The sequence below is a fragment of the Oryx dammah genome, unplaced genomic scaffold (genome assembly GCF_014754425.2).
Source record: "Oryx dammah isolate SB20612 unplaced genomic scaffold, SCBI_Odam_1.1 HiC_scaffold_23, whole genome shotgun sequence".
Lineage (NCBI taxonomy): Eukaryota > Metazoa > Chordata > Mammalia > Artiodactyla > Bovidae > Oryx > Oryx dammah.
The window spans coordinates 67,370,054-67,442,142 of NW_024070207.1; the positions used below are offsets into that span (position 1 = coordinate 67,370,054).

Here is a 72,089-nt window from a genome sequence, read left to right on the forward strand (position 1 = left end):
AGGGTGACAATGTACAGCCTTGTCATACTCCTTTTCCAGTTTGGAACCAGTCTGTTGTTCCATATACATGTTCTAACTGTTGCTTCGTCACTTGCATTTCTCAGGAGGCAGGTAAAGTGATGTGGTATTCCCATCTCTTTAAGAATTTTCCACAGTTTGTTGTGATTTAGTCAAAGGCTTTGGTGTAGTCAATAAAACAGAAGTAGATAACTTTCTGGAACTCTTGCTTTTTCGATGATCCAACGGATGTTGGCAATTTGACCTCTGGTTCTCTGCCTTTTCTAAGTCCAGCTGGAACACCTGGAAGTTCTCAGTTACATACCGCTGAAGCCTCGCTTGAAGGATTTGGAGCATTACTTTGCTAGCATGTGAGATGAGTGCAATTGTATCATAGTTTGAACTTGCTTTGGCATTGCCTTTCTTTGGGATTGGAATGAAAACTGACCTTTTCCAGTTCTGTGGCCACTGCTGAAATTTGCTGGCATATTGAGTGCAGCACTTTAAAAGCATTATTTTCTTACTATATGTAAGCTTATTCTCTCTATTTTACATATGAAGGAAGTGAGTACAGTATCAAGATTAGGTGATTTTTAAGCAACAGAACAGATAATGGACCTTTTGACTATACAAGTTTATGCTCTGTAATATATTTGAAGAGTACAGGCCAGTTATTTTGTAAGAATTCCCTCAACTTTTGTGTACTTGATGTTTTCTTATAATTACTGCTACAGCTAAGTCACTTCAGTCGTGTCCGACTCTGTGCGACCCCATAGATGGCAGCCCACCAGGCTCCTCCGTCCCTGGGATTCTCCAGGCAAAAACACTGGAGTGGGTTGCCATTTCCTTCTCCAATGCATGAAAGTGAAAAGTGAAAGGGAAGTCACTCAGTCATGTCCGACTCTTAGCGACCCAATGGACTGCAGCCTACCAGGCTTCTCCACCCACGGGATTTTCCAGGCAAGAGTACTGGAGTAGGGTGCCATTGCCTTCTCCGTTAGATTCAGTTAAAGCACTTCTAACGGAAATACTACATAACAAGTGTGTTTTTTTAGGGTATCTTATCAGTAAGCCTATATATAATATTAGTTTGTCTCATTTTTAAAATTTTAATTTTCTTTTTTTATTTTTGGCTGTGCTGGATCTTTAATGCTGTGCGTAGGCTTTAGTCTCGGCGAGTGAGGTTGAATGGGAGCTACTCTGTAGTTGTGGTGCACATGCTTCTCATTGTGGTGCCTTCTTTTATTGCAGAGGGCTCTAGGGCACTCAGGTTTCAGTAGTACAGCACTGGCTTAGTTTTCCAGGGGCAAGTAAAATCTTCCCCAAGCAGGGACAGAACCCATGTACTCTGCATTGGTAGGTGGATACTTAACCATTGAATGACCTGGGAGGTCTTTGTCTCATTACTGATAATGCCAACTTTAATCATTTGGTCAAAAGTGTGGCCTCCAAGTTTCTATACTAAAAAGTTACTGTTTCCCTCTTTCTAATTAATAAGTAATATGAAAATACATTGAGACTATGTGTATACTCTATTCTTTATCAAACTTCCACCCATTAGTTTTTGTATTCATCGATGATTTTTCATCGTGGATGAAGCACCATCTGGAATCAAGATTGCTGGGAGAAATATCAATAGCCTCAGATACACAGCTGATACCACCCTTATGGCAGAAAGCAAAGAAGAACTAAAGAGCCTCTTGATGAAAGTGAAAGAGGAGAGTGAAAAATTTGGCTTAAAACTCAACATTTAGAAAACTAAGATCATAGCATCCAGTCCCATTACTTCATGGAAAATAGATGGGGAAACAATGGAAACCATGAGAGACTTTATTTTCTTGGGCTCCAAAATCACTGCAGATGGTGACTGCAGCCTTGAAATTAAAAGATGCTTGCTCCTTGGAAGAAAAGCTATGACTAACTTAGACACAGCATACTAAAAAGCAGAGACATTACTTTGCCAACAAAGGTCTGTCTAGTCAAAGCTATGGTTTTTCCAGTGGTCATGTATGGATGTGAGAGTTGGACTATAAGTTCGATACAGGGTGCAGGATGCTTGGGGCTGGTGCACTGGGATGACCCGGAGGGATGGTGTGGGGGTGGGAGGGGGGTTCGGGATTGGGAACACATGTACACCCGTGGCAGATTCATGTTGATGTGTGGCAAAACCAATACAATATTGTAAAGTAAATAATAATAATAATAAATAATTTAAAAAATCAAAAAAAAAAGAAAGAAAGCTGAGTGCTGAAGAATTGATGCTTTTGAACTGTGGTGTTGGAGAATACTCTTGAGAGTCCCTTGGACTGCAAGGAGATCCAACCAGTCAATCCTAAAGGAAATCAGTCCTGAATATTCTTTGGAAGAACTGATGCTGAAGCTGAAACTCCAATGCTTTGGTCACCCAATGCAAAGAACTAGCTCATTGGAAAAGACCCTGATGCTGGGAAAGATTGAAGACGGGAGGAGAAAGGGTCAACAGAGGATGAGGTGGTTGGATGGCATCACTGACTCGATGGAAATGAGTTTGATCAAGCTTTAGGAATTGGGATGGACAGGGAAGCCTGGCATGCTGCAGTCCACAGGGTCTCAAAGAGTCAGACGTGACTGAGTGATGGAACTGAACTGATGCTTTTTGCCTAAAAGAATTATTAGTATGAAAGTTGCAAAATGATGATTTTTCTAACTCTATCATTTCTTCCGTATTTAACACTAGGTATTCTACTACAAGGAGAAATTTTATCTTCTTCCCTATTTATTTGTTTATTATCAGTTTGGATTCATGGATTCCAAAGGTTATAATCTATTGCTACCATGATTTGTTTTAAGGCTCAATAGTCTCAGATGTAGTCAGTAGGATTCCCTTCTGACTTACATGTCTTATATAAGACATATTGCTTCAAATTGCTTAATCTTGATATTGTGCTCACTTCCTTTATATGTAAAATGCAGAGAATAAGCTTACCTATAGTAAGGCTTATATGTCTTTTTTTTTTTTTTTTTTAGGTCTCCATCATTTTATTTTTTTGAGGACTTCTTTATTTTCTGACATAAGGCTCACCTTGTACTTTCTTTACCCCAGCACTGGAATCTATCTTCCTAAGGAGCCTTGATTTCTTTTAGGGATGGCATTTATCAACCTACACTTGGCATTAGGTTTGCTCATTTGTACTGGAGTGTCATTGCTTCTAGTCATTTCAGTGAATAGAGCTAGAAATATATATTATGAATGATAAATTTATGCAAATACTGCCAATTCTAGTCCAACCCCCAAAAGTTCTTTTTCACTTTTCCTTATTTCATATTTGTATCTCCCTTATTACCATGAGAATCCTAGCTCTCAACGTCAATGTTTTTACATATTACATTATACAAAATATAGTTCCAGAATTGTTATCTACGAAAAACAAATCTACTTAGTAGAGTTTAAGATTTGCTTGTAGTTATTTTTTTTCTTTAGACTAATAGTATATAATCAAAGTAGTGTGTTCATAAATTATTCAGATTAGTTCTATTTTCTTTAGTGCATTTGTTTTTCTTTTGAAATAGAGTTGTGCTCCCTTTTTTCTGTTTTGTATTCAATTTCATTTTTTTACCCCATTCTTACTGATGTCATTTTAAAATGTTTAACTTATTTTTAATTGCGGTAAAATATACATGACATAAAACTTACCCTTTTAACCTTTTTAAAGGATACAGTTCAGTGATATTAAGTACATTCAGATTGTTGTACAACTATCACTAACATTCGTCTCCAGAACTTTTTTCATCTTGCAAAACCACATGATTTGCTCTTATATTTTATTTTAAAACCATTACCATTATTCCAAAAGTCAAAACTATACAAACTGGTATACTTAGAGAAGTGTCATTCCCTTCCTTAACTGTTTCAATCCATTTCCTCCAACTCCTGTAGGAAACCAACTTCATTAGTTTCTGATTTAAGCTTTCTGTGTTTCCTTTTGCGAAAATGGTAAAACATGTATATATTTTCTTATTTCCTCTTCTATTTCATACAAATATAGTGTAATATGTACATACTTTTGCATTGGGCTTCTTCACTTTAACAATAGATCTTGAAAATCCATATCATTTATACAGCTCTTCCTCATTTCTTTTCCTTAGAGTTGTGAAAAACTCCAAGGTATCTATGTTCTATAGTCATTCTCCTACATTTGAACATTTAAGTGGTTTTGATAATATTTCAATTACAGATAGCACTGAAATGAATAATTTTGTTCACATATATCTTATTATTGGAGTAGATACCCAAAAGTGGGATTGCTGAATCAAAGGATAAATGTATTAGATATTGTTAAGTTATCCTCCATTTTGCATAGCTACCAGCGATGTTTGAGGGTGCCTGTTTCCTCATAGATTCAATAACAGCACGTATCGAATTTTTGCCAAAATGGTAGTTGAGATTTCTCTGTGTTCATTAAAACCTTAATTTTTTATTTGTTAAATTTACATGCAGTAAATTTCACTTTTTTTAGTGTAATATTCTGAGTTTTGACAAATGCAAACAGTATGTAACCACTCCAACAATTAAGGAGAGAAACGTTGCACCCTCACAAAAAAAATCTCCTTGTGTGGCCCTTTTGTAGTCAATCCCTTCCGCACCTCCAGTCCCTGATAGCTACTGATCTGTTCACTTTCTAGAATGTCACATAAATGGAATGATATGGTATATCCAACTGTTTTTTGTATTTTTCATATTATTAATGTCTCTTAATGTTTTAATTTCTTTTCACCTCTCTATATCAAATCAAATCTCTTCAGAACCAGCTCTTTTCCCTTTCATGCCTATCTCTTTGTCTCTCTAGCTTAATGAAATTATTTTCCTCTGTGTGTGTGTGTGTGTGTGTGTGTCCCACCAGGGCCTAAGAGAATGGTCATATGATATTCCAAAGCATGAAAATAAATCCAAATTATGGGCGATTGATTTTGTTGCTGCTTTTCCTCTTGAATATATTATTCTTCTTCAATAAAAAATCCCAGTTTTATAACTCACTATGATACCCACATAGTGGAGAAGGAAATGGCAACCCACTCCAGTATTCTTGCCTGGAGAATCCCATGGACTGAGGAGTTTGGTGGGCTACAGTCCACGAGTCGCAAAGAGTCAGACACAACTGAGTGACTTCACTATGATACACACAAGAGCTTTTAGAAGAAACACCCAAAAAAGATGTCCTTTTCATTATAGGGGACTGGAATGCAAAAGTAGGAAGTCAAGAAACACCTGGAGTAACAGGCAAATTTGGCCTTGGAATACAGAATGAAGCAGGGCAAAGGCTAATAGAATTTTGCCAAGAGAATGCACTGGTCATAGCAAACACCCTCTTCCAACAACACAAGAGAAGACTCTACACATGGACATCACCAGATGGTCAACACCAAAATCAGATTGATTATATTCTTTGCAGCCAAAGATGGAGAAGCTCTATACAGTCAGCAAAAACAAGACGGGGAGCTGACTGTGGCTCAGATCATGAGCTCCTTACTGCCAAATTCAGACTTAAATTGAAGAAAGTTGGGAAAACCACTAGACCATTCAGGTATAACCTAAATCAAATCCCTTATGATTATACAGTGAAAGTCAGAAATAGACTTAAGGGACCAGATCTGATAGAGTGCCTGATGACCTATGGATGGAGGTTCGTGACATTGTAGAGGAGACAGGGATGGAGACCATCCCGATGGAAAAGAAATGCAAAAAAGCAAAATGGCTGTGTGGGGAGGCCTTACAAATAGCTGTGAAAAGAAGAGAAAGTGAAGTCGCTCAGTCATGTCCGACTCTTTGCAACCCGTGGACTGTAGCTCACCAAGCTCCTCCGTCCATGGGATTCTCCAGGCAAGAATACTGGACTGGGTTGCCATTTCCTTCTCCAGAAAAGAAGAGAAGTGAAAAGCAAAGGAGAAAAGGAAAGATATATGCATCTGAATGCAGAGTTCCAAAGAATAGCAAGAAAAGATAAGAAAGCCTTCCTCAGTGATCAATGCAAAGAAATAAAGGAAAACAACAGACTGGGAAAAACTAGAGATCTCTTCAAGAAAATTAGAGATACCAAGGGAACATTTCATGCAAAGATGGGCTCGATAAAGGACAGAAATGGTCTGGACCTAACAGAAGCAGAAGATATTAAGAAGAGGTGGCAAGAATACACAGAAGAACTGTACAAAAAAGGTCTTCACAACCAAGATAATCACGGTGGTATCCTCACTCACCTAGAGCCAGACATCCTGGAATGTGAAGTCAAGTGGGCCTTAGGAAGCATCACTACAAACAAGTGGAGGTGATGGCATTCCAGTTGAGCTGTTTCAAATCCTAACAGATGATGCTGTGAAAGTGCTGCACTCAATATGCCAGCACATTTGGAAAACTCAGCAGTGGCCACAAGCTGGGAAAAGGTCAGTTTTCATTCCCATCCCAAAGAAAGGCATGCCAAAGAATGCTCAAACTACTGCACAATTGCACTCATCTCACATGCTAGTAAAGTAATGCTCAAAATTCTCCAAGCTAGGCTTCTGCAATACATGAACCATGAACTTCCAGATGTTCAAGCTGGTTTTAGAAAAGGCAGAGGAACCAGAGATCAAATTGCCAACATCTGCTGGATCATGGATAAAGCAAGAGAGTTCCAGAAAAACATCCATTTCTGCTTTATTGACTATGCCAAAGCCTTTGACTGTGTGGATCACAATAAACTGTGGAAAATTCTGAAAGAGATGGGAATATCAGACCACCTGACCTGCCTCTTGAGAAACTTATATGCAGGTCAGGAAGCAACAGTTAGAACTGAACATGGAACAACAGACTGGTTTCAAATAGGAAAAGGAATATGACAAGGCTGTATATTATCACCCTGCTTATTTAACTTATTTGCAGACTACATCATGAGAAACGCTGGGCTGGAAGAAGCACAAACTGGAATCAAGATTGCCAGGACAGATATCAATAACCTCAGATAGGCAGATGACACCACCCTTATGGCAGAAAGTGAAGAGGAACTAAAAAGCCTCTTGATGAAACTGAGAGAGGAGAGTGAAAAAGTTGGCTTAAAGCTCAACATTCAGAAAACGAAGATCATGGCATCTGGTCCCATCACTTCATGGGAAATCGATGGGAAAACAGTGTCAGACTTTATTTTGGGGGGCTCCCAAATCACTGCAGATGGTGACTGCAGCCATGAAATTAAAAGACACTTACTCCTTGGAAGAAAAGTTATGACCAACCTACATAGCATATTGAAAAGCAGAGACATTACTTTGCCAACAAAGGTCAGTCTAGTTGAGGCTATGGTTTTTGCAGTTGGTCATGTATGGATGTGGGAGTTGGATTGTAAAGAAAGCTGAGCGCCGAAGAATTGATGCTTTTGAACTGTGGTGTTGGAAAAGACTCTTGAGAGTCCCTTGGATTGCAAGGAGATCCAACCAGTCCATTCTGAAGGAGATCAGCCCTGGGTGTTCTTTGGAAGGACTGATGCTAAAGCTGAAACTCCAGTACTTTGGCCACCTCATGCAAAGAGTTGACTCACTGGAAAAGACAATGCTGGGAGGGATTGGGTGTCAGGAAGAAAAGGGGATGACAGAGGATGAGATGGCTGGATGGCATCATGGACTCGATGGAAGTGAGTCTGAGTGAACTCGGCGAGTTGGTGATAGACAGGGAGGCCTGGCGTGCTGCGATTCACGGGGTCGCAAAGAGTCGGACACGACTGAGCAATTGAACTGAACTGAACTGATGATAAACAGAACTGGGACAAATAAAGGGAAAGTTCTGCTATGTAGGATTTTTGTTATTTTTTAGAAAAGGGATTTGGATATTTAAGACAACCGATTATGAAACAGAAACTTAAAAAAGACCTAAGTGCTTTCTTACACCCTTAGTGTGGCATCCACCCCTCAAAGAAACTAATGACAAGTAAAAAAAAAAAAAAAAAAAAACAACTTTGCTGTCTATAATCAAATTTAAATTTGCTGTCTTAAATCAAATTTAAGTCCTTGTTGGTGCACGACTCATACATCTAAAAGATTGCCATGAATAAGCACTTTAGAAAATAACTTTTGACATGTGCTCTGTTCAGCACACGTGGCACCATCTAAAAAAAATTCTCCTTCAGCAATATTGTTTTTCCTGTCTTGCCTTTTTTACCTTTTTTGGATTTGAAACACTTTGGAGGCCAAACGACAGGCTTGGGATAGGTCTTATCAGTTATATGGCTAGGCAAAATTTTTTTACAATAGTACACGAAAGAGGTGGGTTTCTTTTTTTGAAATTAATTTAGTTTTTTATTTACTTGGCGAAGCCGAAGCCTTTGTGTCTTCCTTCCTGGGCTGGGGGAGGGGGAAGGGGTATAGCGGTGGTGGTGGAAGGGGCGGGGATGTCGGGCACTTTCTCTGGTTGAGCGGAGAAGCTACTCTCTAAATGCGATGCCGGTTTTCTCGTTATGATGGCCTCTGTTGCTCTGGAGCACGGACCCTAGGGCCCGCTGGCTCAGTAGTTGTGGCCTGGGGCTTAGCTGCCCTCGCAGCATGTGGAATATTCCCAGACGGGGTAAGATCAAACCATGTCCCCTGCATTGGCAGGCGATTTCTTAAGCATTGGACCACCAGTGAAGCCCGGTCGATTTCAAAGACTTCTAAAAAAATCTGAGGAGAAAATATCCTGTTTTAGTAACCTTAGACCATCTCCAACACTGAAAAACCGCAATGCTTCATAACTGCGCAGGCGCGTTTAAAGAGCCTACACCCGCCATCTTTACGTTTAACGAAAGGGGTGGGCCATCATCCCTAGCGGACCAATGTAAAACCTCCAGATTATCGTTTTTGTATTGGCTAACGGAGACCAATTAGAAGTGAGCCGTCTTTTAGCGGGCGTTTGGCAGTACAGCGTCGTGACGTTTTGTGAGGGGACTACCGACAGGGCTGAGCTGGGCCAATGAGAAGGGGAAAGTGGGCTGGTTTGCCTGTTCTCACGCCCAACCAACCCTCAGACCCAGCCCTAGGAAAGTTTCCCTTCTAGGCGGGAGAGAAGGCGAACATGGCAGCGCGTTGGTGGCGTTGGTGTGTGTCTGCAGTCATGGCGGTGGCACTGCTGCTCGTTTTCGGGGTTCCCTCAGCCTCTGCCCAGAGAAAGAAGGAGGTGAGGACGCTGTTTCCAGCAACACGGGCTTTTCCGAGCGAGAGGGGCTTGAGAGAATCTGTTTTTTTCTTCCCGATCCCTTTCCCCGTCAGTTCTGTGTCTTTGGTGGCTTCAGTTCTGCCGTTTTTAGAATTGTGGGGTTCGCAAGAGAAGAAACCGTAACACTTTTTCTTCTGGGATTGTCGAGTCTGATAGTGATGCGGAGTAGGTGACAGCCTGGCTTCTGTAGGCCTGTAGATAAACAAAACGAGTTTTGACACTTCTTTGAATATGGGCCCCATCAGGTGGTGGAGGGAAGTTCGACTTTAGGTTCAAGGGGTAGAATATCTGACTCTGCTGTCAATAGATGTAACTTCTTTTAGACATGTAGAACTATATTATATAGCATTTTTCACTTCAGGAATGAGAGGATTAAACAGAAGAGCGGAGCTATGCCAAGTTTATTTCATTGTCCAAAAAATTGATTGAAAGCAATTTCAGTTCAGTTGCTCAGTCCTGTCCGAATCTTTGTGACCCCATGGACTGTAGCACGCCAGGCTTCCCTGTCCATCACCAACTCCCGGAGCTTACTCAAACTCATGTTCATAGATTTGGTGATGCTATCCAACTATCTCATCCTTTGTCGTCCCCTTCTCCTCCTGCCTTCAATCTTTCCCAGCATCAGGATTTTTTCCATTGAGTCAGTTCTTCGCATCAGGTGGCCAAAGTATTGGAGTTTCAGCTTTAGCGTCAGTCCTTCCAATATTCAGGACTGATTTGCTTTAGGATGGACTGGTTGGATCTCCTTGCCGTCCAAGGGACTCTCAAGAGTCTTCTCCAAAACCACAGTTCAAAAGCATCAATTCTTCTGGGCTCAGCTTTCTTTATTTACCGGAGTGAAGTTCTTAACCCATTTTCAACCATTTACCAAATATCAAGCGTGCCAGCCATTGTTCTGGGAACTTAGTATACATAAGTGAACAAAACTAAGGTCCCTCCTTGTGGAATTTACTGGCTTTGACAAGTGGAGGATATACAATGTTCTTTACTCACTGTTAAGCAATCCAAGGTGAGGATTTTTAACATTATTGTTTTGAAACATTTGTGACTTAGAGCCGTTTGCTCTTAAGAGCTTTACAAATTACTGGCAATTGTTTATGCGCTCTAATTTTATAAATGAGGAAACCTAAGTCCTAAGCTTACACGATTAACCGTTGAAGAACGAAGACTAAGATCTTTGGTTAGTCTTATGCTATTTCCTGTACATTTTGCGCTTCCTTTTGTACACAATACCTGTGTGTTCGTGCCTCCTAAGTCGCTTTAGTCGTGTCTGACTCTTTGTGACCCCATGGACTGTAGCCCACCAGGCTCCTCTGTCCGTGGAATTCTCCAGGCAGGAATACTGGAGTGGGTTGCCATGCCCTCCTCCAGGGGGTCTTCCCCACCCAGGTATTGGACCCCTCATCTAACATGCACTTTAAAAATGCTATTTTATCGGCTCAGATGCTTGTCAACTTGAGCTGAATTTTAAAAGAACCTGCCTTCTCTGTTGCTGAATATTTGTCCTATTCCATAAAAAAAGGTAGCATATTAAAACGAGTTACTTATTAGATTGGCAAAAAGTGAAGTTAAACATATACAGTATACAAAGTGTACAAAATGAGCAAGCACCTATACTGGAACTAGAAATCGATGGGCTTTTTAAGGAGGATTCCAAGTTATTTTTTACATGGAAAACAAGATGTAGAGCAATACAGAGTTTTATATTCTGGAGACCTTTTATGTTAAAAAAAAACAACTACAAGTTAGGTATACATAGAAAGAAACCTTTGTAAGAATATAGAACAGTGACTACCTCTGGATATTTGGGATTGTTCATTAGGGGAAGACTTTAACTTTTTGCCTTGTATGCTGGTATTGTCTAAACTTCTACAACCGCCACTTACCCTTTTTAAGTAAAAAAGTGTAGATTTTTAATAACTAGTATTTCTACTAATTAAATTATTTATTCATTTAACCTCTCACTAAACTAGCAGGGGATAAAGTACTTTTAAAAGGGATCAGCAATGAATTGTGCACTTTAAAATTGTTAACACAGTAGATTTTATATTATGTGAATTTTATCTCAATAAAATACTTTAAGGAATCAGATTCCAACTCCCCTCTCACCATGCCCACTGTTTAAGACTGTTATGCTCTTGCAAATTTATTGCCATAACTGTCTAACTGATCATCCTTGAACTCATCCTTCATAGTGTTGCCAGAGATGGTAAGGAGGAAACCTGAAAACCAGAAGGTTAAAAAAATGTATTTTGCAAAGTATAAAAGAACTTACATAATCTGTTTCTTCGCAGACTCATCTCAATTCAAGCTCCTCCCTATACTGGCTGCAAGTCATGTGGGATCTTAGTTCCCTGACCAGGGATCAAACCTGGGCCCCATGAGTGAAAGCACTGAATCCAAACCTATGGGCTGCCAGGGAATTCCCTGGGAAAGAGTCAATGCATGAAGCATACCGAAACATTAAAAAATGGTCTTAATAATGCTAGGATGGCAGATAAAGTTTTCCCTCCATTTACTCCGTTTTCAAAATATTGTGTAAAATTTTAAAGAGCCTATATGTTAATGCAATCCAGGTGATCTTTAGCCAGTTACTCTGAGTCTCATTTTCCTTAAAGTAGAATGGGAAAATGCCTATTTCTTTTCATATTGTGAAAATTAAAGGAGATGGGGCCTGTAAAATGCCAAATATATCTGGCATGTAGACAACATTAGATGAATATTATAAAATAAAATTGTGTTTCTCTGCCGTATACATTTTTTAGAAATTTATTTGGCTGTGTTGGGTCTTAGTTGTGGCCTGTGGGATCTCCATTGTGTTATGTGGGATCTTTCATTGAGGCAAATGGACTCTCTAGTTGTGGACTCTCTAGCTGGCTCAGTAGTTGTGGCACATGGGGCCAGTTGCTCCACAGCATGTAGGGTCTTAGTTCCCCAACCAGGGATTGAACCCACATCCCCTCCATTGCAAGGTGTACTCTTAGTCACTGGACCACCGGGGAAATCCCAATATAAAATATTTTTCAATTGATCTTTTTGTGTCAAGATTTTATGAAGATTATTCAGAAAATAAAATTATCTGCATATTTTGACAAGTCAGGCAATACTGAAAAAACTTCTATATTCTCTGACATTGCTTTGAGAACTGATACATAAAAATGTCACATGCACAAAACCCCAGCAATTACTTAGAAAATATACTGCAATTTCTTATATTCCTAAAAGATTCATCATACTTGATTATTACTAACAGAATTAGAGATATTAATTGACTTCCTGTTAGCGGGATTATTTTGTGGCCATACTAATTTACGTGTTTCAAGAGGAGAGAAAGACTTTAAGCTTATTACTTAACTTTGTTGGTATTATATTTTGATTGTGAATATTATCAGTCTTCTTTTTGTTTTATTTGAGTACTTGAAAGTAATGTACTCCGAGAAGGGGAGAAATAAATCTAGTGTTTTTTCATAGTAAACTTGAATAAATATATCCAGTGCACATTTTAAAACTGGATGGATATATTTTCTCAAATGTTTTTTTTTTTAAACAATTAGTGGAAAAAGTATTTGAAATAAAGTTGGTTCCAAATCAATTATTACTTTGAGTTGCTGAGTCAGTTGATAAATCTCTTACCTTCATGTACTATCATCCTTGGAAAGTGTGTTTCTTACTAATAACTTTAAAGGATTAAAAGGTAAGTAGAAGGACCTGAAGGGTGCAGGTGACATTTTAACTGTTTACGTTTTAAACATATATATGTGTGTGTATATATATATTTTTTTCTTTTCTTTTTCTTTTTTTGCTGTACTGAGTCTTCGTTGCTGCTTGGACTTTTTCTCAAGTTGTGGAGAGTGGGGGCTACTCTCTAGTTGTGGTGTGTGGGCTTGTCATTGCAGTGGCTTCTCTTTATAGAGCACAGGCTCTAGGGTGCACAGGCTTCAGTAGTTGTGGCAAGTGGACTCAGTAGTTACAGCTCCCGGACTCTAGAGCACAAGCTCGATAACTGTGGTGCACAGGCTTAGGTGCTCCCTGGCATGTGGGATCTTACCAGACCAGAGATCAAACCCATGCCTCCTGCATTGGCAGGGTGGATTTTTTACCACTGAGCCACTAGGAAATCCCCTTAACCCTTTACTTTTGATTATTATGACTTTGTAAGATAAAGGAATATCTAGAGAGTGATTAGTGGGACTTAATGTAGAGGCTATAGGAAAATGAAACTTTTGTTTCTGAGCCATAGCCTTCAGAAACAAAGGGCTCTTAACAATGGATGAGAAGCACCGCTAAATAAGAAGTTTCTTCATTACTAGAGATTTACTCCAATGAAGAAAACTTTTAACTCAAATATTAAGAAAAGAGAAATTATTTTATAAAATCAGAAAAGACGAGAGGAGTAGTAAAAGAAGTGTCTAGGAATTATTAAGGCATTATATGTGTTATACTTGAGTTATCTTGAATATATCACATTCTTCAACCATTTCAGAAACGTGGAGGTTTATTTTTAGGAATGGTGTATTTTTTCCTGTTGTTTATAACTTAAATTGCTTAATGCTTATTTAATTTCTGTATATAATTGCATAGAAATTATATAACATGGAATCCTTGCTCATAATAATTTTTTAAATATAAATTTATTTATTTTAATTGGAGGCTAATTACAGGCTAAATTCTTTTAGCCTGTAAAAGAATTTCTCTTTTCTTTACAATATTGTAGTGGTTTTGCCATACATCAACATGAATCTGCCATGGGTGTACATGTGTTCCCCATCATGAAACCCCCTCCCACCTCCCTCCCCATCCCATCCCTCGGGGTCATGCCAGTGCACCAGCCCTGAGCACCCTGTATCATGCATCGAACCTGGACTGGTGATTCATTTCACATATGATAATAAACATGTTTCAATGCCATTCTCCCAAATCATCCCACCCTCACCCTCTCCCACAGAGTCCAAAAGACTGTTCTATACATCTGTGTCTCTTTGCTGTCTCGCATATAGGGTTATCGTTACCATCTTTCTAAATTCCATATGTATGCGTTAGTATACTGTATTGGTGTTTTTCTTTCTGGCTTACTTCACTCTGTATAATTGGCTCCAGTTTTATCCACCTCATTAGAACTGATTCAAATGTATTCTTTTCAATGGGCTGAGTAATATTCCATTGTGTATATGTACCACAGCTTTCTTATCCATTCATCTGCTGATAGACATCTAGGTTGCTTCCATGTCCTGTCTATTATAAACAGTGCTGTGATGAACACTGGGGTACATGTGTCTTTGAATTCTGGTTTCCTTGGTGTGTATTCCCAGTAGTGGGATTGCTGGGTCATATGGCAATTCTATTTCCAGTTTTTTAAGGAATCTCCACACTGTTCTCCATAATGGCTGTACCAGCTTGCATTCCCACCAACAGTGTAAGAGGGTTCCCTTTTCTCCACACCCTCTCCAGCATTTATTGCTTGTAGACTTTTGGATAGAGGCCATTCTGACCAGCGTGAGATGGTACCTCATTGTGGTTTTGATTTGCATTTTTCTGATAATGAGAGATGTTGAGCATCTTTTCATGTGTTTGTTAGTCATCCGTATGTCTTCTTTGGAGAAATGTCTATTTAGTTCTTTGGCCCATTTTTTGATTGGGTCGCTTATTTTTCTGGAATTGAGCTGCAGGAGTTGCTTGTATATTTTTGAGATTAGTTGTTTGTCAGTTGCTTCATTTGCTATTATTTTCTCCCATTCTGAAGGCTGTCTTTTCTTCAACTTGCTTATAGTTTCCTTTGTTGTGCAGAAGCTTTTAACTTTAATTAGGTCCCATTTGTTTATTTTTGCTTTTATTGCCAATATTCTGGGAGGTGGGTCATAGAGGATCCTGCTGTGATTTATGTCAGAGAGTGTTTTGCCTATGTTTTCCTCTAGGAGTTTTATAGTTTCTGGTCTTATGTTTAGATTTTCAATCCATTTTGAGTGTGTTTTAGTGTATGGTGTTAGAAAGTGTTCTAGTTTGAGTCTTTTACAGGTGGTTGACCAGTTTTCCCAGCACCACTGGGAAAGAGATTGTTAAAGAGATTGTCTTCTCTCCATTGTATATTCTTGCCTCCTTTGTCAAAGATAAGGTGTCCATAGGTGCATGGATTTATCTCTGGGCTTTCTATTTTGTTCCATTGATCTATATTTCTGTCTTTGTGCCAGTACCATACTGTCTTGATGACTTGCTCATAAGAATTAAAATGTAGAACAGCAGTATTGAAACTTGAGTGCATACAAAATCACTTTGGGTTTATGTTAAAACTCCATATTCTTGGAATCCACCAGAAGCTTAAGAACCGCCCCTTCCCCCAGAAAGAAAATGGGAAATCACAGCCTTGATTAAAGACTTAAAGGCATCAGAGATGGTAAGTGATGTAGTATCTCAGCCCTTAATGCCAGTTAAAAAAAAAAAGACTAACAGGAACTGAAGTCTTATAGCAGCTTATTACCAGCTGATTGCAACTGTTGCTCCCAGACATTGTGACTGCAACTAAAGTGATTACATAGTCTGATGACAGGTGCTATACAGTCTTAGACATCACTAACACCTTCTTGTGCCATCTTACTGACATGTGAGGATCAAGGTCTGTTCATATTCAGGTAGCAAGGCTACCTGACCTGTTTATAGTCTCCCCTGCGAGTACCAAAGCTCTTCTGCCATTTGCTACTAGTTGGTGAGTCAGGATTTAGCATAAGTTCCTCTCCCTTTCCATGTTTAAAGCGTTCACTATATGGATGATGCCTTGTTGGCAAATAAAAGCCTCAGTTTCAGTGACTGATGGTGGTGTTATCTTACCCTAGAGGTAGCCAGGAGCAGTAACTGATAAACCCGACAAAATTCAGGGACCTGCTCACCAAGCAGTTTCTTAGAAGTAAGTGAATGGATTTATAACACTCAATTCATATTGGGTTCATGGAAAAACATCTGTGTTTTTGGCCCACCAAACCAGACAGGAAACCCAGCATGTTATTGGACAGACAGTATGTCTTACTCAGGCATGCTGCTAGGTCTTTTATATCAGCTAACCTGCTAATCAGCATCCTTTGAGTGGAGTTTATGTAGATCTACTGAATCAGATTTACTGGAGGATGAAACTTGAAATCTGCACTTTTAATAGGCTTCTTTACATTAGCCACACTTTGAGAAACACAGGCCTAGAAATTTTATTATCGATCGTGCTAAGGGCTTGCTCCAGGAAGTTTTTACTTACTTTTACTACCAAATCTTTCTTTTATGTTGTGTTCTGATCAGTAATTAATACAAATATTTTTGAATATATAATAAAATTATAAAAGCTTGAGTTGAGCTGTTAAAATCCTTTTCAGTTTAGAACAATGTTTCTCAATGAGGGAGTGAAGAATTTTACTTCCCAAGGATTACCTGGCAATGTATGGAGACATTTTTGGTTGGTGGTAGCTGGTGATGTTACAGACATCCAACAGGTAGAGGTCAGGGATGCTGCTTAGTAAGCAATGTGCCAGACAGCTCCCCACAACAATTACCTGGTCCAACATGTTAGTAAAGCGGTTATTGCTTGATTTAGAATGATCTGTTTGAATCCTAGCTTTGTGTCTTACTAACTGTGACACTTTGTCCAAGTTACTTAACCTCTCTGATCCTGTTTACTCAACATTTAAATGAAATAAAAATAGAGTATTTAACCTCATTGTGTTGTTGTAGGGATTTGTAACCCCATAGATTGTAGCCCCCCAGGCTCCTCTGTCCATGGAATTCTCCAGGCAAGAATACTGGAGTGGTGGGTAGCCATTCCCTTCTCCAGAAGATCTTCCCAACCTAGGGATGGAATCTGGGTCTCCTGCATAGCAAGCAGATTCTTTACTTGTCTGAGCCACCAGGGAAGCCTCCCATTGAATTGAATATTCATTCTGTAAGAAGAGAAGTTGCTGCCTGTCACATACATGGAAGGCATTCCAAATAGTAGCTTCTATTTTCTCAATAAAACCAATTCAAGATGGGCTTACCATCTTGAGACATATTAAAATTTTAAAGGTTAGATCATTGTGAATAAGGATTATAACTTTTAATTATCATGCTCCGAGCTATGTTTATGTACTTTTTTTTGTAAAAGTTTAAAACTAGTTCATATATTGTTGTGATCTGTCTTCAGTTCATTTGTCAAAAATGAACTCAGAAAGTAATTAATTGCCTCTGTATTAAGCAGTGTTTTGAGGTGATAATCCCATTTTGTTGTTGTTGTTGTTGTTCAGTCGATGAGTTATGTCTGACTCTTTGGGAACCCATGGACTGCAGCATGCCAGGCTCCTCTGTCCTCCACTATCTCCCACAGTTTGCTCAAATTCATGTTGGTTGAGTCGGTGATGCTATCTAACCATCTTATCCTCTGTTGCCCTCTTTTCCTTTTGCCTTCAATCTTTCCCAGAATCAGGATCTCTTCCAGTGAGTAGGCTCTTTGCATCAGTTGGCAAAAGTATTGGAGTTTCAGCTTTGGCACCAGTCCTTCCAATGAATATTCAGGACTGATTTCCTTTAGGATTGACTGGTTTGATCTCCTTGCAGTCCAAGGATTCTCAAGAGTCTTCTCCAGCACCACAGTTCAAAAGCATCAATTCTTTGGCACTTGGCCTTATGGACCAACTCTCACAACCATACACGACTACTGGAAAAAAAACATAGCTTTGACCAGATGGACCTTTTTGGCAAAGTGATGTCTCTGCTTCTTAATACTGTCTAGGTTTTTCGTAATCTTCTTTCTAAGGAGCAAGCATCTTTTAATTTCATGGTGGCAATCACCATCTGCAGTGATTTGAGAGCCGAAGAAAATAAAATCTGTCACTGCCTCCACTTTTCCCCTTCTATTTGCCATGAAGTGATGGGACCAGATGCCATGATCTTAATTTTTTGAATGTTGAGTTCAAGGCAGCTTTTTCACTATTCTTTTACCCTCATCAAGAGGCTCTTTGGTTCATCTTTGTTTTCTGCCATTAGGGTGTTATCATCTGCATATCTGAGGTTGCTGATATTTCTCCTGGCAGTCTTGATTACAGCTTGTGATTAATCTAGTCCAGCATTTGGCATGATATATTCTGCATGTAACTTAAGTAAGCAGGGTGACAATATTCAGCCTTGACAAACTCCTTTTTCAATTTTGAAATAGTCAGTTTTTCCATGTCTGGTTCTAACTGTTGCTTCTTGACCGGCATACAGGTTTCTCGGGAGACATAAGGTGGTTTGGTATTCCTATCTCTTGAAGAATTTTCCACAGTTTGTTATGATATGATCCATACAGTCAAAGGCTTTAGTGTAGTCAGTGAAGCAGAACTAGATGTTTTTCTGGAATTCCTTTGCTTTCTCTATGATCCAATGAATGTTGGCAATTTGATCTCTGGTTCCTGTGTCTTTTTAAACCTAGCTTACATCTGGAAGTTTTCGGTTCACCTACTGTTGAAGCCTAGCTTGAACGATTTTGAGTATTACCTTGCTAGCATGTGAAATGAGTGCAATTGTATGCTAGTTGGAACATTCTTTGGCATTGTCCTTCTTTGGGATTAGAATGAAAACTGACCTTTTCCAGTCCTGTGGCCACTGATGAGTTTCCCAAATTTGCTGACATATTGAGTGTAGCACTTTCACAGGATCATCTTTTAGGATTTGAAATAGCTCAGCTGGAATTCCATCACCTCCACTAGCTTTGTTTGTACTAATTCTTCCTAAGGCCCACGTGACTTCACACTCCAGGTTGTCCATCTCCAGGTGAGTGACCACACCATCATGGTTATCTGGGTCATTAAGACCTTTCTTGTGTAGTTCTTCAGAGTTTTAAAGTGTTTGTAATTCCTTTGAACTAATCTCTTCTACTTGGTAAGTTACTTAGGAATTGTATGGCCAGATATCTGATCTCTCCAGTTATAAACAGAAAGAGGGATATCACAAAATTTTACACAGACCTATTTGAGATTTTGTTTAACAAGACTCCACCTGTTTATCACTAATTCAAAGCACATTTATTTGTTTTATTGGAATGATCATGTATTTATATGACTGAATAGAGATAGACTATATGAAACTATATCTGCTGTTGCTTTACTTTTTCTTTTCTAAAATAGCTCCAAATAGAATCTGTAGTTAAAGTTAATAAAATAGCCAAGTTATGTTTCAATTTGCTGGTAACTGTCAAATTTAATTTGAAATATAAAGAAATTGATGACTGCTTTAGAATATTGAATGTGTATTTTTAAACTGTGAACTAATATTGTTCTCTCAGCTAAGAGGATCATTAATTCTATATCAAATAACAATTCATTTGTTTTGAAAAACTGAGTTTAATCTATGCAGCCTTATTTTAAATCAAATATTCTGTTCTTGACAATTTTTCGTAACTAATTCTATTGTTGAACTAGACTCCACCACTTGTTCCTTATCCTGTCTGCCTTCTGTTTCACTTTCTTCTACTGTCTTTACCACTAACCTGTTTCCTTTTTTAAAAAAATTTAAGTATAGTCGATTTACAATGTTGTGTTTTAGGTGTACAGCAAATTCCTAATTTATCCCTCCCTCACAGCCTGTTTCCTTGGTATCATTCATTGTTCAACAAGTCTTGTTAATTATTTGTTATACCAGTCTTTTGAGAGTGTATATATTTCTCTGTGGGCTTGTTAAAGACTATATTCATTTTTCCACATGTGACATATTCATTTTGAGACTCCTACTGGAATTATCTTTTATCTGCTACCAAACTATTTTCATTAAAATTTATTTATTTATTTTTACTGTACTGGGTCTTCTCTAGTTGTGACAAGTGGGGATTACTTTCTCATTGTGGTATACAGGCTTCTCATTGCCCTGACTTCTCTTATGGAGCATGAACTCTAGGGTGCATAGTTTTCACTAGTTGTGGTGCATGGGTTTGCCCCATGGCATATGGAATCTTCCTGGACCAGGGGTCAAATTCAACTTGTGTCCCCTGCATGGGCAGGCAAATTTTTAACCACTGGACCGTCAGGGAAGTCCCAGCTGCAAAACTATCTTTCTATGCTATCTTTCTCTATTGTTCATAAACGTGTACTCAGGAAATAAATACTTTTTTCAGTATTGGTTGAATTCAGACATGCTTTAAAGGTCAGTCCAGTTGCTTACTTGTGTCCAATTCTTTGTGACCCCATGGACTGTAGCACACCAGGCTTCCCTGTCCATCACCAACTCCCAGAGCTTTCTCAAACTCATGTCCATCAAGTCAGTGATGCCATCTAACCCATCTCATTCTCTGTCATCCCCTTCTCCTCCTGCCTTCAATTATTCCCAGCATCAGGGTCCTTTCTGATGAGTCAGTTCTTCACATCAGGTGGCCAAAGTATTGGAGCTTCAGCTTCAGCATCTGTCCTTCCAATGAACATTCAGAACTGATTTCCTTTAGGATGGACTGGTTTTATCTCCTTGCAGCCCAAGGGACTCTCAAGAGTCTTCTCCAACACCACAGTTCAAAAGCATCAATTCTTCAGCGTTCAGCTTTCTTTATGGTCTAACTCTCACATGCATACATGACAACTCGAAAAACCATAGCTTTGACTAGATGGACCTCTGTCGGCAAAGTAATGTCTCTGCTTTTTAATATGCTGAAGTGACTTAGCAGGCATACAGTGATATCTGTCTTTCAAAGAGTGCTGTTTCTCTATTAGATTCCTGATCTACTTTCAAAGTGAAAAGGCACATCCTAACATCTGTTCTTTGATGATTGAGTTTAATGGGAAGGAATTGTTTTTACAGTTTGAATGCCAGTGCCCTGGCCAAAGTTTAGTGTAAATAATGGGAAATGTAATTGGTCAGATGCTTCTGAATAGTGCACCACTCCACGATTTACCAACCATTAACAAACATACCCCTGTCTTGTAAAGAACAAAACCATCAATTAGCATTAACCTTGCACTGAGATTCTTGTCTTCTGCACTTCTTTTTTATCTTTTCCCTTCTTAATACTTTTGCAAAGTTTGAACATAAAGGTAGAGGTGAGAGGAATGATAAATGAATATGATTGCATTTATTTCAAACTGAAATTCTCATTGACTAACCATGCTTCTTTTCCATTGCCTCATGATGACTAACTTATAAAAAGAAACAAACAAAATTTAGCTCTTTCTTTGTATGGACATACATTTTCATTTCTCTGAGATGTATGTTTGGGAATGCAGTTGCTGGATTATATGGTTAGTTCCCTGATAGCTCTGTTGGTAAAGAATCCACCTGCAATGCAGGAGACCCTGGTTCGATTCCTGGGTTGGGAAGTTCCTCTGGAGAAGGCATAGGCTACCCACTCCAGTTTTCTTGGGCTTCCCTTGTGGCTCAGTTGGTAAAGAATCCATCTGCAATGCAGGAGACCTGGGTTCGATCCCTGGGTTGGGATGATCCCATGGAGAAGGAAATGGCTACCCACTCCAGTATTCTGGCCTGGAAAAATCCATGGATTGTATAGTCCATGGGGTCGCAAAGAGTCGGACACGACTGAGCGACTTTCACTTTCACAGGTCACTTGCTTAATTTTTTAAAGAAACTGCCAAACTCTTTTTCAAAGACTCTACCATGGTATATTCCTACCACCAATGTAGGAGAGGCCCAGTTTCTCTGCATCCTTGCCAGCATTTGGTATTGTGACTATATTTTATTTTCGCCACAGATATGTATTGATGGCTCATTGTGCCCTTAATTTGCATTTCAGTAATGACTGATGTTGAACATCTTTTTGTGTGTTTATTTGTCATCTGTAGATCATCTTTGATGAAGTCTCTTGATGTCTTGTCTATTTTGTTTGTTTTTCTGAATTTTGATGGTTTTAAAATATATTCAAACTACTAATCTGTTTTAGGTGTGTAGTTTCAAAATATTTTCTCCCACTCTATAGCTTGTCTTCATATCCTCCTTACAGGGTCTTTCACAGAGCAAAAGTTTTTAATTTTGATGAGGTCGTTTATCTTTGTTTTTTCTTTTTTGAATCATGCTTTTGTTGTCAGCTTAAGAGCTCTTTGCCTACTCATTGATCCTGAATATTTTCTCCTAATTTTTAATACTTTTCATTTTTACATTTAATTTTGTGATCCATTTTTAAACTAATTTTGTATAAGGTGTGAAGTTCTGTTTGAGGTTCTTACTTTTGACTATGGATATCCAGTTGTTTCAGTACTGTTTATTGAAAAGGCTGGGTTGATCTTGCACCTTTGGCTATAATTGTGTAGGTCTATTTCAAGGTCTTATTTCTGTTCCATTGATCTATGTATCTATCCTTTTATCAGTATCACCCTGCCTTGCTACTGAAGCTGAATAATAAGCCTTAAAATTAGATAGAGTAGCTCTTCCCACTTGCTTTGGAATCATTGGCCAATGAAAATTTTTATGATTTTATCTTATTTTATTTATTAGGAAATAAGTCATGCACATAAAAATGTAGTATATGTTTAAATCTCATCATGAAATAATATAATTTTAAGAATAATAATCATCATCAGGCCCAAGTACAAAATTTAATTTTTAGTTCTCTTATATTTTTTATGTACCTCTGCTTATTAGCTTGGTTTTCAGTTGCCTAGTTAAAAAAAACTTTAAATTCCAAGTTGAGAGTATTAATGGCATTCTTTATCTTTTTTTTAGATGGTGTTGTCTGAAAAGGTTAGTCAACTGATGGAATGGACCAATAAAAGGCCTGTAATAAGAATGAATGGAGACAAGTTCCGTCGCCTTGTTAAAGCCCCACCGAGAAACTACTCCGTTATTGTCATGTTCACTGCTCTCCAACTTCATAGACAATGTGTCGTGTGCAAGTATGAACTTTAAACTACACTTTAAAAATTAAAAAACTCGAAAGATTTTACCCATTTTTCAATCCCAGAAGAATGAGTTTAGTTCAGTGGGTACATAAACAATGAATGTGTATACCTTACTTAGTGTGTCTGTAGTAATACATAATGTGCTGTGCTTAGTTGCTAAGTCATGTCCAGCTCTTTGTGACCCCATGAATTGCAGCCCATCAGGCTCCCCTGTCCATGGGGATTCTCCAGGCAAGAATACTGGAGTGGGTTGCCATCCCCTTCTCTCTAACATATAATAGTACTACTCTTTTATAGTCTTTTTTTTTAAGGTTTTGTTTATTTATTCATTTTGGCTGCACTGGGTCTTCATTGCAGCACGCCAGCTTTTCTCTATTTGTGGTGTGCAGGCTTGGTAGCCCTGAAGCATGTAGCATCTTAGTTCCTTGACCAGGGATTGAACCTGCCTCCCCTGCATTGGACGGGAGATTCTCAAGCACTGGACCACCAGGGAAGTCCCCAGTCTTTGTCCATATTAGTGGGGGAGGGACAAAAAGCAAGGAAAAAGTATCATGGTAACGATCATAGAAATAACAGAAAATCTAAAAATCATAAATTGATATCAACTTCTATAAATGCATGTCGACAGCATTGATGTAGTACTTTTGTGCTCTTGTTTTATGACAACAGTCCCAGAAGTTACGTAAAACAAATCTTTCATTTTTGGAAGAAACAGTTTCCAGTGTCTTAAATGCTATACTGAAAGCTAGAGATATTTATTAATGCAATAATGGTGACTGCATCCAAAATTTGGAATTACAGGAGAACTTTTTAAGAAAAAGATTCATGATGTAGAGGTATTTCTTTTTTTCTAGATTATTTTGTAGTAATTTTAAACCTTAGAAATGCAGTCTAATCTCACTTAAACTTTCATCAAACAATGCTTAGTTGATTTGATTTTACTATTTCTGAATGCTTTTAGGAAAAAAGGTATTTCTCTCAACAAAGACATTATAGATAATTAAAAATAGTGGATACTAAAAAATAAAATAGCTTTTGCTTTTTGTTATTCATTTACTTATATTTTTAGATCATATGTGTGGCCTGGGAAATCACCTTAAAGAAATTATACAGCTACCCTGTGAAAAACTAGTAAAATCTTGAGAGGTTTTTCCAAATTCTGATAGCCTGAGCCCATGTGAAGGAATAGACAGCCTTCTTTCAGAATAATGTGTTAACGCTTCCCCAAGCCTTTATAACACTTCTTAAAAGATTTCCTCCCCAGAGGTAGGAGATAGGCCAGATATTTGGTCGCAGAGTGCTGTTCTTTTTCAGGCATGGGATTATGCTGAATATAAATTGAAAATAGGTAGAAGAAGGAAAAAGAATAGTATTAACTATGAATAAACTTAAACTCTGCAATTACTCATAATTCAGTCAGTTTACTCGTTGGCAATCATGAGTATACAAAAATGTCAGAAAACAAAGTCCTTCATAATTATGCATTAAATGCAAATTAATGGAATTCTTAATGTTTTTAATAGTATCTTTTTACAAGACCAAATTTTAAATTAGCTCACATTTTCCTAAATTCATTCAAATAACTAAAATTAAGTAACAGTAATTAGTATAACACTATGTAGTTGGTGCTCTTAGGATGAGAAGTATAAGAGTGCTTGATCCCAGAGTGCTGTTCACTCTTATCATCTGGCTAGGGAAATGAGTTCCACATATGAAAATTTAGCTGTCAGTATGAGACAGTTTATGATTAAGTACTAAATGAACTGTGTACATAATAAATGCTATAAAATTTCAGGAAGGACATAACAGGAATGGTTAGGTTTGGCCTAATAGAGAAGGTAGGACTTGTACTAGGGCTAGACAGATCAGATTTACATGGTGGTAGGATATTCTGTTTAGAAGTAATGATCTGTGGAAAGGTACAGAGATAGGAGTAAAGTGCTGGAATTAAGAGATCCTGTTTGAGATTGAGTAATACCAACCTAGACAGAGGCATTAGAAGGCAGAGAGGTTACTTTGCTAACAAAGATCCATTTAGTCAAGGCTATGGTTTTTCCAGTAGTCATGTGTGGATGTGAGAGTTGGACCATAAAGAAAGCTGAGCACCAAAGAATTGATGCTTTTGAACTGTGGTGTTGGAGAAGACTCTTGAGAGTCCCTTGGACTGCAAGGAGATCCAACCAGTCCATCCTAAAGGAAATCAGTCCTGAATATTCACTGGAAGGACTGATGCTGAAGCTGAAGCTCCAATACTTTGGCCACCTGATGCAAAGGACTGAGTCATTTGAAAAGACCCTGATGCTGGGAAAGATTGAAGGTGGGAGGAGAAGGGGATGACAGAAGGTGAGATGGTTGTATGGCATCACTGACTCAATGGACATGAATTTGAGTCAACTCCGGGAGTTGGTGATGGACAGGAATGCCTAGTGTGCTGCAGTCCATGGGGTCGCAAAGAGTTGGACATGACTGAGCAACTGAACTGACTGAAGGTTGTGTAAAAGCTAGATGAATTATTTGGAAATAGATAATAAAGAACCTTGAATAACCAGTGAAAGAGCTTGGAGATTGTGTTCTGAAAGTAATAAAAAAGCACCAATGGTTTCTGAGAAGAGGAAGAGTATCAAGAAAGTAGTTATTTAGAAAGATTGACATATATTGCAGTGCTTAAGGATTGGAGGAGGAGAAAGTAAAGAATTTTAATATTCAAATGTCAGATATTAAAGATCTAACTTTAGGTGACAGCAATGAAAATAAATGTGGAGGGATAGAATTAAAAGATAATCACACCCTGGAGAAGGAAATGGCTATGCACTCTGATATCTTGCCTGGGAAATCTCATGGACAGCGGAGCCTGGCAGGCTACAGTCCATGGAGTCGCAAAGAGTCAGACATGACTTAGCGACTAAAACAACAAACAACAATTGGAAACTGTAGAATAAACTTTAAGGTTTATTTCACAATCATGTAAATTCCATTTTGAGGGGGAAAGCTATTTTCTTATCTATTAGAATTCGGTGAAAATATTTTTTCTTATACTGTTACTCATCTCTTCACTTAATCTAATATTATGATTCCTATTTACACTCCTTAATCTTGCAGTTAACTTGTAACTGTCATTGCCTGTTGTTAGTGTTACCATATTTATGAAGTGAAAATGTATGATACTATTAAATTCAAATTTAAGATAAACCAAAAAAAGATAATCACAGATGAAAAAATGTCAGATCTTAGAATTAAAAGCATATGGGAAATCAGGGAAAAGTAAAATATAGCTTGAGCTTTCAACTGATCTCAATTCTTTGTCTTTGAACTCTTAGAAGTAATTTAGCCTATTAAAAATTGTAGCTAGATTTTTTCCAGTGAATTTAGAAGGAGCTTTTTGATAAGAAACAGGCACAAAGTATGAAGCAGAGTCAGATAATCACTAGTTCTTGTTGAAATCCCCAACTCTTGATATAAGATTTCTCTTATGCCAAAACAGTGGCAATGTTTTCCAAGGTTTGTCCTAACCCTATCAACAGAGCCTGACTTTCACTAGATTGTTTTTAAAAATATTTTATATGTTATCTTTACAAATCCAATTGCATCCAGGCAAGCTGATGAAGAATTCCAGATCCTTGCAAACTCCTGGCGATATTCCAGTGCATTTACCAACAGGATATTTTTTGCTATGGTGGATTTTGATGAAGGCTCTGATGTATTTCAGATGGTAAGTTATTTGGTTATTCTGTTAAATAGAAATAGGAAAACTATATATAATGTGGAATACCTCTTTTTCAATGGCTGCAAGAAGTTAAATAGGACTTGTCTTGTGTAAGATCTACAGTAGTTAGTGAAATAAAGGCTGAACTTAAGCTAAACATGAAATATGGTGGTAAATACTAACTTATTAGAATATGGAAATTGGGTAGAAATCATGTAAACTTACATATATATATTTTTTTCGTGGTAAAATATAATAAAAAATGTACCACTTTGTTTTTAAGTGAACAATTTATCAAGTAACTTTTTGATTCAGAACAAGAATCCCACTATTGTGTAATAGTGGCAAAAATACACAGAAGAACTGTCCAAAAAAGACCTTCACAACCTGGATAATCACGATGGGGTGATCACTCATCTAGAGCCAGACATCCTGGAATGTGAAGTCAAGTGGGCCTTAGAAAGTATCACTATGAACAAAGCTAGTGGAGGTAATGGCATTTCTGTTGAGCTATTTCAGATCCTGAAAGATGATGCTGTGAAAGTGCTGCACTCAATATGCCAGCACATTTGGAAAACTCAGCAGTGGCCACAGGACTGGAAAAGGTCAGTTTTCATTCCAATCCCAAAGAAAGGCAATGCCAAAGAATGCTCAAACTACCGCACAATTGCACTCATCTCACACGCTAGTAAAGTAATACTCAAAATTCTCCAAGCCAGGCTTCAGCAATACGTGAACCGTGAACTTCCTGATGTTCAAGCTGGTTTTAGAAAAAGCAGAGGAACCAGAGATCAAATTGCCAACATCCTCTGGATCATGGAAAAGGCAAGAGAGTTCCAGAAAAACATCTATTTCTGCTTTATTGACTATGCCAAAGCCTTTGACTGTGTGGATCACAATAAACTGTGGAAAATTCTGAAAGAGATGGGAATACCAGACCACCTGACCTGCCTCTTGAGAAATCTGTATGCAGGCCAGGAAGCAACAGTTAGAACTGGACATGGAACAACAGACTGGTTCCAGATAGGAAAAGGAGTACGTCAAGGCTGTATAAGGACACCCGAAGAACGTAACTTATTTGCAGACTACATCATGAGAAACGCTGGACTGGAAGAAACACAAGCTGGAATCAAGATTGCCAGGAGAAATATCAATAACCTCAGATATGCAGATGACATCACCCTTATGGCAGAAAGTGAAGAGGAACTAAAAAACCTCTTGATGCAAGTGAAAGAGGAGAGTGAAAAAGTTGGCTTAAAGCTCAACATTCAGAAAACGAAGATCATGGCATCCGGTCCCATCACTTCATGGGAAATAGATGGGGAAACAGTGGAAAGAGTGTCAGACTTTATCTTTTTGGGCTCCAAAATCACTGCAGATGGTGATTGCAGCCATGAAATTAAAAGACACTTACTCCTTGGAAGGAAAGCTATGATCAACCTAGATAGCATATTCAAAAGCAGAGACATTACTTTGCCGACTAAGGTCCGTCTAGTCAAGGCTATGGTTTTTCCTGTGGTCATGTATAGATGTGAGAGTTGGACTGTGAAGAAGGCTGAGCGCCGAAGAATTGATGCTTTTGAACTGTGGTGTTGGAGAAGACTCTTGAGAGTCCCTTGGACTGCAAGGAGATCTAACCAGTCCATTCTGAAGGAGATCAGCCCTGGGTGTTCTTTGGAAGGAATGATGCTAAAGCTGAAACTGCAGTACTTTGGCCACCTCATGTGAAGAGTTGACTCACTGGAAAAGACTTTGATGCTGGGAGGGATTGGGGGCAGGAGGAGAAGGGGACGACAGAGGATGAGATGGCTGGATGGCATCACTGACTCGATGGACGTGAATCTGAGTGAATTCCGGGAGTTGGTGATGGACAGGGAGGCCTGGCGTTCTACGATTCATGCGGTCGCAAAGAGTCGGACATGACTGAGCGACTGAACTGACTGATAGTGTAATACTGTAGTTCTTGGTAAGAGCTAGGTACTTGCCTTTAACTTCTTGTGGCTTGTCTTAGTGAAAAGGGTCCTTCTTGTTCAACACTTACCTTTTTCCTGTGCCCTATATCCCATACCACTGGCTCTATCAATCATGACCTCTCTTACCTGTGTTTTTTTAAATTAAAACTATTCTTTGAGGAGCTTATGGTTCACAGCAAAATTGAGAGGTAGATACAAAGGTTTCATGTTATGTCTTAGGCCCCTGCACATGAATAGCCTCTCCATTATCAACATTCCCCCACCAGAATGGTATGTTGTTACAGTTGGTGAACCTCCATTAACACATCATAATCACCCAATGTGCATAGGTTATATAGTAGTTCACTCTTGGTCTTGTACATTCTGCTGATTTGGACAAATGTATAGTGAGATGTATCCATCAATATGTATTCATAAATAGTATTTTCACTGCCCTAAAATTCTCTGTACTCTACTAATTCCTCCCTCCACACTAACCCTTGGTAATCACTGATATTTTAGCTGTCTCCACAGTTTTGCCTTTTCCAGAATGTCATATACTTGGAATCATACAGTATGTAGACTTTTCAGATTGACTTCTTTCACTTAGTAATATGAATGTAAAGTTCCTCCATGTATTTTCATGGCTTGATAGCGCATTTCTTTTAAGAGCTAAATAATATCCCATTGTCTGGATATACCAGATTTTGTTTATTCATTCATGTACTGAAGAAATCTTGGTTGCTTCCAAGTTTTAGCAGTTATGAATAAAACTGTTATAAACACCTGTATGCAGGTTTTTATGTAGACACAAGTTTTAACTCCTTTGCATAAATACCAAGGAGCACAGTTGCTGGATCATATAGTATATTAAGGGCTTCCCTTGTAGCTCAGTTGGTAAAGAATCTGCCTGCAATGCAGGAGACCTGAGTTCAATTCCTGGAGAAGGAAACGGCGACCCACTCCACTATTCTTGCCTGGAGAATCCCCTGGACAGGGGAGCCTGGCAGGTTACATACAATCTATGGGGTCACAAGAGTCAGACATGACTGAGCAACTAAGCACAGCACACACATAGTATGTTAAGTTTTGTAAGAAACTTCCAGACCATCTTCCAAATTGGGTGTACCATTTTGCATTCCCAAGTGCTGTGAACGAAAGTTCCTGTTGCTCCACTTCCTCATTAGCACTTGGTGTTATCAGTGTTCTGCATTTTGACCTTTCTAATTCCCAGGTAGCTGAGGTAGCTCATGCAGGAAACGTGGGTTTGATTCTTGGGTCAGGAAGATCCCCTGAAGAAGGGAATGACAACCCATTCTAGTATTCTTGCCTGGGAAATCCCAGGGACAGTGGAGCCAGACAGGCTGCAGTCCATGAGATCGCAAAGTTGGACACGACTTAGCAACTAAAACAACAACAGTTGTATAGCAGTATCTCATTGTTGTAATCTGCATTTCTTTGATGACATATAATGTGGAGTATCTTTTCAACTGCTCATTTGCCATCTGTGTATCTTTGGTGAAATGTCTGTTAAGGTCTTAGGCCTATTGTTTATTTATTTATTTTTGGCTATGTTGGGTTTTCATTGCTAAACATGGACTTTCTCCAGTTGCAGTGCTTGAGGGCTATTCTCTAGTTGTGGTGTACAGGCTTCTTATTTGCAGTGGCTCCTGTTTTTGTAAAGCATGGAATCTAAGGCACTCAGGCTTCTGTAGTTGTGGTTGGAGGGCCCCAGAATGCAGGCTCAGTAGTTGTGGTGCACAGGGTTTATTCTTCCATGACATGTGGAATCTTTTTGGACCTGGCATTGAACCTCTGTCCCCTGCTTTGGCAGACAGATTCTTTACCACTGGACCACCAGGTGTCCCCCATTTTAAAAATTGGATTGTTTGATCTCCTTGTTGAGTTTTAAGCCTATGCCTTGTCATCTCAATCTCTTACTTTTTGTCTTTTGCACAGCAAAAGCTTGTAAATTTAATGAAGTACAACTTATCAGTTTTTTCTGTCATACATTGTGTCTTTGATGTTGTATCTAAAAAATCATCACTATATCTGACGTCATCTAGATTTTCTACTATGTTATCTCTTAGGAGCTTTATGTTTTGTCTTTTACTAAGGCCTTTGATCCATTTTGAGTTATTTTCTTTTTTCTGTTCTTGACCATGCTTTGCAGCATGTGGGATCTTATTCCCCAACCAGGGATTCAACCCATGTCTCCTGCATTGGAAGTGCAGAGTCCTAACCACTGGACTGCCAGGAAAGTCCCATTTTGAGTTATTTTTTGTGAACAGGATAAGGTCTGTGTCTAGGTTTTGTGGGGTTTTTTGGTCTGTTTTTTTTTTTTTTTTTTTTTGCTCATGGATATCTAGTTAACACCATTTGTTAAAACTATACTTTCTCCATGTAATTGCTTTTTCTCTTTTGTTGACAATCAGATGACTATATGTGGTTCTACTTCTGGGCTTTTTATTCTGTTCCTTTGGATACCACACTGTTTTGATTGTTGTTGTTCAGTTGCTAAGTCAAGTCGCACTCTTTGCGACCCCATGAACTGCAGCACACCAGGCTTCCCTGTCTTCACTGTCTCCTGGAGTTTGCTCATTTCTGTCATTCATTTCACTTATATATAGGTACATACGCACATACAGTTGAATACATTGCTGCTATTATTTTGAACGAACTGTTAAGTGTTAGTTAATTAAGAATAAGAAAAACAAGTTTTTATTTTACCTTCACTTATTCCCTCTTAATTAAGAATAAGAAAAACAAGTTTTTATTTTACCTTCACTTATTCCCTTTTCAGTCCCTTTCTTTCTTTATGTAGATTCAAGTTTCCAACCTACCTTATTTCCCTTCACTCTAAAGAACTTCTTTTAACATTTATTGCAAGGGATTCCCTCAAGCTTTGTTTGTCTGAAAGTCTTTATTTCTCCTTCACTTTTTGGGGGAAGAAGTTTATTTTTTAAATTTTTAACTGTGCTAGGTCTTCATTGCAGCGCACAGGCTCTTTGTTGGGGTGTGCAGGCTTTCTCCAGTCACAGTGTGAGACGGCTTCTCTAGTTGTGGCACATGGGCTTTAGAGTGTACAGGTTCAGTAGTTGCTGCACACAGGCTTAGTTGCCCCGCAGCATGTGGGATCTTAGTTTCCCGACTAGGGATTGAACCTGGATCCCATGCATTGGAACGTGGATTCTTAATCACTGGCCCACCAGGGAAGTCCCTCTCTTTCACTTTTGAAGAATAATTTCACAGAGTATTTTTTTCTCTCAACACTTCAACTATTTCACTCTACTTTCTTCCTGTTTGCATGGTTTCTGAAAAGAAGTTGGATGTAATTCTTATCTCTCTTACTTTATGGGTAAAGCATTTTATTCCTCTGACTTCTTTAAGACTTTTTTCTTTATCTCTGATTTCTTTGAGTTAAATTATATGCACGTGTATAATGTTATTGGCATTTATCCACTACTTATTCTTAGAGCTTTCTGAATCTGTGATTTAGAGTCTGATGTTACTTTGGGAAATTTCTCAGTCATTAATATTTCTTCTGTTCCTTTCTCTTTCTTCTGGTATTCCCATTATGTATATGTTACACCTTTTGTATACCCACAGTCCCTGGATATTCTGTTTTGTTTTTGTCTTTGTTTTCTTTACTTTTCAGTTTTAAAGGATTCTATTGATAGCTCCTCTAGCTCAGAGATTCCTCAGCCATGTCCTGTATACTGAGTCCATCAAAGGCATTCTTCATTTCTGTTACAGTGGTTTTCATCTCTGCTATTTCTTTTTGGTTCTTTTTAGGATTTCTATCTCTCATGTTATTCATCTATTTTTGCTTGCTGTCTACTTTATCCTTCAGCCCTAGAGTTGCTTGACAGTCCTTCTTAGAGTATACTTACTTATGGACAGAGCCAGTATCTTGTAGCTATTAGTGCTAAGCACATAATAGATGTTCAAGTAAATGTCAAACAAATGGCTTAATGTTCCATTTTACGGTATGTTACTGTGCTAGTCATATTCTAGTCTCACATAGTGCCATAAATCAAAATCGGTGTATTCATAAAACATGCTGCAACCTAAAAGAGGAGTGCATTTAGGCTTTTTTAGACCAAAGGAAACAGTTTTTAGAGTTTAAGAAATTGCTTTCTCATTCTCTACTATTCAAGCAAGGATTGTTTTGGAAATTAAAAATTGTAATTTCATTTATTTTACCAAGATACACATAAAGTTTTCTTCTACATCAAACACCTTTTAATATCAATGTCCATTTTAGAGCTATATTTAGAGTTAGTGGTATAAGGATGGTAGTGTGTCCATCTGTGGAATAAATTCAAATCTTTCTCCAAAGAATATTGTTATATGCCACAGCATACAAAAGCCATGCATGGATAAAAAGTGATAAGCTACCAAAAACCGTACATCTTATTTTGGCTCTTTAACATCTAAGGATTGTCAAAGCCTATAAGATTTAAAAATAAATTTTAATTGTGAGAAAATATGTGTGTGTGCATGCTAAGTTGCTTTAGTCATGTGTGGCTCTTTGTGATCCTATGGACTATAGCCATCAGGCTCCTCTGTCCACGGGATTCTCCAGGCAAGAATACTGGAGTGGGTTGCCATGTCCTCCAGGGGATCTTCCCAACCCAGAGATTGAACCTGCATCTCTTGTATCTCTGGTATTGGCAGGCAGGTTCTTTACCACTAGTGCTGAAATGTACTATCTTAACCATTCTTGAATGTAGTTCAGTAGTATTTAGTACATTCACATTTCTGTATAACCAGTCTCCAGAACTCTTTTCACCTTGTACAATGAAACTGAAACTCTTTACACATCAAATAACTCTTTATTCCCTTTCCCCCCAGCCCTTGGAAACTATCATTCTGCTTTCTATCTCAGTGAATTTGACTGATGTCAGTACCTCATATAAGTGGAATCATACATACTTGTCTTTTTGTGACTGTCTTATTTCACTTAGTGTACTGTCCGCGAAGTTGATCCATGTTGTTGCATGCATCCAAATTGTCTTGCTTTTGGGACTTCCCTAATGTGTCTCAGGTACTTCCCCAGTGGCTAAGACTCCACGCCCCCAACGCAGGGAGACTGAGTTTGATCCCTGGTTGGTAAAGTAGATCTCACATGCCACAACTAAAACCCAGAGCAGCCAAATAAATAAATAAATATTTAAAAAATTTTTTTCCTTGCTTTGAAAGGCTGAATAATGTTGCATTGTATGCATATACCACATTTTATTTATTCATTCATCTGTTGATGGACACTTGGATTGCTTCCACCTTTTAGCTATTGTGAATAATGCTGCTATCAACATAGGTATGCAGATATCTCAAGACCCTGCTTTTAGTTCTTTTAGATTTAAACCCACAAGTGGAATTACTAGATCATATGGTAGTTCTATTTTTCATTTTTTTAGTAACATTCATATTGTTTTCCATAGCAGCTGCACCATTTTGCATTATTTTCTATTTTTTGATAGTAGTTATCCTAATGAGTGTGAGATGGTGTCTCATTGTGGTTTTGATTTGTAATTCTTTAATGATTAGATGTAGAATATCTTTTCATGTGCTTGTTGGCAATTTGTATATCTTTTTTGAGAAATGTCTATCCATATCTGTTGCCCAATTTAAAAAGATTATTTGTTTATTTTTAGTTATGATGGGTCTTCATTGCTTTGTGTGGGCTTTCTCTAGTTGCAGTGAATGGGGCCTACTCTTTGTTGTGATGTGTGGATTTCTCATTGTGGTGCTTCTCATTGCAGAGCACAGGCTCTAGGCACATGGGCTTTAGTAGTTGTAGCACATGGGCTCAGTAGTTGTGGCTCCGAGGTTCTAGAGCACTGGCTCAATAGTTTTGGCTCATGGGCTTAGTTGCTCCGTGGCATGTGGAACTTCCCATATCAGGAATCAAACCTGTGTTCCCTGCATTACAAGGCAAATTCTTATCTACTGTGCCACCAGGGAAGTCCCTTTGTCCAACTTTTATTTTCCTGTGCCCAATTTTTAATAAATGTGTTTTTTAGTTGTAGTTCTTTATGTTGTCTCAATATTAGCCCCTTATCAGATATATTATTTTTTTCCCATTGCTTTTTCACTGTTTATTGTGTCTATAGACTACAAAATACTTTTAAAGAGCTGATTTGGTGTAAAGATGTTATACTAGTAATCATGGAAATACAAACTATAATAATGGTGTTATTATATAAATTATATAGTATATAAATGTTGTTATATAATTATATGTATTATATAAGTTAAATTATATATATTATATATATTATATACATTATTACAATATTTACCCATTAGATCAACTTTTGGCAAGAACGTAAGGAAACATACCTTCCTGTGTTGCTGGGTAGGAGTGTAAATTGGTACAGACACTTTTGAAGGCATGTTGGCTCTATCCATCTTCATTTAAAATGTTTCTGCTCTATGAACTAATTATTCCATTTCTAGAGAAACATTCTCACATATATACAGGAAAATATGTACATGACTATTTATTAAAACATCCTTTTTAATTGGGAAAAAAGGAAAAACCTAAATTGCCAACAATAGCATAATTACTTAATAAACTATGAGAGCATACATATATATGTGTATATATATGTATGTATACCAACCTCAACATATATATATATAAATGTGCTGTGCTTAGTCACACAGTTGTGTCCAACTCTTTGTGACCCCATGGACTGTAGCCCTCCAGGCTCCTCTGTCCATGGGGATTCTCCAGGCAAGAATGTTGGAATGGGTTGCCATGCCCTCCTCCAGGGGATCTTCCCAACCCAGGGATTGAACCCAGGTCTCCTGCATTGCAGGCGGATCCTTTTGCCATCCATATTATATGGGGCTTCCCTGGTGTGTGTGTGTGTGTATATATATATATATATACACACACACACTGTTATGGATAGATCTCAAACATGGTTGAATAAAAAAAGCAAAATGAAATGTAGAATATTTCAGTTAATGTGATACCATTTTTGTTAAATAAGGCAGACACAAAACATTATATTTTCTGCTGGTATATACACATGTATGTGAATAAATTCAGAAAGGTCTATAAATGGTAATAGTGGCTGGCAGAATGAACTGGAGTTGGTCCGTATAACCCTGTAATTTTTTGTTTTTAATTTCATACAGGAAATGGATTTCATATATTACATAGGTCTTTTATACACATATGTATATATGTATATTTTAAATCCAAAGGTGGTATAGTAGTCTCCGCTTATCCACAGGGGATACATTCTAAGACTCTGAAACTGCAAATAGTACTGAACCCTATATGTAACTATATTTTTTCCTATACATACATATGTACATACCTACCTATGATAAAGTTTAACTTATAAATTAAGCACAGGAAGTGTAGCAATAATAATAACAAAATAGAAGAATTAAAACAATATATGCTCAGATGGTAAAGAAGGTGCTTGCACTGCAAGAGACCCAGGTTTCATCCCTTGGTTGGGAAAATCCCCTGGAGAAGGGAATGACAACCTACTCCAGTATTATTCTTGCCTGGGAAATCCCAAGGACAGAGGAGCGTGATGGTCTACAGTCCATGGGGTCGTAAAGAGTCTGGATGACTGAGCGACTAACAGATTCACTGTAATGAAAATTATGTGAGTGTGGTCTCTCTCACAATATCTTATTATACAAATTTATCTTTTCTATCTTGATTAAGCACATATCACTTACCGTAATTTTTGCAGTGGAACAGCAAAGTTAGCAGATCACGAAGATAGCAACCTCAGCAAGTGATTTTTTTTCTGTCCTTATTGAGAGCTTTCACCTTTCCACTTAAAGGAAGCATATGGCTTCTCTTTGGCATATCTCATTGCCAGCATCACTACTCCTGTGTTTTGGGGCATTATTAAGTAAAATAAGGGTTACTTGAGTACAAGCATTGTGATATCACAACAGTTGATCTGTAAACCAAGACAGCTACTAAGTGACTAATGGGTGGGATATGCTGGACAAAGGGATCATTCACATCCTGGGTAAGATGGTGAGAGATTTCATCACACTCCTCAGAATGGCTGCAATTTAAAATTTTTGAATTGTTTATTTCTGGAATTCTCCACTTAGTATTTTCAGACTGCAGTTGACCACGGATAACTTAAACTTTAGAAAGTGAAACTGTGGACAAGTGGGGACCACCATATAAATAAACAACTATTGAAGAGTTTGGCCTAAAATTTGAGAAGCACTTTGGCGGCATGAACACTATTCAGGTCTTAGTTTTGTGGACTCAAACTGAATTTTTAACAGCGTAGCCAGAATTTATCTAGCTCTGCAGACTTTGTGTACACTCGCCAAACCATAAAAATCCATGGACATTGGTAACCAAAGAGCTAATTTTTAAATTCACTAATTCAGCATCTTTTACTGCCAAGAAGGCCAAACTAATCATATACCTAATCGGTATACCCTCTCCCCTTATAGGAAAGTTTAAAAAAAACTACTTTTAGAAGGGTTACTCTTAAGTATAGAATCAAAGCAAGGGAGTGGGTTATTTTATTGGTTGATGTCTTTAAAGTGAAAGTGAAGTCGCTCAGTCATGTCCAACTCTTTGCGACCCTGTGGACTGTAGCCTACCAGGCTCCTCATCCATGACATTCCCCAGGCAAGAGTACTGGAGTGGGTTGCCATTTCCTTCTTCAGGGGATCTTCCCAACCCCGGAATTGAACCTGGGTCTCCCACATTGGAGGCAGACGCTTTAACCTCTGAGCCACCAGGGAAGCCCAAAATATTTCTTTGAGCCCCTTTTTGTTGGGGGGGTGGCAAGAATACTGGAGTGGGTTGCCATTCCCTTCTCCAGGAGATCTTCCCGATCCAGGGATTGAACCTGGGTCTCCCACACTGTAGGCAGACGCTTTACCATCTGAGCCACCAGGGAAGTCTTTAAGTTATAGTTATTTTATACAAGCCAATCTCTGTTAAAGGGTTACCTGCTGAGGGTACCTGAATGCTTGCATCTGTTGGTGACCATCTTTTCCCTGGACTTAACATTTTCTATTTTCTGCAAGTATTATCACATCAGGAAAGATACAATGCAAATGAGTAGGTCATAGATTCTTTACCTTAGCAATTCCAGTGTTATCTTAAGAATACTATGGTCTCATGACAGAGAAATGTTATGCTTATCACTAAATACTTATGAACCTTTTAGAATTGACTATTTCTGCCGATTGGTTACCATTTTGTATTGGTTTTCCCTACAATAGAGTACTCTCTTACCTGATCTTCTTTCCTCTACATTGAGAATGTGCTCTATTTGAAGCTTACCTAAGCTGCTGCTGCTGCTGCTAAGTCACTTTAGTGGTGTCCAACTCTGGGCAACTCCCTAGATGGCAGCCCACCAGGCTCCCCCCGTCCCTGGGATTCTCCAGGCAAGAACACTGGAATGGGTTGCCATTTCCTTCTCCAATGCATGAAAATGAAAAGTGAAAGTGAAGTTGCTCAGTCATGTCCAACTCTTTGTGACCCCACCAACTGCAGCCTACCAGGCTTCTCTGTCCATGGGATTTTCCAGGCAAGAGTACTGGAGTGGGGTGCCATTGCCTTCTCCTATTACCTAAGCTACATGAGACAATTTTAGTTCTCATAAATATATTCTTTTTTTGCATAATCTCTGAACAGATTAAAGTAATTGTGGTATGGGAAATTTTCCATTTTAAAGGTTTCTTAGCTAGGAATTTATATTTTGTCAGTAAAGTGTACTAGTTAAGGTCACAAGCAGCCTTGGGTTTGACTCTTGGATCACTTACCACTTTCCTTAGATGAATCACTTAACCCACCTAAACCTGGGCTTATTTGTCTTTGTAAAATGCCTAAATTTCAAGATATTTGCTGTTAAGATTATTTTTTTGGTAATTTGTATTCTCATGGACTACTTTTTATTCAGCTAAACATGAATTCAGCTCCAACTTTCATCAACTTTCCTGCAAAAGGAAAGCCCAAGCGGGGTGATACATATGAGTTGCAGGTGCGTGGATTTTCAGCTGAGCAGATTGCCCGGTGGATTGCTGACAGAACTGATGTCAATGTAAGTTTCCTTGCTTTGTAGAAAGTTACTTTGTCATTATCCATTTATTCTTCTGGGCGGTCCTAATTGGTCTCATCCTTATATCACTGAGATGGTGATAGTTTGTCAGTCCCTTTATAAGTAGCATTTAACAGAATCATCCTGATGAAAGAGTGACTAAAACATACTCTATTACTTAGTCAATTCAGCATGGAAACCACTCTTTCATCCTCATTAAATCCATGGAGTATCTAGTTGTACTTGGCAATACTTAGTATTACTTAGTAATACTTAGGAAATACTTAGTAATACTTCTTAATCTAAAAGATGTATATGTGTGCTCAGTCACTTCAGTCATGTCCAGCTCTTTGCAACACCATGGACTGTAGCCCACCAGGCTCCCCTGCCCATGGGATTCTCCAGGCAGGAATACTGGAGTGGGTTGCCGTTTCCTCCTCCAGGGGATCTTTACAACCCAGGGATCAAACCTTTGTCTCCTGCATCTCCTGCCTTGGCAGGTGGATTCTTTACCATTAGCGCCACCTGGGAATTCCCTAAAAGATGTTATGTTGTGGTTAAAAAGAATATTGCATCCATACCGTTTTAGGATACATTGTAGGCTATTTTAATTAGGATGAAAAGAAAAAGTGTAATTTTTTCATGGAAGTAACCACACTAATTTTGATTGTTTTCATTTCAGATTATTTTGATCTATATACTTAATGAATAAATTTCATATTTTAAAAAATGTTTTTCTCTCCTTTTCATTAGATTAGAGTAATTAGACCCCCAAATTATGCTGGTCCCCTTATGTTGGGATTGCTTTTGGCTGTTATTGGTGGACTTGTGTATCTTCGAAGGAGCAATATGGAATTTCTCTTTAATAAAACTGGATGGGCTTTTGCTGCTCTGGTGAGTGAATGTTGGAAGAAAAATTGTTTAGATAAAACTCCTAATATTACATTGTTAGGTGGCATTTTGTTTCTTTCTTACCTGTGGGAAAAGATTTTATATATTGATATTTTTATTTTTTACCTTAAAATCAGTTTGCTTCCTCCATTATCTCATTAGTATGGCAAGAGCTTGAAGGAACTCCTTGTACCTAGTTTTTATTCAACCTGAAAGACTGTCACCCCTATGAAAATCTCCATTCTTTAAATTCTTCTAAAAGGCTTTTCAGTATTCAATTTTAAACTTGTATCAGTTTATTTGTAGTTTTAAAACAGTGCTTTCCTTTCAAAGTAGATATTGATTCTTGTGATCCTTATGATGAAATATAAGCTTTTTTGTCATTTATGGAAAATTTTTTTTCATGTATTACTTGAGAGGATATACTTTTCATATACCTGTTAATTTAATTAAAGTGGGACCATACCATATTATATGAGTATTTCATTATTTTTTGTTTCCTAGTGTTTTGTGCTTGCTATGACATCTGGTCAAATGTGGAACCATATAAGAGGACCACCGTATGCTCATAAGAATCCCCACACAGGACATGTGGTAAGGGAAGTCCAGAATTTCTTTACATTATATACCAAAGTTAACCTTAATGATTAATATCCTGTTAGATTAGTGCTAGTATATGAAGGAACTCGATTTAGTTTTGACTTTTCAATCGCTCTGTATTAATGAACTTCAATTGCTAAAAAGACTATGCCATACTCTTAAAAGGGGGAAGTTTTTTTTTTAATCCCTTTTGATGAGTTCTTTTGAGTAAACTGGCTAAGAATGAAAGTCAGTCTTCAACTAAATAGAATAATTGATCAAGTACTTGACCATTTACTGTTTCTAGGCAATGTACTAGGTATTATTAGATAGAGTGATATGAAAAATGTAGTCCCTGTTTTCATGGAGTTTATATTATTTTACCTCATGGTCTTGTACACTAAAATACTAGTTTTCTCATTTGTTGAAAACATAGTATAAGTATAATGAATAAGTACAAATAAATATAAGTATGAATAAATAATAAATAACACAGAGATAGCATTTATTTTAGTCAAACTTTTTACAGGTGAATTCTACAGATCCAATGTTTACATACATCAGATGAATTAATAATTTCATAGTGTTTAAAAATAGCCAATTTTAGGATTAATTACCAAATTTTAACATTTATTTAAAGATTAAATTTTGTCTTTTTTTTCCCCCCAGAATTATATCCATGGAAGCAGCCAAGCTCAATTTGTAGCTGAAACACACATTGTTCTTCTGTTCAGTATCCTCTTTATAATAAGTTCTTGGTGCCACATTTTAATTTGTCTATTTTCTCACATTCCAGTATTTTCTCTGTAGCGTTTGGTTGAGGTTGCTGACTTATTAATGCAAGTCTTAATATCTTTGGAATTATATTACTCTATCACTTGCCCTAGCCCGATCAACTGAAGACCTCTAGGGACAAACCTGCAGTCTGATAAAGCCAAGTTTATTGGATCATTGCTACAAGGGAGACTAAATCAGAGGAACCATGGGATTTCTTACCTAAGGAAAGATAAGAGTTGTTATAGGACTTAAGGAAAGATAGTGCTTAGATGAAATGTAAATGAAGCAATGTTTTGATGAGCTCAAAGCAAAGCCAGGCTAAGTGTAAAGAGGTCAGTGTCAAGTCTGGACTGAAGTGGATCCAGAATTTTGTTTCCTAGAAACTACAAAGTTCAGATAAATGTACACTTTATTTTCAGAAACTCCTTTTTTGAAGCTCTGTCACTTTGGTTCTGAATTGAGGCTACTTAGAAATTGTACTTGTAGATCGAGTGACTTAAATCCTCCAGGTAAGAATGGAATATTTCCTTCTTATTTATGTAGTTTGAATCAGTTTATTATTTTAGATTACAGTGTTCCTCATTGAGTAGGAAAGCAGTAGTTACTCAAAGATGGAGTTTGTTTTGACATTTACAGCTGCAGCATGTCCTAGGGAGAAATATTATTTCCTGTGAACTATGCAGCTACTTTATATGTGTGTTTTCCTGTCCTCTGTCCCATAGGACAGATTTTTACTTTCTCACATTTGAAAATAGATGTCTCTGTAAGCTGCAAGGGTAGATAACAGTGATATCAGATGGGTAAGAGTATACATTTCTTAGTATTACTGAGTATAGTTTACCTACCTGAATGCATAAGCAGTGACTCTGTGAAACAAATCAACAAGGTGAACAGATGTAATGTTCTTTTAGGTTGTGCTTCTCAGGCAAGGAGTCCTGATATTAACATACTGAAATCAGTTGTAGCCCAGACGGTTAGAGAATCTGCTCAGTGGCTTGATGGTAATGTCATTTGCCCTCCTTTGTGTCATCTGGATGATTTAGAGGAATTCCATATTTTGTAGTTATAGATATACTTTTCATACAGTTTAGTTTTTTAATGTATTATAAGCATTTACTAAATTGTGTATGGCCTCCGTAGTTACGAAAATGCATGATAATTACAGAAAAATAAGAAAATATAAGCAAAGAAAAGGAAAATAGTCACCATTAGTAAATGTCCTCCAGGGGATCTTCCCAACCCAGGAATCAAACCCAGGTCTCTCACATTATGGGTAGATTCTTTACTATCTGAGCCACCAGGGAAGTCCATAATAGATATGTCATAATTCAGTTATTCTCTATTGGTGAATATTGCAAAAAATATTTTCTTGCACATAAAAATAATTGATGGACTTCCCTGGCAGTTCAGTGGTTAAGACTCTATGCTTCCATTGCAGGGGGCACAGGCTCCATCCCTGACCAGGAAACTAAGATCCCACATGCCTCACAGCACAGCCACCCCCCAATAGAGGGTAGGGAAATACATATGTGCCAGAAATACATATGTACTCTGCTACCCCTGGCAAATCCTAATTATTGTTATGTATTATTTTTTAAAACTGCTCTTTCAGTAAGCAAAGAAATTGTTTAAATATAGTTTGGACAATAATAATCAAAGTAACTTAAACATTTCTTTAGAATTCTGTAATTATGCTTCATTTTATACAAATATCTTTGTCTTTATCATCTATGATACACTTTATTTTACTGGCTCTTTTATTTTTACTTTTTATTGAGGTATCGTTGATTTACAATACTTTGTTGGTTTCAGGTATACAGAGAGTGATTCATGTTTTTTTAGGTTATATTCCATTATAGGTTATTACAGGATATTGAATATAATAAATCCTTGTTGTTTATCTATTTTATAGATAGTAGTTTGTATTTGTTAATCCTGTACCCCTAATTTCTCCTTCCCTCCCTCTCCCCTTTCATAATGAAGTTTGTTTTCTATGCCTATGAGCCTGTTTCTGTTTCATACATGGATTTATATATATATTATGTACCATGCTCATGCTTAGTTGCTCAGTTGTTTGTGACTCTTTTTGCGACCCCACGGACTGTAGCCCACCAGGCTCCTCTGTCCATGGGATTCTCCAGGCAGGAATACTGGATTGGGTAGCCATTCCATTCTCCAGAAGATCTTCTTGATCCAGAGATTGAACCTGGATCTCCTGCATTGCAGGCAGATTCTTTACTATCTGAGTCACCAGGGAAGCCCTTTTTATGTGTATCTATCTATCTATCTATCTATCTATATGTATTTGTATATGTGCATATACTCCCCTCCCCCACATTTTGTGATTTTGATGTCCTGTTTTACATCTTCATGCTTATCCTTTTACTGTTTATTTTAGTTATAATCACTTTTACAATTTTTAAATTGTTTTTTAAATCTATTTGCTGGTTTATTTAAGTGATCTTAAATCCTTCTATATATTTGCCTTTCTTAATGTGGCTTTTTCCCTTTCCCATATATACTTGCTTCTTTTCTATTTAGAGAAGACATGTTAATATTTCTTTTAGGATAGGTTTAGTATTGCTGAATTATTTTAGCTTTCACTTGTCTGAGAAATTGTTTCTCTCTCCTTCTATTCTAAATGACAATCTTGCTGAGTATTGTACCCTAGGTTTCAGGTTTTTCCCTCACAGTACTTTGAATATATCATCCCACTCCCTTCTAGCAGTGTTTCTACAAAGAAATCAGCTGATAGCCTTATTGGCATTCTCTTGTAACTGACTCTCTTTTTCCCTCTAGCTGCCTTTAGAATCTTCTCTTTATCTAGTTCCTTGTTATAATGATCTGCATTTCTATCCATCATCTTTCTTAAATCAGTTCTTTTTATTACCACCTTTTTGAACTCGGGGTCTAGTAGACTGGTGAGCTCTATTTCATTATTTTTTCTTTCAGGGGATTTCTGCTGTTCTTTAATTGGAAGTAGTTCCTCTGCCTTGGGTTTTTTGTATGTGTGTGTGTGTGTGTGTGTGTGTGTGTGTGTGTGTGTGTGTGTTTTGGCCGCACTTGCTGCATGCAGGATCTTAGTTCCCTGGCTAGGGATCAAACCTGTGCCCCCTGAAGTAGAAATTTGAAGTCTTAACCATTGGAATGTGCCTTTTCATTTTACTTATCTTTCTCTGTCTCTATGACTTCAGGAGAAAAAATTATCTACTGTGATGTTAAAGGGGTGTTTTTAAGTGGGAGCATCCCTGTATAGACTGAGTATGTTCAGTGTTTCTGCTACAAGATAGTTTTGGTATGGACGCCAGCTACGTCTTTCCTCAGGGTGTGCTGGCCATGGTCCCCTTGATAGGGGATGTGATTGGTGTTGGAGTATCTGGAGCCTGTGCTAGACTGAGGTGGAGCTTCCTCCCTGCTCTGTGGTTGTCACTGTCCTGTCAGGGATAGGGTCTCCTCCTCAGTTGTTGGAGTAGAAGCCCTGAAGGTCAGGTTCAATCAGGCTCCATTGCCCTTGAATGCATGCCCTGCCCCAGAAGAAGTGATTGCTAAAGCAAGTGAGGCCTGCGCAGTCACAGAGGACTTATATGCTGTCTGTGTAAGTGTCTATGGTTCCACTCAGAAGCAGCAAAAGATTGTGTCCCTTGGTTGTGTTTGTCCCAGATCTAGTGCAAGGCTGTGGTGAGGAATAGGCTGGGGACTGGGGCATTGTGGCTACAGGAATTGAGATGGCTGCACTGCCACAAGAGATCTGGGCTACCTCTGTGGCAGTCTTCTCCCAGGACCTGTCTGTCTCAGATCAAGAGCTAAGCTGGGGTGTGGAGTGGGTAGAGGCTGAGCGCAGCTGGGATAGAACCACTGTGTACACCCAGACCACACCCCAGCCCCTCCAGTCTGTCCTACCTGAGTCCTGTCCCTGAGTCTTTCTGCTTGGTATTTCAGCACTTAGCTGCTGCCTGTTACCACCCCAGGCAACCTGATATGTCTCTGTATAGTTAGACCTAGCCTTTGCCCAGGTCTCACGCCAGGCTGTGGTGTGGAGTGAGCACAGCCAGGGTCTTCTTTGCCCCTTCAGTTTGGAGTCGTGGTTAGGTGACAGCCAGCAGTGCAAGGCTCTGTCCGCTCTCCCATCATGTGTGTGCTCCTTGCAAGTAGAGTCTAGGCTCCTCTTGCCCTTTTGTCTGTCCCAGTGGATTTCCCAGAAGGCAAGGACTGGGATACTCAGATTGTGGCTCCACCTGTTTGCCCACCCGAGTGAAGATCTGCCTGCGTGGACCTTCTCTTCCTTACAGATCCCTCTGAGGTGGGTAGGTCCTAAGCTGACACTGCTGGTTACATGGAGATCTTTCTTGCAGTTTTGGTTGTATAGGATTTCTTCTACCAGTATCCAGTTGGTTTTCCATGAGAATTATTCCAGTATAGATGTGTTTTTGGCATGTGTGTTGTGGAGAGGTGAGCTCTACATTCTCCTTCCTACTCTGCCACCTTGAACCACAAATCTACTAGCTTGTTTAATAGCCTAGTTCCTGTTTGTTATGTAATAACACCTCCTCTATTTTCTATTCAGTTCTCTCAGGGTAAGATGATTATGTAATTATTTACTATTTGTTGTTTGTATCCCCTCCTAGAGTGTAAACTTGTTCAAGGAATGGTCTATATTTCCTCTAACTTTGTAACTCCAACTAATAGTGCCTGCCTATAATAGACAGTAAAAGTTTAAAGAGTCTATAAATGAAATAAAGCAATACATATGGAAGTACATCATAGCTCTTCATAGCTAAGAACAACAGCACACAAAAACCTTGATGGTATAGTGTAAGATGGGAAGCTCTAGACCATGATACAGAAGCAAACTAGTCCAAAAACAAGTCTCGACCATTAATCAGAGTGTCTATGGCCAGAACCTTTAGAAATGATCAATCTCCATGCATGTGTGTGTATTAGTAGCTCAGTGGTGTCCAACTCTGTGATGCCCACCAGGCTCCTCTGTCCATGGGGATTATCCAGGCAAGAATACTGGAGTGGGTTGTCATGCCCTCCTCCAGGGGATCTTCCCAACCCAGAGATCAAACCCAGGTCTCCCACATTGCAGGCAAATTCTTTACCAGCTGAGCCACCAGGGAAGCCCAAGAATACCACAGTGGGTAGCCTATCCCTTCTCCAGGCCATCTTCCCAACCCAGGAATCGACCTGGGGTCTCCTGCATTGTAGGCAGATTCTTAACCAGCTGAGCTACCAGGGAAGCCCATCTTTATGCGTACCTGCATGCAGGTATGCATCAGTTCAGTTCAATTCAATTCAGTTGCTCAGTCGTGTCCGACTCTTTGCGACCCCATGAATCGCAGCACGCCAGGCCTCCCTGTCCATCACCAACTCCCGGAGTTTACCCAAACTCATGTCCATCGAGTCGGTGATGCCATCCAGCCATCTCATCCTCTGTAGTCCCCTTGTCCTCCTGCCCCCAATCCCTCCCAGCACCAGGGTCTTTTTCAATGAGTCAACTCTTTGCATCAGGTGGCCAAAGTATTGGAGTTTCAGCTTCAGCATCAGTCCTTCCAGTGAACACCCAGGACTGACCTCCTTTAGGATGGACTGGTTGGATCTCCTTGCGGTCCAGGGGACTCTCAAGAGTCTTCTCCAACACCACAGTTCAAAAGCATCAATTCTTCAGCGCTCAGCTTTCTTTATAGTCCAACTCTCACATCCATACATGACCACTGGAAAAACCATAGCCTTGACTAGACGGACCTTTTTTGGCAAAGTAATGTCTCTGCTTTTTAACATGCTGTCTAGGTTAGTCATCGGAGAAGGCAATGGCACCCCACTCCAGTACTCTTGCCTGGAAAATCCCATGGACGGAGGAGCCTGGAAGGCTGCAGTCCATGGGGTTGCGAAGAGTCGGACACGACTGAGCGACTTCACTTTCACTTTTCACTTTCATACATTGGAGAAGGAAATGGCAACCCACTCCAGTGTTCTTGCCTGGAGAATCCCAGGGGCGGAGCCTGGTAGGCTGCTGTCTATGGGGTCGCACAGAGTCGGACACGACTGAAGCGACTTAGCAGCAGCAGCAGCAGCAGCTAGGTTAGTCATAGCTTTCCTTCCAAGGATTAAGCATCTGTTAATTGCATGGCTGCAATCACCATCTGCAGTGATTTTGGAGCCCAAAATAATAAAGTCATCACTGTATGCATAGGTGTATAATATACAGAATACTAGTAAGGTGTATAATAAAGAATCCTAGTAAGAAAAAAGATCACTGAAAAAAACAAATTAGCTAAGCAACAAAACCATGAATGAGTATCATCCCTAAAAAGAGACTATTAAGAAGAGTGTGTTAAATGGTAATGAAAGGATGAACAGACAAATTTAGAGCCAATTATAAATTCAGGCCTTATCTGAATACCTATTTTTCCCTTTCTGCTTATTTTTACCTACATGAGATAGCATACAATGTACATGTGTATATGAATAATTAATATGAGCATTTAAAATTGATCTTTGTATTCACCAAACTGCAGGGTAAATCTCTCTTTTCTACTTGAACACATTCTATTTTGTTTCAGAATTTGATTTTTCTTATTTTACTGTTCAACCAAGCTATGTACTACCTATTTGCAAGAGTACATCTATTTTGTATTTATGTAGCTTCTATATTAAGGTGAATAAAAGTGAAGTCATGGCTCATAGGATTTTCTTTTTTTATTAAAATAGGACAATTTAAGTAGTTTAGTAGTAATTTGTGCTTTGAGGTTAATTGTTGAAATTCTAAAAAATATTTGTTACATTATTTTTCAAATAAAAGTTAGTTGCTGTTCTCTCTAAATCATGTACATTTCAAATGTGTTCTTTTTTGGCAAGTAGTTGAAATATTCAAAATGGCTACTTAATTTATTTTAATGTATACAAAATTGACTCAGTAATTGGAAGAATGTTTCAGAAGTTTATTTCAAAGTACAATTTTAGAGGAAAACTCATGTTTTATCTATAAGTTATATTGGGACATTTGTTTAAAATATCAGTTTTTATTTGTACAAATGAAATAATTTTCTAACCTTAATTTTTTTTATTATATTTTCATAGTAAATGTCATACTATATAGGCACATGATTACTTGGTTATGGGGAGGATAAATTGGAAGATTGGGATTGACATATACACACTACTATATATAAAATAGATAATAGGGACCTACTGTGTAGCACTGTATGGGCTTCCCTGGTGGCTCAGCTGGTAAAGAATCTGCCTGCAATAAAAGGAGACCTGGGTTTGATCTCTGGGTTGGGAAGATCCCCTGGAGAAGGGAAAGGCTACCCACTCCAGTATTCTGGCCTGGAGAATTCCATGGACTATACAGTCCACGGGGTCACAAAGAAGCCGACGTGACTGAGGGACTTTCACTTTCACTGTATAGCACAGAGAGCTCAATGTCCTGTAGTGGCCTATATGCGAAAAAAGAATCTGAAAGAGAGTGGATATATGTATAACAGATTCACTTTGCTGCATACCTGAAAGTAACACAACATTGTAAATCAGTTCTACCCGAATACAATTTTTTTAATTACTTAGTTATAATTTTTGTAATTGAAGGTTTATATATTTATTCATTCTATATTATTCTAGGAATATTAAAGTTTGTGTTATTTCTCTCTGTGAATTTTTCCTTAAAATTTTCCTTTCTAAGATGGTGGGGTTACCTTAGGGATGGTGCTTTTATGTGAAGCTGCTACATCTGACATGGATATTGGAAAGCGAAAGAGTAAGTCATATCATATGCCAAGATGTAGCAGTTCTGCCTTTATACAGAAAAAAGCAATGTCCTCTTAATCACTTCTCCTCTTAGTTATATTATTTTACTTCACTATTATAAAAGTAATATGTGCTCATTGTAGAAAGTGTTGGAGGAAATAAGAGAATGAAACATTTGGAGGGAGAGTTACCCATTATTCCACCATTAAAAAGCTAATAATTTTAACATTGTAATACAAGTTTCTTCCATTTCTAAAAACATCTTTTCAACTGTATGTATAATATTTTGAATCTTATACCCCCTTTTTTAATTGGAGTTAAAATATTTCACTAATATTTTGCCACACATAGTTTTTAATTTATTGTTTATGCTATTTACTTAACCATTCTGGTTTTGTTAAACATTTAGTTTTTTCCTTTCATTATAATGAATAGTTATTTAGTGATTATTATGGTATATATTAAACTTTATCCTCTTTTCATATTAATTCCTTAAAGTAGCATGACTGTGGGTCCTGTGTATGAGTATTTTCAGTTATCTTGATGTTTTAAGCTGATGATGCCAAATTCTTTACCCAAATGTTTAAAAGTTTAGATTCCTACCAGTGACATTTCAGAATGCTTGTTTTCACTGTAACTTTTTATCAACATTAGAGAACTTTATTTAAAATGTGTATGTAAGTGCGTATTTGCTAATCAGATAAAGGGGAGATGTTATATTATTTTGTACTTCTTTGTTTATTACTGTAGTTGAATATTTTCTTAGATGTTTATTAGCTGTTTTGTTTTCCTTTGTCTAAAATACCTTTTTGTCTTTTGCCATTTATGTATTAGAATGTTACTCCTTTTCCTATTGGTTTGCATGGACTTTTTATATATTAGAATTTTCATATGCTAATATTTGTTACAAAGAAATGCTAACAATGTACTTTACTTAACATGAAATCAGTTTGAGTTTTTATTTTATGGTTAAAGAGTTAAATGTCATCAAAATTAACCTAGGTTAATAAATCTATCTACTTTTTCCTTCTAGAAAAAAAGATGATATTGGATTTTAAATTTGGAAGATAATTTTTCTGTTGCATTGAAATGAAGTTTTACATATTAGAAAAATAGAGCTAATGTAGCAATTTTTTATCCAGTCAATATACATACTTTAATTCATGACTTTTGAAAAAATGCCTATTTCAGTATTCATTTTTGGAGAAAGGCCATCTGGGTACTACTGCAATGCTGGGATGAATTTAAGTTGTAAAACATTTTGGTGACATATATTAAGTTAGTCACAATTTGATCTATTTATAAGATTCTAATCTAATGAGATGATCACAAATATTAATAATAAATATTTCTTTAGCACTTATGTATCAAGAACTTTCCTAAGCACTTTTAGATATGTGAAAAAATTAGAACACAAATATATACTCGGGGTTAAGCTATATATACATGTATATGTGCATTTGATTAGGAAGAAAAAAAGACTTCTACAAAGAGCATGTGTTAATACTCATAAAAAATTGTTTAAGATTTAAATTTTTGGCCCCTAATCATATTGTGTGAGAATTGTAAAGGGAAAATGGATTATTCTCTAAGTATAACAAAACTAAAAATTGTCTTTAGTATTGTCCAATAAATATGTTTCCCTGGAACTTCCATGCTTTTCCACACCTACCTCTCTGCTTCTTAGCCAGTCTTAGTCCAAGGATTTAAAAATCCTCATGTTATGGGAATCATACTTGAGCATTGTAGGGTCATCGTCTAGGGTTAAGATTGGTAACTGCTATGCTGAACCAGAGCATGTGGGATTAATGGAGAGAGCTATGAATTTAGGGCTAGGAGTCAGGGGTTTTTTTTCCCCTCATAATTCAAATAAGGAATCTGTGTTGAAGGATTTCCTCATACAAGCAGTGTTCATGAATAAAGTACTTTCAACTAGGGCTGTCAGAATGATATTACCAGATGTCTTTAAGTCAATATTTGTCAATAATACAATAAGGCCATACATAATAAGGACTTAACAGAAGTTTAAAAAGTGAGTTATATTAAAGCAATTATCCTTTGATTAAAAAACAAATTGTTTTAAAAGAGTGAGTTATTTTCTTGTTAGTTGTAAAACAGTGTTTCTAACACTAAATTCTGTGGTGATGTTTAATGGAATTCATTATTTCACACAATTAAATTACACAAATATGTAAATATTATAGTGTTCAGTTCAGTACAGTTGCTCAGTCATGTCCGACCCTCTGCTACTCCATGGACTGCAGCACACCAGCCTTCCCTGTCCATCACCATCTCCCAGAACTTGCTCAAATTTATGTCCATTGAGTCTGTGATGCCATCCAGCCATCTCATCTTCTGTCATCCCCTTCTCCTCCTGCCATCAATCTTTCCCAGCATCAGGGTCTTTTCCAGTGAGTCAGTTCTTCACATCACATGGCCAAAATATTGGAGCTTCCACCTCAGTCCTTCCAATGAATATTCATGACTGATTTCCTTTAGGATTGACTGGTTAGATCTTGCATTCCAAGGGACTCTCAAGAGTCCTCCAACACCACAGTTCAGAAGCATCAATTCTTTGGCCCTCAGCTTTCTTTATAGTCCAACTCTCACATCCATACATGACTAGTGGGAAAATCATACCTTTGACTAGATGGACCTTTGTTGGCAAAGTAATGTCTCTGTTTTAATGTGCTGTCTAGGTTGGTCATAGCTTTTCTTCCAAGGAGCAAGTGTCTTAATTTCATGGCTGCAGTCACAATCTGCAGTGATTTTGGAGCCCAAGAAAGTAAAGGCCTGTCACTATCTCCATTGTTTCCCCATCTATTTGCCATGAAGTGATGGAACTGGATGTTCTTCTGTGTATTCTTGCCACCTCTTATTATCTTCTGCTTCTGTTAGGTCCATAAGGTTTCTGTCCATAATTGTGCCCATCTTTACATGAAATGTTCCCTTGGCAGCTCTAATTTTCTTAAAGAGATCTTTAGTCTTTCCCATTCTTTTTCCTCTATTTCTTTGCACTGATTGCTGAGGAAGGCTTTCTTAATCTCTCTTTGCTATTTGGAACTCTGCATTCAGTGGGTGTATCTTTCCTTTTCTCCTTTTCCTTTAGCTTCTCTTCTTTTCTCAGCTATTTGTAAAGGCCTCCTCAGACAACCATTTTGCCTTTTTACATTTGTTTTCTTGGGGATGGTCTTGATCACTGCCTCCTGTACATTGTCACAAACCTCTGTCCATAGTTCTTCAGGCACTCTATCAGATCTTATCCCTTGAATCTATTTCTTACTTCCGCTGTATAAATTGTAAGGGATTTGACTTACATCATACCTGGATGGTCTAGTGGTTTTCCCTACTTTCTTCAGTTTAAGTCTGAATTTGGCAATAAGGAGTTCATGATCTGCACCACAGTCTGCTCCCAGTCTTCTTTTTGCTGACTTTATAGAGTTTCTCCATCTTTGGCTGCAAAGAATATAGTCAATCTGATTTTGTTATTGACCATCTGGTGATGTCAATGTGTAGAGTTTTCTCTTCTATTGTTGGAAGAGGGTATTTGCTATGACCAGTGCGCTCCCTTGGCAGAACTCTTTTAGCCTTTGCCTTGCTTCATTTTGTACTCCAAGACCAAACTTGCCTGTTACTCCAGGTGATTCTTGACTTCCTACTTTTGCATTCCAGTCCCCTATGATGAAAAGGGCATCTTTTTTGGTATTAGTTCTAGAAGATCTTATAGATCCTCATAGAACTGTTCAACTTCAGCTTCTTCAGCATTAGTGGTTGGGGCATAGACTTGGATTACTATGATACCGAATGGTTTGCCTTGGAGATGAACAGAGATCATTCTTTCATTTTTGAGATTGCACGCAAGTACTGCATTTGAGACTTTTTTGTTGACTATGAGGGCTACTCCATTTCTTATAAGGGATTCTTGCACCCACAGTAGTAGATATAATGGTCATCTGAATTAAATTTGCCTTTTCTGGTCCATTTTAGTTCACTTATTCCTAAAATGTCGCTGTTCACTGTTGCCATCTCCTGTTTGACCACTTCCAATTTGCCTTGATTCATGGACCTAACATTCCAGGTTTCTATGCAATATTGTTCTTTACAGCATTGGACTTTACTTCCATCACCAGTCACATCCACAACTGGAGTTGTGTTTGCTTTATCTCTTCATTGTTTCTGGCGTTATTTCTCCACTCTTCTCCAGTAGCATATTGGGCACCTACCAACCTGGGGAGTTCATCTTTCAGTGTCATAATCTTTTTGTCTTTTCATACTGTCTATGGGGTTCTCAAGGCAAGAATACTGAAGTGGTTTGTCATTTCCTTCTCCAGTGGACCACATTTCGTCAGAACTCTCCACCATGACCTGTCCATCTTGGTTGGCCCTACTCAGCATGGCTAATAGTTTCATTGAGTTAGACAAGGCTGTGGTCCATGTGATCAGTTTGGTTAGTTTTCTGGATTGTGGTTTTCATTCTGTCTGTCCTCTGATGAATAAGGATAAGAGGCTTCCCGAAGCTTCCTGATGGGAGAGACTGACTTTGGGGGAAACTGGGTCTTGTTCTGATGGATAGGGCTAGTAAATCTTTAATCATGTTTTCTGTTGATGGGTGGGGCTGTGTTTCCTTACTGTTGTTTGAGGCCAGACTGTCAACTGTGCCTCCACTGGAGACTCCTGGACACTCACAGGCAAGTCTGATTCAGTCTCTTATGAGGACACTGCTTTCTTCTGGCTCCTGGTGTGCACAAGGTTTTGTTTGTGCCCTCCAAGAGTCTGCTCCATTATAGTATAATAAAGCAAATTAAAGGTGAAGTCAGACTCCTGAAGATATAAGAATGGAAATGAAATTTGTTGTAGTTTAGATTTACCAGTAGATATAGCCCTTGCATTTTACTCTTAGAAGTGTAGCCTAAAATTTATGTTCTTACTGTTCACTATGTTTAACATGCTCATTTTACTCTCCTTTTATTTTTCTGCAGTAATGTGTGTGGCTGGTATTGGACTTGTTGTATTATTCTTCAGTTGGATGCTCTCTATTTTCAGATCTAAGTATCATGGATATCCATATAGGTATTATTTTTCATTTGTATAGTGATTACCTATGCTTTCAATGATTAGAGTTGATGAGCTTTATAATTTTTTTACTTTACCTCCAGATTACTCTAGCTTCTGACATAGAGCTAGGCTTTAATTGAGGTATGTTGCATATAGAAATTATAATAATTATGATATAGTGAATAAAACTATGTGATTTCTCAGGAAAATCATTCAGGACTATTCTGACATCACTTAATTTAACCTAGAAATCTATCAAACACATAATGATTAGAACATTTTATACCCTCACACAGTTCCTTATTTGCATACTTTACATCTTTTTGAGGACAAATTATGTTTTTAATGTTTTTTCCAAAACTTCTCACTCTACTTTTCAGGCTGTTTAGGTAGAATAAACAGAACATTTGAATTGAATCCAATTTGTAGACTGTAGAATAAGAAAGAGTGTTTAAGAAGGTCTAATTGACTTGAAATATTCTTAGTGATCTCTAAAGCTCAGAGAAGAAATTATTCTCCTAGTTATAACTTCTTGATTTTATTCTGTTAATAGCCAAAAGAAATGTACCTGTACACAACAGGCAATATCATGAGTTAGTTTTATAATCTGAGTGCCATTTACTACAATTCTTGTTTTAATACAACATTGCCCTGTTTTATAAAGGACCATGAACACTAACGTAAAGTATATCAAGTGATATTTTTAAGACACAAATTCATTTTTCGTATTTTCAACAGAAGTTTTTAGTAGATAATTTTGAATAACTCCCTGGCCAGTTCATTATATTGTAACATTTCTAAATGTAGTTTAATCACTGAACAACTTAAATTAATCTCCTTTTGCATTTCTTGCAAACTTGTTTAATTCTAAAGATTTAAAACTATTAGAACTTTGATCCTTGACTAATAATACTCCAGCTCTATATTTTATTCTTCTGTCTACATGTATTTTAAAATAATTTATCCCCTATAGAATACTAACTGGGATGCAAGGGTAATCTTTCTGGTACTTCTATTACTTATTTGATCACTATGGTTGATTCAGTTATTAATTGGTATCTCTTCAGGAGATATTTTAATTTGAGGTTATTTCTACTTCCTTTTCTCCTAAGACTACCTCAGCATCTCAGTGTCTCTTACTTTTTGTTATTGGTACTCAAAGTTTATTATACATGTACCCAGATGTTCTTTGATCTGATATGATAAAATCAAGATATTTATTAGAGGTAAAGACTGTTTTTCTTTGAGATATTAATAGACTGGTATATATTTTTGTTTCAGCTTTCTGATGAGTTAAAAAGGATTCCGGAAATATGTAGACACTGGAGTAATGGAAATTAAAAAATGAAAAATGTGTGTGAAAAGAAGAATGCAATTAATGTATTTTGGATTACCTCTTTTTTTTCCACGTGATTAAAATAGTTGATCATTTAACCAAAGAAGATGTATAGTGCCTTAACAAGCAATTTTCATGAAGTATTTGGATACAATTCTTCTCTTAACCTTCCCTTCCCAGTAAACTTTCTGAAACATTTAATTTAGTGGAATTTTATAAAAATTTTAAAACTACTACATTTTAATTAGAACAAGGTTCAAAACTGTGTTGCTTAACTTTTGGCCATGTGGTTTTTTTTATCTTATCCAAAGGTAGTTGGGACTGGTGACCAGGTGTTCTTGCATATGCCTGTTACTGATAACAGCATCAGGAATCCATTCTTAGCTTTTCCATTGTTGCATGGATGTGTATACTTCACACACCTTTCCTTTTGAGCAGAGAAATCATATATGCTATGTGTCTTCTGAAAATGGAACACCATTCTTCAGAGTACACATCTAGACTTTAGAAAAAGATCACTAGCCAGTCCTCCATCTTCCCTCCTGAAATTCTGTGCAGACTATGTTTCTTGGTAGCTGTAGACATTAAGAAGTACTCCTAAATATGGGATTATGATTTCTTTATGAGTGTGGTGTTAGCTGCCTGTATTTGGAACGATTTCAGGCTCATTCTGTTTCCCTAATTTATTTAAGATGGGCCCCTCTCTAATAAAAATGTAGCTTAGTATTAAAATCAGTGTAAATTTAGAATGGACCAAAATGTTTCTGCAACTCAGAGATGATCACTTATTTCATTTTACCTAAGAGAAAAAAATGGATTTATCTGGTTAAATCAATTTCTGTATTACAGTGACAGCATATTAACCCTTGTATTTAGGAAAAGGACTCCATTAGAGTCCTGGGAAAATAAAATGATGAAACATTAAGTTGTTGCTTATGAATAGAAAGTAAATTTTTCTTGTAAACTGTTCTGTTTTCTTGCTATTATTTTAACCTTTGTCTTCTCACTTTATGTGGAGAAACAAAGTAATAATTTGAAGTTGTTCTATTTGAATTTGATCTTTTTTCTGTCAGTGAAAATAACCATATGTGCTAACCAAATTTCTGTGAAGAATGAAAGTTGATGGTTATCAGTAGATATAGCTATAATCTCCTCTATGGCTGTAAAGAGTATCTAGAAATGCCACTATTCTAGAAATATGCAAATTCCAATTGTGAAAAATTTTTAAGAAATCTTAGAAGTATTACATTAAGATAATATTGTGACTGCCTGCTACTATTTACCATCTAATAACTTTCCCTCATGGTCTAGAAATCTTACATAATAGATGTTTGAAGAAAGAGATGAATATAGTTGCCTAAGAAGAAATGTTCTATGTGGGGCTTTTTGTTTTTTTTTGTTGTTTGTTTGTTTTGTTTTTAAAGTAGATTTGGTGGGTGAGGTGATATTTACTCTCTACTGGAGCCCATTTTTGTTACTCCACTGTAAATTGCTTGATTCTGGATTCCTTATCTGCTGTTTTTGTACTTGTCTCAGGCCAAATAAATTTACGCTGTGATTCTTATGAGACTTGTATGAATATGCCCTGTTTTGTACAGACTAACCAGGGGAATATTACTACCATGTAACCTATAGCTCCAGATAATTTGCATTGAGCATTGAAGAATGACAGTTCTTTGTATTTTTTGTGTCTCTCTGAAGAACACATTCTTCTTCTTTAAGGAGAGAAGTTGTGTTCTGGCTAAACTTTGTAGAGGGCAGATTTACTATACTTAGAATAGTGTTACTTTTGTGGAAATGTTGAAAGTAGCTTTCATCTGAAGTGCCTTAAGTAGATTCTTAAATTTACTTTTCTAGTATTGATTTAAATATTATTTGTTATGCATTTTAAAATACTATTCAAAATTATACATTGTAGTGGCTGAGATAACCAAATGTCTGGCTGTTTGCTTTTTGATCATATCAATAAACTTTTACAATCTAAATTCTGAGTTTTTGGTAAACATCTAAAGAAGGGTGAATTGAAAACACTACACTAGAAGTATAATATAAGGATATTCCATTTTGAAATTATAATTAAATTTACTATTATCCTAATGGCAGTAAATTTGGTAGGCCAATTTACTTAGGCATTTCTCCATTTAAATAAGTTCTTCCAGGATTCTATTCATTATCCTTTGTTAATGCTGTCACCCTCTAGATTAGTCACAACAATCAAGATATGTAAATGAATGACTGTTTTCAACGGTTTGTTACATTTTGTCCTCGTCAGTAAATATTGTGACTAGGTAACAGAATGGGAAAGACTAGAGATCTCTTCAAGAAAATTAGAGATACCAAGGGAACAATTCCTGCAAAGATGAGCTCAATAAAAGATAGAAATGGTATGGACCTAACAGAAGCAGAAAATATAAAGAAGAGGTGGCAAGAACACAGAGGAACTGTATAAAAAAGATCTTCATGACCCAGATAATCACGAAGGTGCGATCACTCACACTCACCTGGAGCCGGACATCCTGGATTGTGAGGTCAGGTGGGCCTTAGCAAGCATCACTACGAACAAAGCTAGTGGAGATGATGGAATTCCAGTTGAGCTATTTCAAAACCCAAAAGATGATGCTGTGAAAGTGCTGCACTCACTATGCCAGCAAATTTGGAAAACTCAGCAGTGGCCACAGGACTGGAAAAGGTCAGTTTTCATTCCAATCCCAAAGAAAGGCAAGGCCAAAGAATGCTCAAATTACTGCACAGTAGCACTCCTCTCACATGCTAGTAAAGTGATGCTCAAAATTCTCCAAGCCAGACTTCAGCAAGATGTGAACAGTGAACTTCCAGATGTTCAAGCTGGTTTAGAAAAGGCAGAGGAACCAGAAATCAAATTGCCAACATCCTCTGGATCATGGAAAAAGCAAGAGAGTTCCAGAAAAACATCTATTTCTGCTTTATTGACTATGCCAAAGCCTTTGACTGTGGGGATCACAATAAACTGTAGAAAATTCTCAAAGAGATGGGAATACCAGACCACCTGATCTTCCTCTTGAGAAACCTATATGCAGGTCAGGAAGCAACAGTTAGAACTGGACATGGAACAACAGACTGGTTCCAAATAGGAAAAGGAGTATGGCAAGGCTGTATATTGTCACCCTGCTTCTTTAACTTATATGCAGAGCACATCATGAGAAACGCTGGGCTGGAGGAAGCACAAGCTGGAATCAGGATTGCAGGGAGAAATATCAATAACCTCAGGTATGCAGATGACACCACCCTTATGGCAGAAAGTGAAGAAGAACTAAAACCTTGATGAATGTGAAAGAGGAGAGTGAAAAAGTTGGCTTAAAGCTTAACATTCAGAAAACTAAGATCATGGCATATGGTCCCATCACTTCATGGGAAATAGGTGGGGAAAGAATGGAAACAGTGGCTGACTTTTTTTCCGGGCTCCAAAATCACTGCAGATGGTAATTGCAGCCATGAAACTAAAACTGCACTGAACTGAGTTCCCTTTTGATACTAATTTGAAACAGTTACCCAGACAGATTCAGTTCAGTTCAGTCACTCAGTCGTGTCCGACTCCTTGCAACCCCATGAATTGCAGCACACCAGTCCTCCCTGTCCATCACCAACTCCCATCACCAACTCCTGTCCATCGAGTCCATGATGCCATCCAGCCATCTCATCCTCTGTTGTCCCCTTCTCTTCCTGACCCCAATCCCTCCCAGCATCAGATTCTTTTCCAATGAGTCAACTCTTTGCATGAGGTGGCCGAAGTATTGGAGTTTCAGCTTTAGCCTCAGTCCTTCCAAAGAATACCCAGTACTGATCTTTAGAATGAACTGGTTGGATCTCCTTGCAGTCTAAGGGACTCTCAAGAGTCTTCTCCAACACCACAGTTCAAAAGCATCAATTCTTCGGCGCTCAGCTTTCTTTATAGTCCAACTCTCACATTCCTACATGACCACTGGAAAAACCATAGCCTTGTCTAGACAGACCTTTGTTGGCAAAGTAATGTCTCTGCTTTTGAATATGCTATCTAGGTTAGTCATAACTTTCCTTCCAAAGAGTAAGCATCTTAATTTCATGGCTGCAGTCAACATCTGCAGTGATTTTGGAACCCAAAAAGATAAAGTCTGACACTGTTTCCACTGTTTCCCCATCTATTTCCCATGAAGTGATGGGACCAGATGCCATGATCTTAGTTTTCTGAATGTTGAGCTTTAAGCCAACTTTTTCACTCTCCTCTTTCACTTTCATCAAGAGGCTTCTTAGTTCCTCTTCACTTTCTGCCGTAAGGGTGGTATCATCTGCATATCTGAGGTTATTGATATCTGTCCCGGCAATCCTGATTCCAGCTTGTGCTTCTTCCAGCCCAGCGTTTCTCATGATGTGCTCTGCATATAAGTTAAAGAAGCAGGGTGACAATATACAGCCTTGCCATACTCCTTTTCCTATTTGGAACCAGTCTGTTGTTCCATGTCCAGTTCTAACTGTTGCTTCCTGACCTGCATATAGGTTTCTCAAGAGGAAGATCAGGTGGTCTGGTATTCCCATCTCTTTGAGAATTTTCTACAGTTTATTGTGATCCCCACAGTCAAAGGCTTTGGCATAGTCAATAAAGCAGAAATAGATGTTTTTCTGAAACTCTCTTGTTTTTCCATGATCCAGAGGATGTTGGCAATTTGATCTCTGGTTCCTCTGCCTTTTCTAAAACCAACTTGAACATCTGGAGGTTCACAGTTCACGTATTGTTGAAGCCTGGCTTGGAGAATTCTGAGCATTACTTTACTATCATGTGAGATGAGTGCAATTGTGCGGTAGTTTGAGCTTTTTTTGGGATTGGAATGAAAACTGACCTTTTCCAGTCCTGTGGCCACTGCTGAGTTTTCCAAATTTGCTGGCATAGTGAGTGCAGCACTTTCACAGCATCATCTTTCAGGATTTGAAATAGCTCAACTGGAATTCCATCACCTCCACTAGCTTTGTAGTGATGCTTCCTAAGGCCCACTTGACTTCACATTCCAGGATATCTGGCTCTAGGTGAGTGATCACACCATCGTGATTATCTTGGTCATGAAGATCTTTTTCGTACAGTTCTTCTGTGTATTCTTGCCACCTCTTCATATATCTTCTGCTTCTGTTAGGTCCATACCATTTCTGTCCTTTATCGATCCCATATTTGCATGAAATGTTCCCTTGATGTCTCTAATTTTCTTGAAGAGATCTCTAGTCTTTCCCATTCTGTTTTTTTCCTCTATTTCTTTGCATTGATCACTGAGGAAGGCTTTCTTATCTCCTTGCTATTCTTCGAACTCTGCATTCAGATGCTTATATCTTTCCTTTTCTCCTTTGCTTTTGTCTTCTTTTCACAGCTATTTGTAAGACCTCCCCAGACAGCCATTTTGCTTTTTTGCATTTTGTTTCCATGGGGATGGTCTTGATCCCTGTCTCTGGTACAGTGTCACGAACCTCTGTCCATAGTTCAACAGGCACTTTATCTATCAGATCTAGTTAGGTTATATAAGACTGGGCAGCATACATTTGCATACATTGAGTAGAAACACTGGATAGGAAGTAAAGAAATCTGGCTTTTAAACAACTTTTAGTCCTTAATTTGAACTAAATCTCCCTGACCACAGGCAAAACAGTGAACCTCTAGACCTATTTCTTTATTCTGATGTGAGTGCATTGGATTAAATCACCTCACTCACTGTTACTTCTAGCACTGCTCTTCCATGATGTAAAATATTAAAGGTGCATTTAAATCTCACTGGATATCATTTGTGATATTCAGAGTTGGTGCTGAATTAAATCAGTTGAAATGTAGAATGGTTTGTAGTCAGATTTCTGAAGATGCTGTGAAATGCTTGTGGGGGCCATTATATCTGAAAGCTTTAATAATATGCACTGAAATATTTTAGAAAGAATAAACTTGACATGATTATGGTCATATCAGATCTTGATTTAAGTTGGTTCTATTAAATTTTTAGCACGAATGAGATGAACAAGTGTAATAGTATGCTAATATTATAGAATATCAAAACCAAGGGGACCTTAGATACCATTCAATCATTACCTTCCTTTTGACTACTAAAGAATACCTGCCCTAGAGAGGTGAAATGATTTCCTGAAGGTTATTTCAAGGAAATGCCTACAGGTTTCCTATTTTGTTGCAGATTCCCTGTGGATTGAATTTCAATTCAGGATGCATATTACTCCCTGACAAAATGGAAACCATAGTGAGTCTATCTTGATTGCTTCCTGATATCTAGATTGTAGGGACTTGGGGAAGGGGGAATGGGAGCTGTTTATAATTAAGAGTTTCAGTTTTGCAAGATGAAAAGAATTCTGAAGGTTGGTCATACAACAGTGTGAATGAACTTAACAGTATTGAACTGTGCATTTAAAAATGGTAAAAAAGTATATGTATATTTTACTACAACTCAAAACATGTGCTAATTCCTTGGTGCCAACTTCATATTGACATATCCTTACTGACACCACTTTTTATTTGATCATTGTCCTGAAAATTGAGTACAGCTGAACAGAATGTAGCTCATGGTGGAAATGTTGAAGTATGGTCTTTAGACTCTTTGGGTGACATTTTTAAGGACATACAGGTAAACTCTGCCTGAAGAATCAGTGATTAGTATATTCCAATGAGTGCTCCTTAAACAATGACTTTCAGCTGGAAAAAAAAAATCCTCATGAAGATATGTTGACTCCACCAAAACATCCAGATTCAGAAATAATGCATTTGGTCTGAACCTTCCAATTTATTAATATGCCTGGCTGTGGCTCTGTGGTCAGCAGTTGTACCTAGAAAAGTTTGGGTCTGAAGTTCTTTTTATGATCTTCAAATAAATGCAGTGTTTTCTCTATTCCAAACATAGCTCAAAAATTATTATTTCCAGGAAGCTTTCCTGACTTCCCAGTTTGAGTTTTATACTGCTCTTTTTTTCTTTGGTGTATCTCTGTTATCCTATCTTGTAATTGCCCTGTCCCTCCCATAAACTGTAAGTTCCTTGGAAACAGAGGTGTTGTCTTACTCATGTTTGTATGTTCCTTTTAGAAAATACATGCAGAGTACACGTGGTAAATTTTCACTGATTGAATAAAGAAGAAAAAACCTTTACTCTCAAGGTGTTTGCAGTCTTGTGGTGGAAACAAACATATAACCAAATGTAATCCCAGTAGGGAAAATCTGTTGTATCATGGATACAGAGAAGGGTTTGATCACTTTTTTGAGGTTAGGAGGTAGAGGAAGGGAGAGATTTAAGTACCAAAATGCCAAATTATTCTTATCAGTATAGTATAATTTTGTTGTTCAGTCACTAAGTCATGTCTGACTTAGCATGTCTCTCCCAAAGAAAGCACAGCAGACCTTGTTCTCAAGAAATTGTTTGTTTTGACCTGTCTGTGGATTCCCTAACAAATGACACAGAGGCTTGCCTTAGTTTTGTCTAACTCAGAAGTCATTCAGGGCAGGAAAGCAGCTGTTCACACAGCATGTTCCTCAAAAACATTAAAAGACAAATGAACAAGCCACTGCTGCTTAGGTCAAAATATTGCTATTGTGGTACGTAATAAATGTGTCAAAAGTGTGGGAGCAAAAGCTGAGGAGAGACTTAACTTTGGGAAACAAAAGCTTTGTATCCCCATAATAGGATGCATGCCCAGAATAGACTGATAGTTTTATAAGCTTTCACCTCTAATATTTATGCTCAGTTCTAGCAGGAAGTGAAAGCTAAGGCAGAGTTGTAAACAGACTGACTGTGTTACAGGACTGTACCAAAACAGGGCCTATCTACAAAGACTGAAAGACATTTTTTTGTTTTGTCTCCACGTGTTTAAGGAAATCACTCTCATATTGTTAGATGACTGCTAAGCTAGTGAAACAGATTTCAGTGTCCACATATGATGAAGAATACAGTCTTTACAAAAATAGTTTAGGAAGTTCACTAAGCAAAGCCTATAACTTGCAACGTGCAGAAACACAATGGGAAAGAAGAATCTGATTTCAAGAGCTATCACATTATAATACTCAAAATATGCAATTTTCAACAATAAAAAATTATGAGATAGATGAAGGAATAAGACAGTATTGCCTATTCACAGGTAAAAAAAGGAAATTAATAAAAACTATACCTGAAGAAGCCCATACAATCAATGGCCATACAAGAAAAGTATTTTAAATCAGCTACCTAAAATATGTTCAAAAAGCTAAAGCAAATCATGTCCAAAAAACTAAAGGAAACAAGGTAAACAATGTCTCATGAAACAATATCAGTAAAGAAATAGAAATAACAGCAAAATGGTAGTTATGTGAGGTAGAGGATGTGTTAAACTTATTGTGGTATTTCATAATATACATGTGTATATCAAATAATCATGTTGTACACCTTAAACTTATACAACATTATCTGTCAATTACATCAATAAAGCTGGAAAAAGTAGAACACATTCCTCTTGAGGAAAAAAGATATAAAAAATAGAAATTCTTGGTCTGAAAGATACATTAATGAAAAACAATTTACTAGAGGGCTTCAAAAACACATTTATGCTGACAGAAGAAATAAATAGTGAACATGAATATGAGTCAATTACAATTATCCTGTCAGAGAAACAGAATTAAAAAACAAGAATGAAGAAAATGGACAGAACCAAGAGACCTGAGGGACAACATCAAATACACCAGTATACAAATAATTGAGAGTCCCAGCAGGAGAGAGAGAAAAGGAGAACAAAAGAAATGATGGCCAAAACCTTCCAAAATTTGATGGAAGACATGAATTTACACATCTAAGAAGTTCATCAAACTAAGTAAAATAAACACAGAGATCCATACCAAGAAAGACAGAGAATCTTGAAAGTACCAAGGGAGAAGTGATTTTTCACTTAGATCCTCAAGAAGATTAATAGCCAATTTCTCGCATGAATAGATGTTCAGCATCGCTAATTATTAGAGAAATGCAAATCGAAACTACAATGAGGTATCACCTGACACCAGTGAGAATGGCTATCAGCAAAAAATTCACAATAAATGCTGGAGAGGACGTGGATAGATGAGAACCTTTCTACACTGTTGGTGGGATTGTAAATTGGTACAGCCACTATGGAGAATAATATGCAAATTCCTTTAAAAACTAAGATCTACCATATGACCCTGCAATCCCACTCCTGGGCATATATCCAGAGAAAAACATGATCCTAAAGGATACATGCACCCCAATATTCACTGCAGCACTGTTTACAATAGCCAAGACACAGAAGCAACCTAAATGTCCATCGAAAGAGGAATGCTAAAGAAGGTGTACATATATACAATGGAATATTGTTGTTTATTTGCTAAGTAATGTCTGAATCTTGTAGCCCGCCAGGCTCCTCTGTCCCTGGGATTTCCCAGGCAAGAATACTGGAGTGGGTTGCCATTTCCTCCTTCAGGGGATCTTCCTGACCCAGGATCGAGGATCTTCCTGACCCAGATCCTGACCCATGTCTCTTGCATTGGCAGGCAGATTCCTTATACTGAGCCACCAAAGAAGCCCAATGGAATATTACTCAGCCATTAGAAAGAATGAAATAATGCCACTTGCAGCAACATAGATGGACATACCTAGGGATTGTCATACTGACTGAAGTAAGACAGAGAAGGAGAAGTATCATATGACATCCCTTATATGTGGAATCTAGAAAGAAATGATACAAGTGAACTTACAAAGCAGAAAGAGGCTCACAGACTTAGAGAACGAACTTATGGTAACCAGTGGGACCTATGAGGGGAAGGGATAGTTAGAGAGTTTGGAATGGACGTGTACACACTGCTATATTTAAAATGGATAACCAACAAGGACCTACTTTATAGCACATGGGACTCTGCTCAATGTTATGTGGCAGCCTGGATGACAGGGAAATTTTGGGGAAAATGGATACATGTATATATAAGGCCAAATCCCTTCTCTGTTCACCTAAAATTATCAGAACATGGTTAATCAGCTATATCTATAGAAAATAAAAAGTTTAAAGAAAAAAAGATTAACAGCCAATTTCTCATTACAAACCAAGGAAGTCAGAGAGCAGTGAGATGACATATTTAAAGTGCTGAAAGAAAAAGATATTCTATATCTGGCATAATTTTTTAAAAATATTTATTTATTGACTGATTTACTGATTTGGCAGCACTGGATCACAGTGGCAGCAGGAGAGATCATTGCATCATGTGGATTTTTCACTACAGCACAAGGACTTTCTAGTTGCATTGCATGGGCTTCAGTAGTTACAGCACACAGGCTTAGTTGCTTTCCAACATGTGGGGTCTTAGTTCCTCAACCAGGGATCAAACTTGCCTCCCCTGCATTGCAAGGCGGATTCTTAGTCTCTGTACCCCTAGGGAAGTCCCCCCTTAACAATCTTTTAAAAATGAAAGAGAGAACTTCCCTGGTAGTCCAAGTGGTTATGACTCAGTGCTTCCACTGCAGAGTGCATGGGTTTAGTCTCTGGTCTGAGAACTAAGATCTCACATGCCACAAGGTGCAGCCCCCAAATAAATAATTAAATGAAGGAAAATTAAGACACTGGCAGATAAAGAAAAGCTGAGAAAGTTGATTTCCAGTAGATTTGTCCAACAAGACTTGTTAAAACAAAGCCTTCAGGCTGAAATTAAAGTATACTAAACATTAACTCAAAGCCATTTGAGGAAATAAAGGACACTGATACACAGGTAATTATAAAAGCCAATATTATTGCATTCTTAGTCAATAACTATTTTCTTATATGACTTAAAAGAATGTGCATAAAACAAAAATTAGTTAATGTGCATAAAATAAATTAGTTAATGAACCACACAAAGTTTGAAGATGTAAGTTTGATGGTAACAACATAAAAGGGGGAAAATGGAGCTGTATGGGATCAGTTTTACATACTGTTGAAGTTAAGCTTCACTCTTATGGCAGAAAGTGAAGAGGAACTAAAAACCCTCTTCATGAAAGTGAAAGAGGAGAGTGAAAAAGTTGGCTTAAAGCTCAACATTCAGAAAAGGAAGATCATGGCATCCGGTCCCATCACTTCATGGGAAATAGATGGGGAAACAGTGGAAACAGTGTCAGACTTTATTTTTTGGGGCTCCAAACTCACTGCAGATGGTGATTGCAGCTATGAAATTAAAAGATGCTTACTCCTTGGAAGAAAAGTTATGACCAACCTAGATAGCATATTCAAAAGCAGAGACATTACTTTGCCGACTAAGGTCCATCTAGTCAAGGCTATGGTTTTTCCTGTGGTCATGTACGGATGTGAGAATTGGACTGTGAAGAAGGCTGAGCGCCAAAGAATTGATGCTTTTGAATTGATGCTTCTCTGTGGTGTTGGAGAAGACTCTTGAGAGTCCCTTGGACTGCAAGGAGATCCAACCAGTCCATTCTGAAAGAGTTCAGCCCTGGGATTTCTTTGGAAGGAATGATGCTAAAGTTGAAACTCCAGTACTTTGGCCACTTCATGCAAAGAGTTGACTCATTGGAAAAGACTCTGATGCTGGGATGGATTGGGGGCAGGAGGAGAAGAGGACAACAGAGGATGAGATGGCTGGATGGCATCACTGACTCAATGGACGTGAGTCTGAGTGAACTCCAGGAGTTGGTGATGGACAGGGAGGCCTGGCGTGCTGCAATTCATGGGGTCGCACACAGTCGGACATGACTGAGTGACTGAACTGAACTGAAGTTAAGCTGGCATTCATTCACACTGCTGCTGCTGCTGCTAAGTCGCTTCAGTTTTGTCCGACTCTGTGCAACCCCATAGATGACACCCCACCAGCCTCCCTGGTCCCTGGGTTTCTCCAGGCAAGAACACTGGAGTGGGTTGCCATTTCCTTCTCCAATGCATCACTTTCACTTTCATTCACACTGGATTGTATAAGTTTCAGAGATTTATTGTAGTTACCAGGACAACCACTATGAAAATAATGTAGAAGTATAAAGAAAAGGAAATGACAAAAAATTAAAATGATGCACTCCAAAAAAAAAATCAATTAAATGCAAAACTAAGAAGTAATGGAGGAACTGAAGAAAAGAGTATATATGACATATAGAAAACAAATAGCACAATAGCAGAAGTTAGTTTTTCCTTATCACTAATTGCTTAAATGTAGGACTTCCCTGGCGATCTAGTAGTTATGAATCTGCCTAGTAATTCAGGTTAGGGTTAGGTTTAGGGTTCAATTCCTGGTCTGGAAAGATTGTATATTCTGTGGGGCAACTAAGCCTGTGTGCCACAACTACTCAGCCCATGCTCTAGAGCCCACATTCTGCAGGTACTAAAGCCAACGTTCCTTAAAACCCTCACTCTGCAATGAGAAGCCATCTCAGTGAGAAGCCTGAGCACTGCAACTAGAGAGTAGTCCTCACTCACCACAGCTAGAGAAAGCCCATGAGCAGCAATGAAGACTCAGCACAGCCAAAAATAAATAAGTTTAATAAGAACAACAAAGCCCACTATCCAAATATAGGCTGTCTACAAAAGACTCATTTTTTTCTTCATTGAGGTATAGTTGCTATACAACATTATATGTTGTTATTGTTGAGTCTTTAAGTCATGTCTGACTGTTTATTACTCCGTGGACTGTAGAACGCCAGGCTCCTCTGTCCTCCACTATCTCCTGGAGTTTGATCAAATTCATGTCCATTGAGTCGATGATGTTATCTAACCATCTCATCCTCTGCCACCCACTTCTCCTTTAGTCTTTGATTCCTCCTAGCATCAGGATCTTTTCCAATAAGCCGGCTCTTTGTATCAGGTGGCCAAAGTATTGGAGCCTCAGCTTCAGCATCAGTCCTTCCAATGAATATTCAGGGTGATTTCCTTTAGGATTGACTGATTTGATCTCCTTGCTGTCCAAGGGACTCTCAAGAGTCTTCTCCAGCACCACAATTTGAAAGCATCAATTCTTCAACACTCAGCCTTCTTTATGGTCCAACTTTCACATCTGTACATCTGTACATGACTCCTGGAAAAACCATAGCTTTGATTATATGGACTTTTGCTGGCATTGTGATGTCTCTGTTTCTTAATACTCTGTCTACGTTTGTCATAGCTTTCCTTCCAAGGAGCAAGTGTCTTTTAATTTCATGGCTGCAGTCACTGTCCACAGTGATTTTGGAGCCTAAGAAGTTAAAATCTATCACTGCTTCCACTTTTTCCCCATCCATTTTCCACGAAGTGATGGGACTGGATGCCATGATCTTCGTTTTTCAAATGCTGAGTTTCAAGCGAGCTTTTTCACTCTTCTTTCACCCTCATCAAGAGGCTCTTTAGTTCCTCTTCTCTTTCTGCCATTAGTGGTGTTATTTGCATATCTGAGGTTGTTGATGTTTCTCCTGGAAATCTTGACTTTAGCTTAGGATTCATTCAGCCTGGCATTTCCCAATGATGTACTCTGCATATAAGTTAAATAAGTAGGGTAACAACATACAGCCTTGTCATACTCCTTTCCCAATTTTGAACTAGTCAGTTGTTCCATGCCTGGTTCTAATGGTTGCTTCTTGACCCGCATGCAGCTTTCTCAGAAGACAGGTAAGGTCGTCTGGTATTCCCATCTCTATTACAGGTGTGTAGAATATAGTGATTCACAAATGTTAATGATTATACTCTATTTATAGTTATTGTAAAATATTTGCTATATTCCCCAAGTTGTAAAATATATTCTTGTAGCTTATTTTATACAGAATAACTTATACCTCTTAATTCCCTAGCCTTGAAGTGCCCCTTTCAGCTTCTTTCTCCCCACTGGTAACCACTAGTTTGTTCTCTATATCTGTGAGACAAGACTCTATTTATTTATTTTTCTGAACTTTAAACTTCCTATTAATATTTTGTATTGGTGTATAGCAAATTAAAAATGTTGTGTTACAGCAATCAGAGCAGAAAAAGAAATAAAAGGAATCCATATTGGAAAAGAAGAAGTAAAACTCTCACTGTTTGCAGATGACATGATCCTCTACATAGAAAACACTAAAGACTCTACCAGAAAATTACTAGAGCTAATTAATGAATATAGTAAAGTTGCAGGATATAAAATCAACACGCAGAAATCCCTTGCATTCCTATACACTAATAATGAGAAAGTAGAAAAAGAAATTAAGGAAACAATTCCATTCACCATTGCAACAAAAAGAATAAAATACTTAGGAATATATCTACCTAAAGAAACTAAAGACCTATATACAGAAAACTATAAAACACTGATGAAAGAAATCAAAGAGGACACTAATAGATGGAGAAATATACCATGTTCATGGATCAGAAGAATCAATATAGTGAAAATGAGTATATTACCCAAAGCAATTTACAAATTCAATGCAATCCCTATCAAGATACCGGCGATATTTTTCACAGAACTACAACAAATAATTTCAAGATTTGTATGGAAATACAAAAAACCACGAATAGCCAAAGCAATCTTGAGAAAGAAGGATGGAACTGGAGGAATCAATTTGCCTGACTTCAGGCTCTACTACAAAGCCACAGTCATCAAGACAGTATGGTATTGGCACAAAGACAGACATATAGATCAATGGAACAAAATAGAAAGCCCAGAGATAAATCCACATACATATGGACACCTTATCTTTGACAAAGGAGGCAAGAATATACCATGGAGTAAAGACAATCTCTTTAACAAGTGGTGCTGGGAAAACTGGTCAACCACTTGTAAAAGAATGAAACTAGATCACTTTCTAACACCGCACACAAAGATAAACTCAAAATGGATTAAAGATCTAAATGTAAGACCAGAAACTATAAAACTCTTAGAGGAGAACATAGGCAAAACACTCTCCGACATAAACCACAGCAGGATCCTCTATGATCCACCTCCCAGAATTCTGGAAATAAAAGCAAAAATAAACAAATGGGACCTAATTAAAATTAAAAGCTTCTGCACAACAAAGGAAAATATAAGCAAAGTGAAAAGACAGCCTTCCGAATGGGAGAAAATAATAGCAAATGAAGCAACCGACAAACAACTAATCTCAAAAATATACAAGCAACTCCTGAAACTCAATTCCAGAAAAATAAACGACCCAATCAAAAAATGGGCCAAAGAACTAAATAGACATTTCTCCAAAGAAGACATACGGATGGCTAACAAACACATGAAAAGATGCTCAACATCACTCATTATTAGAGAAATGCAAATCAAAACCACAATGAGGTACCACTTCACACCAGTCAGAATGTCTGCGATCCAAACATCTGCAAGCAATAAATGCTGGAGAGGGTGTGGAGAGAAGGGAACCCTCCTACACTGTTGGTGGGAATGCAAACTAGTACAGCCACTATGGAGAACAGTGTGTAGATTCCTTAAAAAATTGCAAATAGAACTGCCTTATGACCCAGCAATCCCACTGTTGGGCATACACACGGAGGAAACCAGAATTGGAAGAGACACATGTACCCCCATGTTCATCGCAGCACTGTTTATAATAGCCAGGACATGGAAACAACCTAGATGTCCATCAGCAGATGAATGGATAAGAAAGCTGTGGTACATATACACAATGGAGTATTACTCAGCCATTAAAAAGAATACATTTGAATCAGTTCTGATGAGATGGGTGAAACTAGAGCCGATTATACAGAGTGAAGTAAGCCAGAAAGAAAAACACCAATACAGTATACTAACACATATATATGGAATTTAGAAAGATGGCAATGATGACCCTGTATGCAGGACAGCAAAAAAGACACAGATGTGTATAGCGGACTTTTGGACTCAGAGGGAGAGGGAGAGGGTGTGATGATTTGGGAGAATGGCATTGAAACATGTATAATATCATGTAAGAATCGAATTGCCAGTCTATGTCTGATGCAGGATATGGCACGCTTGGGGCTGATATGCGGGGATGACCCAGAGAGATGTTGTGGGGAGGGGGGTTGGAGGGGGTTCATGTTTGGGAACGCATGTACACCTGTGGTGGATTCACGTCAATCTATGCCAAAACCAATACAGAATTGTAAAGTAAAAATTAAAATAAATAAATAAATATTAAAATAAAAAAATAAAAATAAAAATGTTGTGTTAGTTTCAGGTGAACAGCGAAGGGACTCAGCCATACATATACATGTGTTAGGGGAAGTACACTGACTGAAACTCTTCACCCTGGCCAGGCACCATAGTTACCATGTGCATGACTTGTTTTATGACAGGAGGTCCTGGTAAGGAACATGAAACTAATAAGCCACCACCAACTGGAAGAGTTCAGGAAGGGTCAAAAGGTGACACCACGTGTCCATCCACCTCTCAGAATCCTTCTCACTGGCGTCCATCTTGGCTGAGCAATGTTTGGGCCACCAGGAAGGCCTCTGAATGAGAGTGATTGGCCAAAGACAGCCTGGAAACTAATCCTATCACCATAAAACCTAAGACTGCGAGCCATGTGGCAGAGCAGTTCTCCTGGGATCCCTTACCCTACTGCTCTCTGCCTGGGTGCCCTTCCCCAATAAAATCTCTTGCTTTGTCAGCACATGTGTCTCCTTGGACAATTCATTTCTGAGTGAGCTTTTGGGCCCTGGAAGGGGGCCCCTTCCTACAACAAATGTATCCATTCTCCCCCCAAACCCCTCTCCTATCCAGGCTGCCACATAACATTGAACAAAGTTCCATGTGCTATATGATAAGTCCTTTTTGGTTATCCATTTTAAGTATAGCAGTGTGTACATGAGCTTGTCAAAATCTATAATTATCCCTTCCTTCTTGCAACCATAAGTTCTTTTTCTAAGTCTGTGAGTAGAAGGCTCACTTTATTTTAAAGATTAATTTATTTTTAATTGGAGGATAATTGCCATATATCAACATGAATTAGCTATCAGTATATGTATGTCCTCTCCCTTTAGATTCACTTTAGATGCAGACACAAATAGATCAAAAATTAAAGGATAGAAAAAGATATTCCATGTAAAATGTAGTAACCAAAGGGAGCTTGTATAGTTGTATTGATATC

General features: G+C 37.9%; 1 protein-coding gene across 1 annotated transcript; it reads left to right on the plus strand.

Moving 5' to 3' along the window:
• Positions 1–8,886: 8,886 nt before the first annotated feature.
• On the plus strand, positions 8,887–57,086 carry MAGT1 (magnesium transporter 1). The gene is made up of 10 exons (XM_040265656.1): positions 8,887–9,145; positions 22,823–22,992; positions 26,590–26,707; positions 38,580–38,720; positions 39,471–39,611; positions 40,113–40,202; positions 40,857–40,920; positions 48,646–48,720; positions 53,690–53,780; positions 55,047–57,086. Exons 1-10 carry the CDS (start codon positions 9,044–9,046, stop codon positions 55,060–55,062), a joined length of 1,008 nt encoding a protein of 335 aa, XP_040121590.1. The 5' UTR covers positions 8,887–9,043; the 3' UTR covers positions 55,063–57,086.
• Positions 57,087–72,089: the final 15,003 nt, after the last annotated feature.

What these genes read in the sequence shown, in the direction of transcription:
- MAGT1 (XM_040265656.1), top strand. Translation starts at nt 9,044, where the DNA reads ATGGCAGCGCGTTGGTGGCGTTGGTGTGTGTCTGCAGTCATGGCGGTG. An exon ending in GATGGGCTTTTGCTGCTCTG is followed by an intron (nt 39,612 to 40,112) that starts GTGAGTGAATGT and finishes TTTGTTTCCTAG; the next exon opens with TGTTTTGTGCTTGCTATGAC. An exon ending in ATCCCCACACAGGACATGTG is followed by an intron (nt 40,203 to 40,856) that starts GTAAGGGAAGTC and finishes TTTTCCCCCCAG; the next exon opens with AATTATATCCATGGAAGCAG.